The 52,211-nt window shown below is 35.8% G+C and overlaps 1 protein-coding gene across 6 annotated transcripts; it reads left to right on the top strand.

The window, feature by feature from the left end:
• Positions 1–15,872: 15,872 nt before the first annotated feature.
• Positions 15,873–51,092, top strand: LOC127841273 (protein regulator of cytokinesis 1-like). 6 transcript variants are annotated; one of them, XM_052369959.1, is made up of 17 exons: positions 15,873–15,969; positions 20,927–21,053; positions 22,153–22,275; positions 23,114–23,233; positions 24,908–25,021; positions 25,372–25,542; positions 27,449–27,598; positions 27,931–28,078; positions 29,947–30,083; positions 33,002–33,100; positions 34,198–34,344; positions 34,786–34,905; positions 36,088–36,153; positions 38,368–38,502; positions 41,053–41,229; positions 43,835–43,923; positions 47,174–51,092. In XM_052369959.1, the coding sequence occupies exons 1-16, from the start codon at positions 15,959–15,961 to the stop codon at positions 43,910–43,912; spliced, it is 1,923 nt and encodes a 640-aa protein (XP_052225919.1). In that variant the 5' UTR covers positions 15,873–15,958; the 3' UTR covers positions 43,913–43,923; positions 47,174–51,092. The 6 variants fall into 6 exon arrangements, with proteins under 6 accessions (XP_052225919.1, XP_052225922.1, XP_052225918.1 ...); XM_052369962.1 differs by lacking the exon at positions 43,835–43,923 and having other exon boundaries at positions 41,056–41,125; XM_052369958.1 differs by lacking the exon at positions 43,835–43,923 and having other exon boundaries at positions 41,056–41,229.
• Positions 51,093–52,211: the final 1,119 nt, after the last annotated feature.

Here is a 52,211-nt window from a genome sequence, read left to right as displayed (position 1 = left end):
ACACCTGCTTATTTATAGCCAAAGAACACTTTTCAGAAGAAGTACAGGTGCATTTTTCAGGAGCAGCCCAGAAACACTTTTCCGGATCAGTTTACGTACAGTTTACCTGATCAGTCCAGGTACACATTTCCAGGTCTGTCCAGATACACATTTCCAGGTCAGTCCAGATACACATTTCCAGGTCAGTCCAGTTACACATGTCCGGGTCAGTCCAGGAACACATTTCCAGGTCAGTCCAGATACACATTTCCAGGTCAGTTCAGATACACATTTCCAGGTCAGTCCAGTTACATATTGCCGGGTCAGTCCAGTTACACATTTCCAGGTCAGTTCAGATACACATTTCCAGGTCAGTCCAGTTACACATTTCCAGGTCAGTCCAGTTACACATTTCCAGGTCAGTCCAGTTACACATTTCCCGGTCAGTCCAGTTACACATTTCCAGATCAGTCCAGGTACACATTTCCAGGTCAGTCCAGGTACACATTTCCAGATCAGTCCAGTTACACATTTCCGGGTCAGTCCAGTTACACATTTCCAGATCAGTCCAGGTACATATTTCCGGTTCAGTCCATGTACATATTTCCGGGTCAGTCCAGGAACACATTTCCGGGTCAGACCAGGTACACCTGTCCAGGTTAGTCCAGTTACACATTTCCTGATCAGTCCAGGTACACATTTTCGGGTCAGTCGAGATACACATTTCCGGGTTAGTCGAGGTACACATTTCCAGGTCAGTCGAGGTACACATTTCCGGGTCAGTCGTGGTACACATTTCCGGGTCAGTCGAGGTACACATTTCCGGACAGTCCAGGTACACATTTCCGGGTCAGTCCAGATACACATTTCCAGGTCAGTCCAGATACACATTTCCGATTCAGTCCAGGTACACATTTCCGGGTCAGTCCGCGTCTGTTTCTGCCTCGGCATCGATCCACAGAATCACGCCGCGTCTTTACACGCGGCCATAACCCGAGTAAAAATATTTACAAATATTTTTTGTATACTATAGCAAATGTTAAATATTTTTAAAATTAACGAAAATTAGAAACATATACAGATAATACGCTGATATATTTACTTCTGCGCGATTGTGTTAACATTTCTTCAGCTTCTCTTCATACTTCATACAATTACCATCGGATGTCAACTGTCAAAACAATGATAATTCCGTATATGGCCGATTTCCGTTTTTCACATTAAATTCTGGTAAATATTGAAGAAACAGTGCTCAAATTCCTAAACACAAACTTTCTCTATTTTTTCCAAAGTATCAAACGAATTTCGGCATATGTTTCTTTTTAGAGATTTGATGAAATTTCGATTAAAAGTTTCGTAGTGAATATCAACTTAAGTACCGGAGTATCTCGCGAATTATTTGAAATTGACCATTACTTTGAATAAAATAAAAATCAAACACGCTGTATCGTTATCGTTACACTCTTCTAGTTCGTTCATTATTGAAAAATTACATTCAATTGCATACATTTGTATTGTACTGTATACTGATCGCACAAAAAATCATCGTATACAATTCAATGTTTGTATTCAAATTGTCAAAATTATTTATACTTTGTTTGGTCTGTGTATGATGTATGTTGGATGGTTCACATTTGTTTTTAGAAATTATTTTGACAATAAATATCGTTATTTTAAACGATTTAAGCAAGTCTCGTTTCCGAGATCATATACGGGAATTCACTGTGTGAGTTACTTCGATATTTTTACTGATCTATAAAAATCATTGTTTTGACAGACGGCACGTGCTTATCTAAAGTTTGTGTGTAGTAATACACAGGATATTGGATGTTCAGGGCATGATTGGGCAATAAAACAAAAACGCGGTCTGCGGTTTTCGGTAGAACGTTTGTACTGACCAACATAATATTTGATATTGCACGTGCTTATCTTACATTTAAGGATCAAAAACACTGGTCGAAGCCATTGTGTGCTTCTTTGTGCCATAAAACACAATCCCGCTGGCTATTTTCAGTAGCACGCGTGGTCAGAAACTAACAAGTTAGAGAAATAAATCACAGAGATTATGATCTGAGAACTGCATGAAGTCTGAAATGAAACCGAATGCCGACAAATCAAAATGGTCGCAGCCTAATTTTTTAATATAAAATTCGACATGTAGACATATATGGTGAAATTATTAAAAATCAATTATGGGTTCGTCGTGGCTACAAACCACGGACTCTAGATGAGAATAGACACTCCGTGTACAAACTGCGAAAAGCATAAACAACACGAAACTATCACTAATCCAGGTGCGGGAGCCTACAGCTAGGTGCGAGCACTGTTTCCTTTAAGCATCGGCGACTAAAAGGCTAACAACATTGAAATTTGGAAAATAATACATATTCTGTTTATATCTGCTAACAATCCCGAATGTTTATTTGACGCTTGAATTTGCGCGCTAAGAGAAGACAATCAGAAGTGTGTTTAGGATTATAAATGTGTATTCTTATTGGGGAATTCAACAAAACATTTATATTTGTAATATATTTGTAATGAATTAAATATAAATTTGTAAAAAAGCTTTCCGTGTCGAAAAACTATTTTGATAATATAATGCGTGAAAAGCACGATTTCCAGGAGGATTACACCCGGTTGCTATCATCAGTAGATCTAACTGACTACGATTTTATCGTGGAGGAGTACACATAAGGATTTAGGATATGTTATATATATTTCCTATATATTTTAGGATATTATTATGTTTTTCATTTTCGTTCATTAATAAGACGCTTCGGAAAAAAGTCGCGTCTTTACCCCCGAAAAATACGGTAGTGTGTTTTCTGTCCTCTTAAATTTTATTGAACATTACATTTGCACTATGCATTTAAGTGGAAAAGATTACGAACTAGACCAAACATGCGCGATGAACAGTTAGAGCATCGATGTAATTACATCGATGGGTGCAAATTATTAGAATTATTGTTATAAGTTTAATTATGTGTTACAATAATACGATTTTGTTCACTTGCATTTATTTACAAAAAGGACAATAATTTAGATATTTGATGAAAAATATTATAACGAACATTTTAGGGCTTTTTCCAGCCATTTTGGGAAAAGCAGTCTTGTCTAAATGAGATTTTTTAAATCGATAAAATGGCGTGTACTGTACATATACGGTCTAATTTCATGCAGTTCATTTTTATAATGATCATATTCGTCAGAAAAGTCCATAATTTAATATAAAAGTATTGATGTAATAGCAATGCAGTTGATCGTCTCGGCATAAATAACACTGTTTAGGTCAGAATGCACTAAATAGTTTCCCTATATAATTCAATGTGAAAGCGACAACTTTAGGCCAAACTTAATGCAACATTTTGCACATAGAGACCCCGATAACCATACCTTTTCTTAAAGGCCATTCTAAGCGGAATCGATTTAGGCAATAAAAAAGATATGTCATGTACAATGCAAGAAAGAACTTGACACAAATCAAAATCGACTGTTTTTGCAACTTTTTTTTCGGTCGTTTCTTAGTGGAGTGTAACCTTTTCAGTGCGATGGCATTCGGTACCCCTCGCAGATTATCATATCGGACTCGGGAGAAATACGGGTTGAATGAAGTCCGCCCACGTGATACCATTCTAAGAATGTTACAACAACAAAAACAATAACAACGATGGCGTCCATAATTCCTGTAGAGTTTGTACTTGCTCTGGCTTCAGAGCATAGAAAATCCCCATTTTCATCTTTGCAAAATGTAAACAACTCGCAAAACCGGCCATGTTTGTTTTTACTATGTAATTTTGATTCGCGTAGGCCCGCGTAGGTAGACCGCAATACCGCTTCCGAAATGTGTATTCATACTATCTCCTTCGAGGTACTTATCCGATGTTTGACGGAAAGGGCCGAGAATGTGCGATTGAGTGCGATGGTTTACTATAGTCTTCAAGTTTATCATATTTCAGGGATTCAGTAGTGAACACCTATTCATGCCCTACCATTATCTCCGAAAGATAACACCCGAATACTAGATAAAAGTGTAAAACATGCCTTCCTGTCAACTATGGTATTTTTTTAGAGAGTACAGTACCTTCATGAAACGGTTATTTAGTGTACTGTAACCTTAAAAATAGCGGATGTACAGCTCTGACGTCACAGCAAGGGAGGTAAGTCAGTCCAACTTTTAGAAAACGGCGCGTTATTGGAAGATTTACCTGGTGATTTATGGCATAAGGCGTAACGCTTTGAAAATTGTTAAAAATAGTTTTATTCCGCATCTCAAACAATTATTTTTCATATACACACATGTAATAAAGTTTCCAAAAGTGTTAAAATTGACCTTTAATATTGGATCGCACTAAAGCAAGCGGTATTTTGAAGAGTTTGTGAAAACAATCGTGATATTTTATATTGTTTTAATAACAAATGCGGACATACGACGGTATCAATATATACTATTTGCAAAAGAGAAAATTGACTTCACGTCAATGACTTTTCAATGTTTATTGCATACACGAATAACTAACAGCACGGTTTTCACAAAAGTTTTCTTTTTTGAATATTCATTACCGAATACTTATAATACTTGGGAACCGAGAAGAACTTGTCAATCGAAACAAAATGTTGTTACAGTTACTACATCTAATATTGGCGACCGTGCCATTTTTCCAATTTATATTTGATTTTCTTGATATCCATGATATTTATTATGGAATTTTGTGATCAGCTGTTTGAAGCGAACAGAATATAAATTTTATATATATTTGGTTGTTTACAGGGTCGTTTTTATAACCACCTTATTCGGTTATCACGTTTTAGAAATGAGTGTCTAACCCACCACCAGCTGAATAATATAAACACATTACGGTGACAATCGAATGAAGCAAAAATGATCAACTACTGTATAGTGATTTTGGTTTATAAAGCAAAAACGATCGAAAAAAAAACAAGGAATACCAAAACACAAGTTAAGGGTCAGCGCAAATGTCAAGGTCGTTAAGGCTAAGAGTAAACAAAACACTTTTTACGCATTATCGCCTGTTGATTTTAATTTTGAAAATACCGGTTTCGATCTTAATGTTAATTATATTAATCATTAAACAAAACGGTTGTCTACAAAATGAGACTCAATTTAGATTGTGTTGTAAATCGCAGCTTCCGTTTATGTTAAGTTAAATTTAATTTTTATCCTTAAATTGGGAATTTTTCTTAAGTGTTTCATTTCATACTGCAATAGTTAGGCATAGATAATTACGTCAAAATAACATCATTTTGTATTAGATTATGTATAAAAGAAATAACTTTTACGTTTTGCCAAAAAAAAAATCTCAACATAAAAAAAGATCATACACACAAATAGTTAATTTGATTGAACAAATATATTTTGTAATCATTACGAAAGTGAATGCTCCAGAAATAATTACACAATATGTTATAACTATTTAATAATCAAAAGATGCTGTTGGGGCCTTTTCACGTTTTGATAAATTTTCGTTGTAGTTATGATATTTGCGAGGAAACAGTAATACTGAACATCTACCATGCTCTTAAATATCAATTATAATTATGCATCGTTTGTCGATTAAAAAAAAACTTGAGAATTTTAAAGCGTTACAAACGCGAAGGATTGACTAATTTAGAGAGTTCTGTCGTCACCGTTATATTTTGTGACACTACGAGCAGTACTAATATAAAGTATAAAATACTCCAATCTATGAGACGAGTGGTTTAAGTGCTACACTGTTACTGAAAATTCAGTGTTTCGAGCACGGTTGCTTTATTTTTTTGTCTTTCTTGAATGTTATTCTTTTTTTATTGGTGCTATTTAGTTCTCATGTTTAAATTTATATAGTTAAAGCTTTCAATGATGAACTCAATACATGCGAAAATCTGTGAAAAGGTCGCTTTGAGAAGTGTCTTTTAATCATGTCTTTGATTCCATACATGTGACAACCGTAGTGACAGTTTCACTCTAATGATCAAAATGTTATTTCGAAAATAAACCTAAACAGTATGTACGACGGATGCAAAGAAGTTCCGGCTTTTAATATTAATATCATAAGTACAACATACATTGAAATACTTACATTTCTATAAAGAATTAATCAAAGTACTGACAGTACTGGTGTGACGATGCTTTTGAGAGGATGGATATAAAAGCATAAAGTTAAGTTTATCTACATCACCACAACCACCACAATTGTGTATGTTGGTACGAAAAAAAAATTTGGTACAAAAATTTTGCGAAAAAAATTTGGGTATGAAAACAAATTTGGGTACGAAAAAATATTTGGGAAAAAAAAAATTTGGACCGAAAAAAATTTGGGTACGAACAAAATATTGGGCGTGAAAAAAAAATTGGGTACGAAAAAAAAAATTGGGTACGAAAAAAATTGGTTACGAAAAATTTTAGGTACGGAAAAAAATTGGGGGAACGGGAAAGTAGTACCTGTGGGGAACTTGACCCACACTCGCACATTTTCGGCCCTTTCCGTCAACCATCAGATAAGTTCCTCGAAGGCAATAGTATGAATACACATTTCGGAAGCGGTAATGCGGTCCTACCTACGCGCGTCAAAATGTAAGTGAAATATGTACACAAGTCTGTCAGGAATGATTGAATTAACGAAGAAAATCGTGTATTAATGTAAGTTTTTTGAAGAAATGTGCAGAAAATATATTTAACAAGAGCTGTGTTTGTGAAACACAATGCCCCCTGCTGCGCAGCTTTGAAGCCATATATTTTACCTTTGACCTTGAAGGATGACTTGACCTTTCACCACTCAAAATGTGCAGCTCCATGACATACACATGCATGCCGAATATGGAGTTGCTATCTTCAATATTGCAAAATTTGACCTTTGACCTTGACCTTGAAGGATGACCTTGACCTTTCACCAATCAATATGTGCAGCTCTATGAGATACGCATGCACGCCAATATTGAAAAAGTTATGGCCAATGTTAAAGTTTTCGGACAGACAGACAGACAGACGCTTTATATTTGACATTTGACCTTGAAGAATGACCTTCACCTTCACCTTTCACAACTGAAAATGTGCAGCTCCATGAGATGCACATGTATGCCAAATATCAAGCTGCTATGTTCAATATTAAAAAAGTTATGGCCATTAAAGTTTTCGGACGGACGGACAGACTGACACACTGACTGACTGACTGACAGTTCAACTGATATAGGCCACCCTACCGGGGGCATAAAAAGCAATGGCGATATTTTTCTCAGCCACATAATTTTTAATAGTTTGATCTCACGAAATGAAAGTGAAAGTAGAACTGTCAAAAATGACAACCTGTCAACGTGTTGTTTTTGCTGGCACGAGAGGGCGATTACACTCAATGTGTTCACATTTTGACCATAGGCTTTGTCAATGACCTTTATAGTATGGGTAGCTTTGATATCATTTATTGCTATCATGTAACTGCATGATTGTGTATATGTTTACAATACACAAAGCATAAATAATGATATAAATATACTGATTGAGCTTATAATAATCTGAGAACTATAGCCAGGTCAATTAAGGACTTAAAATACAATTTTGTGTCCTGATTTCATGAAGAAATGACCATGCATGGCCTAGATTTCAAATTCAAGGCCCTGGTGTGACACATTGGTAGCATTACCGTTAAACTGTTACCAGGCTTATGAAATTAGTTTTTATTGAACTATCTAAGGAAATCTAAATCTGCATTATCAGGCACTGATTTTTCTTGTTTTAATACAGTCATAGATCAGTTGTGGCCTCTGGGTAATGACCAATTTTTGCTTACTTGTCACACCCTTAAAACTTTCCACACGTCTGTTATAGCAAATCTGGATTTAGGTGATCTTCAATGGTACATTTAAACTTTAGCTCTGTTACAAGAGTGCTGGTAAAGTCCAGTCACATATTTAAATCTAGGCCATGTCAAAATCAAAGTGTCAAAGACAAATGAAAGATGCGTTCATTAATTATTGTCCAGTTGTTTACTACTGCTGTAAGTTTTTATATAATATGACTGATGAACATCATGTGAGAGAAAATTCACATTATCATTGTATATCAGGTTTAGCAGCCTTTTAGATAACAAAGTATGCTAATTTTCAATGTCGCTTCTGGGGATCAAACCCGTAGGGCTTTTAGGAAGATTCTGAAATGTTCGATCCCTCGAGAGCAACCAAACCAAAAATTAAGTCAAATATTGCCGACTCGGTTTTTTGAGTCGGTTCATGAGGGATAATGGAACTTGATTGGTCATTGTCGGCTCTGGTACTACTTACATGTACCCCGGGTACTCTTAAGTATACTTACATGTACCCCAGGTACGGTAAATAAACGTAATTGTACTCGGTCCATATTAGACTGTACCCGAGATGTATTCGCGCCCAAAATCCGATGTCGTGAACCGATTATCTTAAACACACTCCTCTTCAAAAAACACTGCATCAACATGCTTTTTGAGTATGTGTTCCGATAATATAGAGGCCATTCTACAGAAAATTGACATAAATGTGTATATATAATTATTACAAAAAAATAGTCGACAACGACTGATTTAGGGTTAAATTTCCCGGGTACATTTTAGTATATTTACCGTACCCGGGATACATGTAAGTATACTTAAGAGTACCCGGGGTACATGCACGTAGTACCCGAGCCGACAATGAACAATCGAGCGATACTGGAAGGTGCAACATCTCTCACGCCCCCTAGCATCGCCTTTAGCAGTATTCAATTCTCAACAGGAAAGTGCTGGAGTCATTGATCCCGAGGCACAAGAAAAACAATTGATTAATGTTCGAAATAAATAATTTGATTAATGACAATTCTATTATTTGAGCCAGGTCACAGGAAAAGCGCAGTCAAATCAGTATCCAATTAAATTGTTTGTTATTGTCAGAAAAACGCTTTTAAGCAAACAGCTTTCAAGCGACTGCAGGCTGATCTAGATCCAAACTGGCCACAATCGCCTTAATGTCCCTTTACTGTGACACAGTTCATTTAACTTTAAAATGATAAAAAGTACTAACACTAAGAAAAGTACAAACCAGTAAGGAGTTTGAAATCAATGTTGAATTTCAGTCAGCTTGGTGATCTGCAAATCCCCGATGAAATGTTGATATCGGGTATCATAGTCATTCAATTAGTCGCAAAATGCTCGAATACAATTTATAATCACAATGTGACTTATATTGATAACTAAAAATATTTCATATTTTCATATTCATGAAATATTTCGCGAATTATTTCAGCTACCGTGTCAAGCTGTTACGATCCAGAAAGTCCTTCATTCACACCGAGTATATATCCTTTGAATTCCAACTATTGTTGTCATAAGCGGAGATTTAGTGAATAAATAATTCATATATCCTAAATGACAGCTTCTAAATAGCGAAACAAGCCAATTTATGCAGTAAGAAAGTTTTGAATCGAGACTCTCATGGGGGCGGCCATTGCTGAATGTTGAAACACGAACGACAACTCTGCTAGGAGAATGTTATCAATGACGAGCAATCTCCTACGCAGTGGCGAATGCAAAAGGGAAGTAACTGAAAAATCGAGTTATCTCAATCGGACTGGCTCGGTCTTTTACATAGGTCGCCATTGTGAATTTTTTTTGATGGTTATCATACCTGTTCCAGCATCGTCAAAAAGCAAATAGAATTTCAATTGCATTTCTACGAGAATAACGGTTCATAACAACAAATGCCTAAATTGCCTCACAAATTCATACAGTTAGCTTCGACGTCATACGTGTTCCGTACTCATATATTTTTAACAGCATTATTTCGTTTGTACAGTACAAAGATCGCGACGATTTGACAATTGTCAATAATAATTATCATACTTGTACCACTCTAAAGAATACAGTTTGGGAAATTCATTCCGCTGCTGTCTTCAATTCTCAACTCGTGTAAATCAACGGGTTTGGCGAGTCTTTTTTTGCTTATTAAGTTTATGACTTTTCATGTGTATCTGACTAACTCATTGTTCTGTTGTAGCGTATCCGTGGTCAAGTGATCATACTATGTCTTCACAATCCAGCAATGGAAAGTTCAAGTCTATCCTAATTAAACGTCTTTCGCTCGAGACGTCAAATCGAAATTTAGGTGTTTCGTAACGGACATTTAAACCCAGCATCATCTCTGGAATGGAGCGTATTTTATTCTTTCTCGGACTTTGCAATGTTTCAGTAAAACTAAACACCACACGCATGTAGGCTTTATGTTGAGTATGAACCCCATGTAAAAATTCAAAGGAGATTTATATGGTAAAAAACATTCACAGCGTTTTATTAAAATAATTCAACACAGCCCGGGTCAGCCCCATATTACGTTAGTAAATGAAATTGGCCTATTTCTATTCAATATAGCTGGAGAACAGTCTCGGTCCAATTCATCAAAGGCCATCCATTCCTAAACAAATAAGCATCAAAATTAGTATTAATAACATTCCCCAGTTTACCTAAATCTGAATTTCGCTGTCGCTGGCGAGTCTTCCACCACTGACACTGTGTTAGTTTTTCTAAGTTTAAAGCTTCGATTCCTCTCCCGATTCCTCTTCCTAGTCTGATAAGCGGCGTAGAATTTAGTTATGTCTGACAGCAGAGGAATTGCGAAAACGATACAAAGAATAATAATCGCAACGGTTCCCATCGACACCGACGATGGTCGTCCTTCGAACACGCTCTTTAGTCTGCTCTGGTACAGGACCGTAGACTTCTTGAGGACTGTAAGATTATTGATGATCTCATTCACTTGTGCAGTTAGTTCTGATTCGGTGAACTTCTGAGTATAAGAGGAATTTGTTGCATTACCGCACGGGCAATAATTAGGTGGGATTGGAGACAGATCGCATGTGGGTAGACCATTTACGTTGGCAGCGTTGTACTGAAGGCCTGATATGACCGTAGCATTGCACCCTGTTAACACGCCGTAGATAAGAGTGTCTGCTTTCCTTACAAGATTGTGCTTTACGATTCCTGCAGTTCCAATTATGGTGTTAATGTGGCATCTTTTATATGCGGTGTCTACGAGGTAAGAAACACACGCAGAGTTGTTATAACAAAACTCAGCACAATCCCACGTCAGATTGTTAAATGAAACTGGTTCATTTCTTTTTAGCACATCTGGAGCGCTTTGCCAGTCAAACCCTTGATAGAGTTCGACATTGATCCCGAAATTAATTTTAAAACATACATAAGGATACTTTTCGTTGCAGTCGGATGCCATGAGCTTTTTATTGCTGAAATCGCGTGTGTCCATCTGTACTAGCGCGCACATTTCTGAGGCGTGGTATTGACCTATATGGTCGACACCGTCAAACATCCTACATTGTCCAGATTTCTTTTCATACCATGCATCGACGTGAAAATATGGGCGAAAGCGACCGTCCCAAAACGTCACCGGACCAGATACGTCGTAATCTTCAAGAATTGATTGTATATGATTGTACTTTTTCCACGTAATCGTTTCCGTGTAGATTCCTGTAGAATATCCGTTTGCTTTACACGCGGCTTCGGCCTCATGCCGTGACAAATTCTGCTTGAGAAAATTGCCAAGTTTATACTGACCATGTAAGGCACATCCGGTCACATTCACCAAATCTTCAACGAGTGTTTGGTTTGTTAATCGAATGATCTGTGCGCGACAAGAAAAACTATGCAACAAGCAGAAAATTGCTTTATAGAGAAAAACTTGTGTCTGAAATTTTCCCATTGTCCTTGGTGCACACACCTCTGTAGTCACTATTTTTCTCAAAGCAGTTTCAAAGCATTTTTGTCGCTAGCCACTCCAACAGGAATCGTGTCTCAATATGTAAACAATGCTATTGTTGGGGAAATCACATCTATCGAATTATTAATAACTCATTTTAACATTGCAAATCTATTTTAGCTGGCTTATTTATTTGCTTTTGAAAGTCATTATCTCAAGATAAAAAAACACTTCTATTATGCGTTGAACCATAGAAACGAACGATTTTTATTAGCAGTGTTGCGTGTCATGTGAATGCTCATGCTTAAATATACGTCTATTAAATATTTTCACGATGTTGATTTCATTCGCGGAATGTTTCTATTGTCGAAATAATTTATTATACTGTTTTTTTCTTCTTCAAGTTGCATAATTGAGTTTTCGTCTCTGAAAACTTTCCGTGAAGTTTATGTGAAGTTTAAAAGAAACAGGTTCATGTAGAGGCTTCATTTTGAAAAATGTGGGACCCCTAGCATTGAACTCAAATTTGACTAAAGGAAGAGTGCCACATTGAAAATGTATACATATATGCTTTAAAGGATGTTTTTCCTTCAAACTGCTACCAATTTTGTACATCAACGTGTCATACCATCCACAAAATCAATCAAAATACAAAGCGATTTTAACACAAAAATATACATTATTTTCAAAAATCTGAATGATGTTTATTCAACGTAATTCGTCGGAAAATTATATAACTAGTGAATAAGATCGACATTGACGAGGGCAAGTTACGCTTGAATAGTAAAAAAAGTTTACATATCTAGAAATATCAAAACTCGAACACATGTCATTTCATCACCATGGGGGCAGCCATTTTTAAATTAATAAACTAGAAAGAAACATGCTAAAAACTCACTCATCGCCTAATTGACATTCCAAACGGTTGACGATGACAAATGCATTTAATTGTAATCTTTCCGTTGATATTTGCAAACTTCACGATCAGACCTCATAAACACTCAAACAATAACTATGTAAGAAGCATTTCACCAATGTTTACAATTGTTGTTGAATCACATGTACTTATATTATTGCGCATAAAATAGTACGCTTACAGACTGACAGAAAGATCGATACTTAACTCCGTTCAATTCATCACGGTATACTATGGTAGATACAATAACATTCCTAGAGAAAACAGAAAATGCAAACTGTGTAACAGTAACATGGTTGAAACAGAATATCACTTTTTATGTATTTGTACGCTTTATCAAGATTTAAGAATTAAGTATATTGTTAACCAATCGTTCTATACTGTCAACAAGTTCGTATCTATGATGTCAAGTCCTAAACTCTAGAAAATTAAGAAATATGTCCAAATTTATTTACAATGCTATGTTAAAAAGAAATGATTACCTTGCTAGCTAGCTACTCTGTTGTTTCTTGTTAACGTTGAAAACCAATTATGTATCATGTATTCACGTATTTATTTAATAATCCATTTATGTGAAATGTTTTTTGTTTAATATGTCATTTGTGTAGTCATCTTTATGTATATTTGTTTACTATATGGCCAAAGGCATGTATTTGCTGATTTTGCCAATAAACTGAAACTGAAACTGAAACTCTATTGATAATATATAATAATACATCGCTTTAACAATCTAAATAATTCTTTTAAACGGAGTTTTTAATAACAAAAGTGAAAACAACGGAAGTTGGATGGATATTCTGTGAGATGCACTTCGGCTCCAGAAAAACAATACAAATAAACTAAAAAAGACGTGTGGGGAACAATTTTCCGCTGGACAATATTTGAAATAGGGTAAGTGATGATATCCAACTGTCAAAATAAGTATGTGTTTTCTCGGGTATGTGTATACACATCACGGTGTATACACATACCCGGTTTTCTCACCATTGCACGTGGTTTCGACCGATTTGTTTCGCACGTTTTTTCTACGGAGCACAGCAAGGGCCACGCTTTCAAAATGGGTAGAAGGAATCGAAATATAAAATCAATCGGTTTGCCAATTTCTTTATATTCCTTTATAATTTTATATGTCGTCTGCAATCTATTTCAATTTGAGATGGTTTAAAATTTGCAATTTGGTTGAAAGGTAAATAACAAAATTGTTAAGCCTTTGAAATAGAATTGTGACTCTTATTATCCACCATACCTGGATTTTTAAAAAGTAGTTACGTTTTAGTTATTTTAAGACCTTTGTTTAGGAAATTTATCCAAAAAAGGCAGTTGAATAAAAACTCATTTGTTGTTTTATGACAATAATTTTCTGTGAAATGTTGCTAACTTGACCTTGTATATGTATATAGCTTTGTATTTATTCAACTTAAGGTAGTGCATATCCTTCCTAACTTTAGATTGAGATTTTGTAAATTAGTGTAAAAATGTTTTGGTTTTAAACCAAAATATGAATAAAGCATACAAATATTTAATGTCAAAAATGTGTTTATGTTATTCTATCCGTCTTTAGCTTTAAAATGATATATAGTTTGACCATATTGTACCACATTAAATGAAGAAAAACCAAAGCGAAGTTTTAATGAATTCAGTGGAATTATTTCATGGACATTGATTGATGACTGTAACAACAATTGGAAATATTTGAGTTCAAACCCCTTTTACTTGTATCTTATATGACTTTGTTCTTTTTGCATTTTATGTCCAAACACAACATATTTTACCATCCCTTCACCGTTGGAGCCACTTGTTTTTTTTCATACTCCATGATTCAGTGTTTACAAAAAGCATGTAAATGGTGCTCTGTCACGTTACTTGAAAGACAAAGCAATCTATGAAAAAAGTAAAAAAATAAATGCCAACAAATTACTGGCCGTTTGTTTTTGTTCGTCGTCTTAGCTTTTCTAATTAAAACGTGTCAATATCGGCAGTAGGGATACTTTATGGAATATGAAACAGCGCGACTATAATTTTCTTAAACGAGAAATATCAAATATTTCTGGAAATATACAGATTCAATATTAAGTCTGCGTGCAAACTTGAAATGTGCGATGTACGGAAGTTTCAAACACTAAAATGGCATAGATTGTTGTAAATACTTTTAATGGTGTCCTTTTGAATAGAATATCGGTTACCAGGAAAATATCAAAAATATATATATTAATTCCTTTGTTTGAATTTAAATCAGTCGACATCGTATTCAGAACTTGTTGTGGAGTCTAGTTATATATTATTTACAGTAAAGTCGGGGACCTGACTAACGTTTGCCGCGTTGAATGTACGATTGAACAAGTAGCGGTGATCTGACTTATATGTTAATAATTGCTTATGCTATCACAAGTTATTTCTTTGCAGATCTGGAATGATTTATGAAAAATTGATTTTGTTCAATAAAAAGCATTTCCATAGTCGTCATAATTTCACGTTATCAAAAGTGCTTTCAATTAAAACTGAAGAATGAATTTTTTTTTAATGAAACCATAAATAGAAAATGTTGTTTTTAATTTTATAAGCAACACGCGGCTTGTTAAGGTACTTGTTCATAGATTTTCACATTTTATAATAAAAAAAAATGTAATGCAATGAATTTGCTAACAAAACTGTTATATTTTGATAACAGTTAAATTCATGCACTTATTTTAAGTAAACATGAAAAATGAGAAAATGGGCCTTTGTCTGGAATCTCTTGAAGCAAAAGATCCCGTGCTACAACGTCACAACGCATGCTATTTAACCCTTTCCCACTCAGAAAAAAGTGAAAATGGCTATGTGCAAACAGCATAAAACCAGAACAGCCTGCGAGTAACTCGCAGTCTGTTCAGGTTTTATGCTGTTTGCTACTCATCAGTATCTAAGGATTGGAGATGAAGCCTTTAAAATTTGAATCTAGTAAGAAAGTTCTTTGAATAAATTTAACTTTCTGAGGGACTACAAATGCATCAAAATACGTATCTATGTGTGAAAGGGTTAATTTGGAGGGTAATTATACGCTACAAACGTTTCAACGCTTTTTTATGTTTCCTCTTTAGACTGATGATTTCAAGTTAACGAACATTTATGTTTCACATTTTTCTTAGTCCAGAGTGTAACGGGATTTGTTGGAAAATTAACCATGATTTAAATGGTTATTTATAAGATAAGTAAAATGCTCGGAACCAGTCTGCGCTATAGTTGTCAGTTTTAGTCGTGTTTAACCAGTCATTTAGTGGTATGTATTTTCAAACGGAAGTGTAAAGTGACCAATCAGATGCGGGGCAAATGCGGGAGGTTTAAATTCAACAAAACAGAAATTGTGTTAATGTTTTGGAAATGAATCCAAGGTAAAAACTATTTAAATGACAAGATACTTAACTTTCATTTTACGACCAAACTTTTTTCCACCAATTTAAACTATCGCCTTATGATAATGATTCTCTATTTATTTTGTATAAACGATTATAAATTTTGAGTTGTTTTCTTTTTAACAAGCTTAATTCCTTAACGTGGAAATGAATTGAAAAGCAAAAGTGTCAAATTTTAAAAGAATGCAGACTTTTGATTCTGGAAAAAGTTGTACTTTGAATATTGATCAATGTAAGTTGGAAGTAGAAATGTCAAATATTTTAATAATAATTCTCCAACAGTTCTTTGTATGATCCCAAATAGTCCATATAAACAGACTCCAGAACCTTTGATAATTTTTGCTATGGCGGCTCTGGCAGTCCATATGCACCCCTTCATTAACATGGGTGCATTTAAGCACAGCGAATCCGTGCGCTTCACTAAACAGAGTTACAGAAGGCGTTTGAGACAAATTGAGCAAAATAATGAATAAACTTCATAACCATGTTAAATTTACCTGAATGGCAACCTACGGATGTTATCCTTTGCATGCATCCGATAAATACACGACGATGTTTTAACACACTTTTCTCGCTGACATTGTTATGTGTAAATTTGAAACAGTGTATTCTGTATCGAATACCACATTGTTATCGACTTTTCGGCTCCAATCCAACACATAACGTGACGTACAAAATATTGGTGTAATGTGACCTGACCTATATTGGGTCAATTTTCCAATATGACGGATACAGCGTACAAAGCAAAACCTTAGTCAATACAAATCAATTATTTCTTGCTTTAATGGTACCATTTGGATGAGTTTGTGGTTTAGATACATGTAGGTAAATTTTAATAAGTTCTTGCAGTTTCAGTGTTCATTAACCTCTGAATTGTTGATAACATTTTGCACCCATGGACAAGAGAGAGAGCATTGCAACTCTCAGCCTAAGCTGAGAGTTGAATTATTGCAACTAGATCCCAAAATGCTTTAATAATGCTCGATCAGTTCTTCTTGAATGCTCTGTGCTTTTATGAGAACATACAAACAGCTCAGAGTTCTTTCTGATTTAACGAAATTCCATGTCAACAAAATAAGTATTTGCTTCTTAGGTAAAAGGTTTTCATTTTTCTGCATTCAAACGAAATGCACATTTTTTCTAGTCCATATAAACGTTCTCCCTTTAATAATTTTTACTATTGGGGCTCTGGGATTCCATATGCACTACTTCCTAAACCAGTGCCTTCCCCAGGAATTTGTTCAGGCGCCCCGGGGCCGACCGGGGGTGGGTTCGGGAGGGGTGTCCCCTCCTTACGTTGATTTTTTTTTAATTAAACGTGTCTATTCACGTTCTGTCGTGCGTTATAACTCAAAGAAAAACAGCGTCAAAAGACGTCATTTGGTGCGCTATGACTCTTCAAAAAAATAAAATCCCCCAGTCATTTAAAAAAATATTTTTTTTATATTGTTTAATTGTTTTAAAACTTTTCCGCACAGATAGTAAAATCCCGACTCAAACGATTCCCCAATACATCCGTTTCAACCCGACTATTACTGTATACTTACTATTTTTCAAGTTTCTATTTATTACCCGATAATCCCGTTTATTCCGTTTTTATCAATCTTTTTCTGGTAAATATTTACGATAAAAGCTTTCAGTTTTTTCTTTAACACAAACCTTGCCATTTTTTAAGTGACTATTAATAGATTTGATGAAATATTGCCTCTGAATATGCGTCAATCCCCTGACCTGTTGTGTGCTTGTTAAAACGCTCAATACACGCCATTTGTATGCAATAGACGCGACGTTGTACATGCTGCATAATTTTCGCGCTCTTTTTAATTGAGAAAAAGATTCGACACAAAATAAATTTGCACTGCTAATTTGAAGCAAAAATATTTAACGTTGCGGTAACATTTACATTCGGAAGTGTGTTTCGGATTAAAAACGCGTTAACATCGACTTACGGTAATGGGTTTCGGATTACAAATTTAATTATTCCCATTTGAGATTTCAACAAATATTAACCGTTGCGTTATAAATTATACGATAATTTGTTTACACACTTTACGAGTCGAATAAATGTTTTGACGGAATTATGCATGAAATTGACGTTGTCCACGCGGATCACGGCCGGTTGCCATCATCAGTCTTCTAACTATCGATTATCGGACGAAACATATACAAGTGTGCGTTATTAATTCAACGAAAATTTGTTAAAGCGCATTACGTGTCGAATAAATGTCAGAAAAACGAAGTGAATCAGTTCTATAAATGGACATGTTGAAATATACATGTACTGGAATTAAATAAATTGTTATCACATAACTGTAACCGGGAGTCATTTGCACAACTTACTCGCTATAATAATTAATTGTTTACCACTTGCAATTAATTTCTCGTATTAATTATGAGTCATAGGTAACACTTGTTTACAGTAAAAAGGTGTGATGATGATGCCCGAAACCGTCTTTCATGTTCTGTACTGTACTAATTACCGGTTTTATATTACTCAAATGGTACAACTTCTTGCTAATCAAGCTGCGATAAACTCGTACTTCATGCCCGACGTCAATCAAAAATAATGGTCGATATTTAACCCCGCCCTCATAAGCATTCGCGTTACCGATTGGACGATGAACTTCACAGTTTGACGACTGGAAAGTTACCAGATACATCCTTGTCAGCATTTAAATGACCGTGTAATGTGGCTAGAATAATCGATACGCGCGTCATGCTATTCCTTATCAGTGGATTATCCATTACCCCATGTGGTGTTTATGGCGATTACTTGTGAAAGTAGGTACCGAGTGCTCTTTTAAAACAGGGAATATTGATACACTGATAGGGAAACCTTGATTTTTTTGGACAATCTCCACTTTCTTTTACTTAAGAATACACTGATCGGAAAATTTCAAGCGCCCCGGGGACTCTGATTTCGAAATTCAAGCGCCCCGGCAAGGGGCGCTTAAATGGCCTGGGGAAGGCACTGTAAACGTAATTGCAGTTTTGCACACAGATTTTGTGCGTATAACTTAACAGACGTCGTTAGTTAACTTACCAATTACAGAAAGGAATGAATAAACTTCAGAACACAATAAATTTTCCTGAATGGCAGCCTACAGATGTTATCCTTTGCATGCAACCTAAACAACACGATGATATTTCAACACACTATTCTTGCTGGCATTTTCATTTTGAAACTGTAAATATTCGAAGACTGTTTGACATCGTTATCGAACTTCTACATTTTTACGGATTTTTATTTTCAAACAAACATATAATGATGTATACTATGCCGTCCAGTAATCTTGTGCAGTAAAGCCGGTGTCAATGTCAATTGTTATCTTACCTTTCCAATGTTTACAATTTCAACCAATCAAATAATGCGTTCCAAAATCTGCGCGATGCGGTGACATTAACACCGGCAAATGGCCGCTTTTGACGTTTAGAATTATTGTGTATGAAAACAAGTTGATTTCTTGGCTAATATTCTGAGACCGAGCGAGTTATTGACATGGATAGTGTTCCTTGGATGTGTTTTATATGGAGACATAGACAATTTATCGGGGAATCGCTTATTACGTGCCTAACAGGACTCCTTCAGTGTAAACACAAGTGGACAGGCTTAGCTACATCGACCAAATTTTGGACAATTTCTCGTGTTTGAGGCCATGTGGCCTGTTTAATACTGCGTCGAATGGAATGACACCGGTACCGTTTGAGAGATAATTTATTTTGCTGTAAATCTGTGCAGAGTTTGTTTTTTTGATAAACATATGAATTGTGTAGCAGTGCCTTAGAATTCATGTCCTGTAGTAGGATTGCGTTGGTGCCCTTTTCCTGTTTCTTACATATACTTTTTTTTTTGACTGGCCCCTGTGGGTTCCCTATGGCACAAATATTTTTTTTCTCCATAAATCTGACCAAAATTTCCCCCAAAATATTACAGTAAATAGCATTAATTATGGTTCCAGCTGATGATCGCAATCGTCACTCAGTCACCTGCATGTATTTTCAGACAAAATCACAAACATTGCAACAGTTTTTCAAAATTGGCAATTTTCAGAAGAGGTTAACTATTTTTTCCAATCAGTTTTATTTAGAAGCCAATTTATGACAGTCAATTTCTGGAACAGATTTAGCCAGTGCAAACATGCCCCTTGAACATTGTTTGTTATCGTTTAATTAATTAGCCTATTGTTGCAGGTGATAGAAGGTGAGAACATGAAAGATAATCTCTGATGGCACAGCATCAGTTTGCCACTTATATGGAGTTTGCATCTTCTGACTAGTTATTTTGCAATGATTTGTTTGTAACAAGTAAAGTTTCAATTCAAAACAGCACAAATAATAGATAAAAGAGCATTTTCTGACATTTGCTGACTGTACTTTCATTCCACAACATGGCTGATCCTTTTAGTCAAAAGCAGGGGAAAATATCGTCCTGATAAATTTGAGAACCTTATAACACTGTATGCCTTTAGTCCTTACGCGCCATGAATAGTGAACAGATGATTTTAATACCAACAAATTCACACCTTAATTGGCAAGGATTTTTGGAAATCTGCAAGTACCGTGTTCTTATTTTTTTTAGTTTGAAGTTAATGTGTTATTAATAAAAAAGTTTCAACAGTTAATAACTGTTTTGCTAAGTTTTCATCGCATGTAGACAAGCTGACGATTAGAAATGGCTATAATGAGGTTTACATAGAGTCTGAGTTGTTGAAAATATAAATGACAAAGTAATTGCAACAACTTTTTAAAATTAAGGAAACTAAATGGCGATATTTTTTTGAGCCAGCAGGAACCCTGATTTATGTTCATTAGAAAGGCAGCAGGAGGAGCCTGCTTGGTGCTGGGCCCCGCCATTTAGGCTAAGTCGGAGCACTGAGAGTTGTATTATTGAACTTATATTTACTGTTTTATCTATTCATTTTTTTTCTTAACTTAGTGGTCAACAAGAGTTGTTTCGGTCAATTGAAAATGCCATGGCCAAGCTGTATCAGATTTGGGACAGAATAGGCATAGGAAAGGCTAACCGAGAATACCGGAGTTCTACAGTCATAAAACATGTCCAGGTAAAGTAATTTAGTTTTTGTAGATGTTTGCTTCAATTCAACATTTTAATGTAAATATGATATACTATACTATGATATACTAATGATCATATTCACAGAGCTGCCTGGCTTGGTTGCTGTTATGAATGCATCTTAATGGTTCATGGTTAAAACGTCAACTTTGATACTCTTAACATCTGGATTGTAACACTGTCATTAGTACAATTATTTGAGGCACTGATCCAGCATAAGTTTGCAGCGATTTTTTTTGTCCAATTGGGAAAAGTACCCGTACCGGTCCAATTGGGAAAAATTGAGTCGTGAAAACCTGAAAATTGGGAAAAATCGAGTCGTGAAAACTCGTCAAACTGGGAAATTGGTGTATTTGATCTTATGCTCCCAAATACTTTAAATTTGATAACTAATTAAGTGTTTTCAAGCTGTCAATATTATATTACCTATGTTTAAGCCATAGAGCTGCATAGGGAAACTAACTCAACGTTTTTTTTTTTGTTTTTTTTTACCTTAAATTGGGAATTTTTTGGACAGCAATTGAGACATTGGTAGTTTTTGTAATTGGGAAAGTGCCGTTTACTGGTACTTTATAAAGAAGGAAAAAATCGCTGGTTTGTCATTATTATGACGATCTAAAAGCACTTGTAAATGCAATTGAATTTCAGTTGCCCAATTCAATTATTTTTACAATCAAAATATGTTAAATATTATAAAGCTAAATTAATTAAATACTTATATAAGTATATACTTTAATCATTTTAAGAAGTACTGTCCCATTAAATCCTTAGGACATTTCAAAATAAAAACTTGCAAGTTTACAAAAATTTAACTCTTTTGGCAAGTGGGCTACTTCAGTGGTTACTAATCTGGGTTACTTATCCCATCTTTGTAATGCGGCCTTGGACCTCTCATTTTGTGGGGAAAAAAGAGTCGCAAACTTTTCAACATTGTGAACAAATGAGTTGCATTTTATTTATTGTGAAAATTTGTGTTGCAAACTTCTTTAAATTGTAAAAATTTGAGTCGCAAACTTCTCCAATTCGTTCGGAAGGGACATTCTCTAAGAAAGAAAAAGAGCCCTGCTTTTTTGTCTGCTTTTGCCCAGGGTCTACTGGATGAGATAGTAGAGGAGGAAGTGGTGCTGGAGAGGCAGATTGAGACCCGCATTGCAGACCTCACACAAGAGCTGGCAACACTCACCAAGGAGCTCCAGCTACCAGAGTTCAAGGTCAGTGGGGAATACCAGAGTTCAAGGTCAGCGGTAGGGGTTTACCTGAGTTCAAGGTCAGTAGTAGGGGGTTACCAGAGTTCAAGGTCAGTGGTAGTGGGTTACCAGAGTTCAAGGTCAGTGGGAAGGGGTTACCAGAGTTTAAGGTCAGTGGGAGGGTGTAGCCAGAGTTCAAGGTCAATGGGAAGGGGTTACCAGAGTTTAAGGTCAGTGGGAGGGGTTAACCAGAGTTCAAGGTCAGTAGGAGGGGGTAACCAGAGTTCAAGGTCAGTGGTAGGGGGTAACCAGAGTTCAAGGTCAGTTGGGTGGGCTTACCAGAGTTCAAGGTCAGTGGGGTTGGTACCGGAGTTCATGGTCAGTGGGGGTTACCAGAGTTCAAGGTTAGTGGGAGGGGGTTACCAGAGTTCAAGGTCAATGGAGGTACCTGAGTTCAAGGTCAGTGGCGGGATCCAGAGTTCAAATTCAGTCAGAGGCTTTTTTGTGTAGATGGGAGATAGAGCTTAGCCTTTCATTTGGGTAATAATAGGGTAAAAAGTACCGGTAGTGTTACATTTTTGGGGATTACATATTATGGAGAAATAGGAAGTGATGTCTGGAGGCAAACTTTATGAAAGTGCAACATTTAAAAAAAAAATTAAGGAAGTTAAAGCACTTTCAGTTAATTCAATCCCATATTTAAGACTGGATAAAAAAAGGAATACAACATAAGTTTTTTTTCCTTGTATAGGGCATATTGACTATGTGAAGTTAAATTCAGGGGATTTACGATTCAGGAGTTTATATGAACTAACAGAGTAATGTTTGTTTGTAAGTCATTTGTGTAATGTTGTGTTACCAGACTCCTCCTGGCATGCCAGTTCTACACAAGGAGAAGGAACTACAGACCAAAGCCACCTGCCTACGGGCAGAGAAGAAAGAACGACTACAGATCCTCTCCAGGCTTCGAGCGGAAGATCAGGTAGTCTAACATGTTTTTTTAGTACCAGATTTTCAAAGCCATATATTGTGCGCTTTTTTGTTGAAGAAGGCGTCATTCAGTTTCAATGTCTGTTCAGGTGTTCTTATGTTCATCCATGAATTTCTTTCTCAACCATAAGTTTTGCCAGATTTTCAAATATGAGCTATTTTTGTTAATGCCCCTCGTCCAAGGTGGTGGCGTATAGTAGTAGGCCTGTGTTTTGGATGTCGTCCACAAATTCCTGTCACAGCCATCAGTTAGCTGTATATTGATGGATTTAAAATAATGTGCAAACAATCATAAGATGACTAGTCGCTTGTAACAAATGGCTCCATACATCAAAGTCACGCTACAGGGGGACAAATATTCCACTCCTCTGCTTGTATTGACAAGTGAAATCTTGTAAGGACAAGTGAATTTACCAAAAGCTCTCGTCTTATACAAGTGGAAAAAAAATCTGTTAAAACATGGCATTTTCTGACCAGTAAGACTCTTTTACATTGAATTAAACACCTCTTTTTAAAGCATATCTGTTCTGAAGACCAGTGTTTTTTTTTCATTCAAAATCGTGTCCGGTAACCGGACCCATTCCCAATGGAAAAAGTATATATTTTTCCCAAATGGGAGCTAAAATTTCCAAATGGAACCAAAAAAAATTTTTTTGTTTGTTTTTGTTTGTTTTTTAGATCAATATTTTGTCAAACTCCCAGCCATATAAGATCAACCTAAGTAAATAAATATAATACTGGACACACTTGTATCCTCAATTTTGAAGCATTTGTGAGCAAAACAACAACGACACTAACTTCCCAATGTTAGTCAAAACGCCAGGAATTTTCCCAATCCAAAGGGACCCCGCCCCATTCCCAAAATGGTGAAAAAAAACACTGGAAGACAGAACTCTAATGAACAAGACATTATTATTGTCAATTTCATATATAAGTTGTGCATTGTTTAAATGCTATGCAAGATTGTGTCCAGAGAAAATATTGTGTTATGGTGAAAATGTTTCGTGAAGATAATGACAGTTAACTTTCAGAGAGACTGCATACATATAGACTTAATAATGGAGTAAGACTTTTCACATCTTTTCATTACATGTAACAGGAAAATGTGTAAAGTTTAAGTTTTGAAAATTTTCCTGTTACATGTTAAGTTTTGCAAAGTACATATATTTTTGTCTACATTTTTTTCTCATAAAGAAAGAAGTCGTTGAATCAATATGAGCATCCTTTGTGAGAAGGGGGTAAATGGGTAAAGTGTTGTCCTAGATAAGCTTGTACAGTGAGTCATCAAGGACAGCCTTTGTTTGAACGAAAACATTAATTAAAGCGGAAAGTGTTGTCCCTGATTAGCCTGTGCTGACTGCCTGCACAGGCTAATCTGGGACGTCACTTAACACACATGCATTAAACACCCTTTCAGTGCGGGAACCGAATTTTAAAAGCCTTTGCAAACAGTTTGGATCCAGATGAGACGCCACAGAGTGGCAGAGAGTGGCGTCTCATCTGGATCCAAACTGTTTGCTATTCTGATAGTATTTTTTTATTTTTTTTGTTGAAGAAATGCTAATTTTAGAAATTCAGCAGATGACATTTTAGCAGACGACAAATTACCCAGCATGCAAAGGGTTAAACACCCTTTTCATAGAGCGAGGCCCGTACTATGTTTCAGTCCTTGTGTGATGCCCTGTGCCTAACACCCTACTACATACCGTCTGGATCCACGCCCTCTGGAGAGCAGCTCGAGGAACTGAAAGCACATGTTCAGAAACTGACACTTGAAAAGGTATGTAGCTCTTGAATTAACGGTAGGCAAACAAAGCAATCAACTGGTATGTGAACATAAGAGTTCAGCTGGTTGACAAACTTAAACATAGACTGGTTGATAGACATACAGTTCTAACGGTAGAGGAACATAAAGTTAAACTTGTTGAGGTAAATAGAGTTCAACCAATAGACAAACAGATTGATTAAACGGTAGACCAACTTGTTGACTATTAGTTTGTCCAAGGATTGGAAGTAAATAAATGCCATGAGGCAAACATTTGCTGTGATTTGTCACAGATATGTAAACTCATGATTGGCTCATTAGTCTATCAGTATCACAGGTTCATTTCTCCTCCATTGCGTCTGTAGGAGAAGCGGATGTCCCAGTTCATCAAGCACAAGAAGCAGATAGCTGACCTGATGTTGGAGATTGAGCGTGCGCCGGAGACCAGCTTTGAAAGGGAGGTGATGGTGGAGGAGGAGTCACAGTTCTCACTCAGTGCAGAGAACATGCATGCCCTGGATGCACTGCTTGCAGAGGTATGAGACATTATAAACCCTTTGACACTTGGATACAAATTCTGACGAAATTTTAGTACCTTTGAAAATCAAATAAAATTTTATCATAGACTTTCTTGCTAGATTCAAGTTTTAAAGCCTTCATTTTTTAACCCCAAGATTTTGATGAGCAGCAAACAGCGAAAAAACTGAACTGACAGCGAGTTACTCACAGGCTGTTATGGTTTTATGCAGGGTTCATATGGCTATTTTTTTTTTTGAGTAAAAGAAGTACTGTAAAGGGGTGGGATTTCTAGGCCTCTGAAGGGGTTCAGGTAGGTTGTTTAACTTGAGAAACAAGATTTGAAAAGACTGAGCATATGAACGGTCTAGATGCACTACTTGCAGAGGTATGGGATATTGACGGGGTGTGGATGCTTGGGTTATAAAAGCAGTGTTTTTTTTTCACTTATAGGGGAATTTTCGCGGGGCCCTTCCAAAGGGGAAAAAATGAGTCGTATTTTAGGAAAAGGGGAAAATTAAAAATTCACTTGTTTATATGTATCTAATGATATTTATTATTTTAATACACATGTTTGTATGAATATAATATTCACAGCTGAATGTCTTTTTTTTTTCTTAAAATTAAAATATATATATCAATAATATTTTCAACATTAGTTTCAGACAGTTCAGCCTTCATGCACAGTTTCAGTTTTCTTAGCCATTTTAAGTCTTATTGGGATCTTTTAAATCGATAAAATGGCAAATTTGAGCATTTTTTATCAATAAAATGGACCAAATTGGAATGATTTCATCAACAAATATTGACACAATATAGATACATCAGGCCTTTTCTTTGCCATTTTGGGAGAAAAATGCAATTAATGTGAAAAGTCCACTGATTTGGGAAAAACTATTTAATACAACTCTTTATAATAATTCAAAATAATATAAATTATAGTTATAAACTTTGTTAGTTGTTTATGAAATAAATTTGAGATATATTTATCATGATTATGAGACAGTTCTTTCTAAACAAAAAAACAAATTTATATATTTTTTAACTTCTGGAGGGGATTTTTTTAAACTTCTGGAAGGGATTTTTTTTAACAAAATGGGGGAAAAATATATACTCTTTTTTGAGGGGAATGGGGCAGAATATTGGCCCCGAAATTGCCATAAAAAACACTGAAAAGTGTGGATCTAGGTTGTCTCTCTTGAGAATCTTGCTTTGAAAAGTACTGAGCAAACGAACACTCTGAATGCACTGTTTAGGAGTGCTGGACTTGCTTGAAAATTACTCAGAATATGCATGTCTGCCCTGCTTGTAAGGTATGTTGCAGTACAGGGAGGGGATGCTAGGCTTATAAAGGGGTTAAGGGAGGTTGTCTTACTGGAGCATCTTGCTTGGAAAAGTACTGAGCATGTAAGCACACAGGATGCAATTCTCACAAAGGTTTGTGGAATGGCAAAGATTTGCAAAAATAAAAAAGATTTGTGACGTATCATTTTGATTTTTATTAAAAAACATGAACTTTACAGTTAATATGATATTTCATGTTTGGGCAAGTGGCTTTACGTTCAGGGAAAGCAGATTTTCTAAGTACTGCCCTGGCAGGGCAAGTTGGTTTCTAGGTACATGTGGAGCCCTGGTATGTCGGAAATGATATTATGCCGGCTCTAGAGACACTTCTATTTATTTGTATTCAACATGGGCACGTATGATGCGCCAAAATACAGACTGTTTATATTCTCAATAAGGATAATATATGTGAAGTAATTATATATGCATTATTTTGAGAAAGTGTAAAATGTTCTCACATTCCCCCTGTCAAGGCATTCTGCAAAAAAAAATTAATCCCCTCTCAAAGGGTCCTAGCCCTATTGCACCAAGACTAAACAACTGCTCTGTTTAAGTCTTCAACCCTTGTGGGTCATGTTACAGCTGGTGAGCTGCAAGTCTCGGCTAGAGAAGACGGTACAGGAGCTCTGGGAGAGGCTGCACGTGCTGTGGGACAGACTGGAGACGCCAAAACACGAACAGGAGATGTTTGAGGAGGGCAAGGAGGGGTTTAAACCTGCAGTCGTTCACGCCGTGAGTTGGTCTTTGCTTTAATTTCAACCAGATTTAACTACGTCAGACAAGAGTTTAAACCCTGCAAAACACTGGAGTCTGTTTCCTGTCAGTCTGTTTGTCTGCATTATACATACTTCATGTTTATACTTACTGAGATTAAATTTGCAATGCAATAAAAAGAAAAGCTTTTGTTGTAAATGTTGGTTAATAAATGGTTCTTATTATTTAGCGTCTTAAAACTTGAATTAAAGTCCAATAATGAAAAAAATCTTTTGCACTGACATTGGTTTCCTCTTTTTCTGAATGATTAGCTTACTCTTAAGAACCAATGCTGTGTTTGCCATGTTCAGTTGCGGGAGGAGATAGCCAAATGTGAGGCACAGAAGCTAGCAAACATACAGAAGTTTGTGGATGGTATGCGTAAAGAGCTGGAGACCTGGTGGAACAAATGCTACTTCAGTGCCCGTCAGAGATCTGAGTTCAAGTATTTCACAGATGGTAAGTGTTGGGCCTGATTTTTACCCTTTCCTGCACAGAATCAACGTGAAAATGGCTGTATGCATACAGCATTAAAGCAGAACAGCCTGCCAATTCCTCATACACTGTAACTCCAATATAACGTGCTCCGTTATAACGCTGAATCCAATATAACGCGGGGGGTGCTTGGATCCCATTTTTTCTCCAACCTTCCATTTGATTTCTGATTCAAATCCGTATTATGCAACTTCATGTATTTTCAGACAATTCAAAGATGGCGGTAATCACATGTTGATTGCTTTATTCAACCGTCCGTTGAACCGATTATAATCGCCTCGAGGTTAAACAACACCGATTGCTAATTGGTGTTAATCTTTTGTGTAATGTCAATAAAGGTGTGAAAAACTCGCGTGTCAGTGTTTATTACATGTATTCCTCATCAGAGCGGTTCAGTGCGATAATTTCCATAAGCTAAGTGCAAGCGGGGTAGTTATACAATTAAAGTAATTCAAAAATATTAAAACATTCTTACTTTGATATGGTTGCAGTTTGACTATATTAAATGAGCGGCTGTGAAATATACTGCCCACTGTATAAAACAACTTTTTCTGTCATTTCATTATCATTCTAGTATAATGTCATTTAATCTTTCAGTTCGTATATAAGAAATTAAATAATGCAGACGATTTATTTACATGCGAACGCAGTGTACCGGTAATTGTTAACAGAGTTTCACTTTCATTTTCGCGCGGTATCAGAAAGTCCCCGGGAAACACGTTTTTTTTTGCATGCGTATGATGCAATAAAACAATTTTTGTACATGAATCGTATTGCATTCAATCTAAATTTAAAGTCGATCGTCCAATGAAAGCTCTGCCCCATAATGCACTGTACTCTTAACACTTCTGAAAATGGCATATATATGCGTACGGTTGTGTTTACGAATTTCTTAAACATATATCGTCATTAATGTTCAAGATTATTATTTTTTAAGTGATGTTGCAATTTTATTGGATTATCGGATAAATGTGCACATAAGAAAAGCGGTATGTATACTGTTATCGATACGATTCGGTTTATATGCATGTATTTGCGTCAACACAGAATGGCAATATACATGACCTATATTATAGGCTATTCTATACCTGTTTTTTATAGCGCCCTGCAGTAAATGAGCTCAAAACTATATAACGCGGATCAGTTATAACGCTGTTTCGCGGCTTGGACCCCATTGACCGCGTTATGTTGGAGTTACAGTGTAGTTTGTTCAGGTTATATGATGTATGCTGCTCATCAGTATCTAAGGATTTCCAAATGAAGCCTTTAAAAGTTGAATCTGATAAGAAAGGTTTAGCATTTGCTAAGGCATTACAAACACGTCAAAATATGATCTGAGTGGGACAATATATGAGAGTTGCTCTGGAAAAAACAGGTTAAATGCATGTACTTGAAGTGTTGTCCCAGATTCTCCTGCGCAGTTCGCACATGCTTATCCTAGACAACACTTTCCACTTTGATTTGATTTTATTGTTCCCTACCGGTTTCACCGGAAGGAACTTATGGTTTGCGCTCTGTGTGTCCGTCAGTCTGTGACTCACTTTTTTCTGGATCCTGCGATAACTTTAAAAGTTCTTAATATTTTTTCATGAAACTTGAAACATGGATAGATGGCAATAAGGACATTATGCACATCATTTCAATTTGTTCCTACGTCAAATATTCTGGTTGCTATGGCAACAAATATTAAAAAAAAAATATATATATATTTCTGACAATGGTGGAGCCGGTAGGGGACATATATTGCTTGGCAATAGTCTTGTTTTTCTTTAAATGATATCCAGTTTGGGACGACACTTTCTGCCTAAACTTGATTTTCTGTGTATTTCCAGCCAACTACACAGAGGACCTCTTGACTCTACATGAGGCTGAGGTTGCCAAAGTGAAGGAATATTACAGCGTACATCAGACCATACTGCAGCTGGTGGAGCAGAGAGAGGCACTCTTCCATAAGATGATCGAGTTTGAGGTAACGGGGAGGTGTCTAGACCCTCAAATACCGACTTGTAACAGTTCAATCTTTGATATATCACTTTTTTTACAAGTGCATTTGAAGGCTGAAAAGTTTCCAGGGCATATTTTGTCCATTTTTGAGACAGAAATCATTCCCATTCCCCCTAGCAAAAAGTTTATATCTTTTTGTAAATCCGTATAAAAAAGGGTTAAATTTTAGTTGATTTTAGTAAAACTAAACTTAAAATACTATAAAATCAACGCCTGAGATCATTTTCATTAACCATATGTATTAAAAGTTAGCAAATGATAAATATATTCAGTAAATTAGAAATATTATATTCCCCTTGTAAGGCATTCCATACAAAAATTCACTCAGAAAGGGCCGTACATTTATTCCCAGGCGTACATTTATTCCCAGGCGTTTCAGCAGAAAATCTGTACAGAATTGCAACTTAAACTAAGAGAGCTCATACCCTTACCTCAATCTGTTCTGCAACAGTGTAACACAGCATAACTTGGCAGAATCCCAGGTCATGAATGGTACATAGGCTTAAAGATTGATTTACCCGAATCTCTACCAATACTTAATAGTTTAATCAATACAGGGATCGGGATAAAGGTGTGCAGTAAGTTCTTTTCCCATTAAAACGTAAAAGGGTGCATCATTTCCGTAATTCGATGCGCACCATATGCAAAGCGATGCCCGTTGCATAAATCGTATATAAGATAAACTACTCTTACAAAAATTAATTGTTTGCTGACAGGGTTTTTTCAGCACTGTCTGTGCCTCCGGAAAACGGAGGCACTCCCAAAGCAAACGGACCCGATCCCTAACTGAAATTATAAAAAAAAAACAATTCAAAAAAAATTTTTTTTTTTATTTTTTTATTTTTTTTGAAGAATGATGTGTCTTATATCTTGTGTGACTAACCAGTGTTTGTTTTGGTCAAAAATATCTGCTATAAGGTTTTGACTGTTCAGTTCTTATCTCAGAGTGTAATTGTAACTGAAAAACAAAACTGCAGTACTTGAATAAACGTTGAACATGCCCAATATTGCATCTGTTTATATAAAGAAGACAAAATAACAAATAAAAACAAATTTATTTGTTAAACCAGTGAATTATTTAAGCATGATAAATTCACATTTTTTTCCCGAATGAGCCGTTTCATCGAAGCAAAAATTCCAAAAATTTTCCAATTTGGTCAAACTCCTTTCCCCAAAATAGGCAGAAAAATCCCTGGCTGTTACTTGACTTATGAGCGCGGTGCCTATACCACGTGACTTTTTCCGATCTGTGTTGGGAGAATAAAGCGCGACCCATTAACATTTTTTAAGGATCTCTTAATAAATATTTCACCATTTTTAATGGGATAAAGTGGAAAGCCCACTCATGCGCAAGAGTTTTCTATAGTATTTTTTCAGTAAAATGCAACCGCGCGTTTGAACGGTTAGTCAAATGTCGAATCAGTGTGGGGACTTAATATTACAAACCCGCGGTTGCACTTTATTGAAAAAATACTTATTTGTTTAAAAAGATCATGATACCTATAGAAAACTCTCACGAATGAGTGGGCTCTCTACTTTATCCCATTAAAAATGGTGAAATATTAAAAAAGACAAAAGACATCATTAAAAATCTTAACTGGGTTCTCCCAACACAGGTATTAAAAAGTCACGTGGTATAGGCACCGTGTGAGATCGTGCATGAAAAAAAATCAAGGTAGATCGATCCCCACGTCGTGGCGGTAATGTTTGTGTTGTCATGAAAACTCGTTTGATTTACAATGCAAAACGTCTTATTTAAAGTGACGCGAATTAATTTAATAATATTTTTCAACTTCGCTTGTGCTTTATTTTGATAATTTAATCCAAAGTTTAATGTTAGCAAGTGTTTTTTTTAAATGTAATTGTAAACAAAGAGTCAGTTCAAGTTGTTCAAAAATGTGCACTCTGTGTGAATAGACAGTTTGACATCATCAGAGGAAACCCGCTTCCTGTCTTAAGCAATAAAGCGACTAATTTCTCGCCAACATAATTGGCTTCCTGCATCTAACAATCAACATGCCGAACCAATCGTGTGTCTGTTCCTCAATAGCAATCGTCCAATTTAATAACAGCATGTGCATAGGTCTGCCTTCGAATTTTTTGCAGAGAGCGGAGTTGGAGTTTAACGGTTATTTGAGCAAGTGTTTTACGCAAGCTGATTTTGGATTTGCCGAAATTACTCTGCTCTAAGCATTCAAACGACAAATATATTTATCAATGATTTTCCAAGATATACCAATTAGTTCTGATTTACAAAATTTCTGTACAGTTACTAACTATGGCGGACCTCAGTGTTTACAAAATTCTTAAACACATACATCGTAAAAAATGGCAGTTTTTTATTGGATTATTCATACTAATTATCAAATTGCAAGGTTTTACTATTTTTATCTACTATAATATCGGGTTTGTTTAATATAATCAACATGTTGAGCAATATAGTTGCGTCACAGACTCCGAAATAAATTTGATGAGGTAGCAATTTAACTTACGCTGATTTTCCTATTGTCTGTAATTTTTTTCCTGAAATAAATCTTGAGAAGTGCCCATTCATTTTTGCAAAGTGCCCATTCAATTTTGTAAGTGCCCTTTGGTTTTTCATCTATGGGGCAGTAATCCCATCAGAGAAAAAAATATCCCGATCTCTGTCAATATTTCCAAATTTTGACAGACATCTCATGCAAATATGTTTCAAAGGTTTGTTTTTGAATTTCAAACAATGCTCACTTAGAGACAAACAAATGTAAACATATGATTTTGTTTGCTGAGGTAATTATGAAAGATTGTTTAATTAAAAAACATAATCTATTTTGGCTGAATGCATTCACTTCGTATTTTATTTTTATGTTGTTTTTCAAGAAGTTCCTATGTTTAATTGTCCAGAAGCGAGCCAATGACCCCAACCGTTTCTTTGCGGACAGAGGAGGCAAACTGCTGGTGGAGGAGAAAGAAAGAAAAGCATTGATGACCAAACTGCCCAAGGTATTTTGTCTTCATGTATATTCAGCTCATTATTTTTTGTCTGTTCTTTTTAGTGTTTGTTTTTCTTTGCAATAGCAGATGATCCATAGAGTGATGATTTCTGTTTGTGTTTGGGGCTGACATTCACACCTATCCCCTTAATCAAAAGTATAGATTTTTATACGCCCGTTTTTAAAAACGGGACATATTATAGTTTCACCCTTGGCGGACGGGCGGCCGGCGGCGTCCACAGCAGTGTCCGCTCTCTAATTCAAATAGTTTTCATCTTGGTCAGAAGTTGTGTCTAGACAATATCTAGGTCAAGTTCGAATATGGGTCTTGCCGCGTCAAAAACTTGGTCAAGGGATTACTTAGTACATTTCAAGGATTAAGCATGGTGTCCGCTCTCTAATTGAAGTAGTTTTCATCCGATCTTCACCAAATTTGGTCAGAAGTTGTGTCTAGATGATATGTAGGTCAAGTTCAAATATATGTCATGCCGGGTCAGAAACTAGGTCACGAGGTTACTTAGTGCATTTCAAGCATTTAGCATGGTGTCCGCTCTCTAATTGAAGTAGTTTTCATCTGATCTTCACCTTATGTGGTCAGAAGTTGCGTCTAGATGATATGTAGGTCAAGTTTGAATATGGGTCATGCCAGGTCAAAAACGAGGTCACGAGGTCACATAGTGCATTTCAAGCATTTAGCATGGTGTTCGCTCTAATTCAAAGTGGGTCATGCCGGGTCAATAACTAGGTCTCGAGGTCACTTAATGCATTTCAAGCATTGAGCATGGTGTCCAAAACCTTTGAACGGGCGTATCTTGTGACAATTTGGCACTCTTGTTCCCTGTGGTTCCCTGTAAACTAAAAATAAAACTAAACTGAAATTCATTTACATGCACCAGCCATGCTGTAAAATGATTGCAGCAATAATTTTCAATTAGGATATCTTGATAGTACCTTAATATTAATTATGAAAAACTCCCAGACTTTTCAGGTTTCATGCTGTATGCTGCTTATGAGTACCATATGATTGGAGATAATTTTAAGACTTAAAACTTGAATAATATCAGAAAAGTTTTTTATTTATTTAAATGCAAACTGTTTCTTCTGCAGGTAGAGCAAACGGTAAAGGACGAGATAATGCTATGGGAGAAGGACAGAGGGCGAACGTTCCTTGTGAACGGCATGTCCTTCATCAACTACATCGAGAAGACCTGGCAGGATCATGAGGAGGCTAAGCTACGAGAGAAGGAGGAGCGGGTGAGTAGAGCCGTAGATTTGAATGACCCAATATGGTTGATATGTAAACCCTTTACCGCATAGATACGTATTTTGATAAATTTATGGTTTCTTTGAAAAAATCAAATTAAACTTTATTATCGGGAGTTAATACTTAATAACTTGGAAACCATTTAACACAGATAAAAGTATAAGTTGGTTGATTGAACCCTGTGATATGACTGAAAAACTATTAAAAACCTTCACAAAGAAAATCAAACAGAATAATGAAAATACAATATTTTGTCAAAAACTGGTAAAATTGCCTGTAAATATATTTTTTTTCTTGTTTATCTTTTTCTTTTCTTTTTTAAGAATAACATTTATCTTTATTATTGTTTAAAAAAAAAATGAGTACAAGCTTTAGTGTCTCTATGCTCAGTTCAAAACAAAATGTGTACACGCTCCATTATCTTTTTCCAGCAAAAGGCAAAAACAAAACAACTCAATGAGGAAATGATATTTGGCAGCAAGCCAAGTACGCCAGTGAAGCGCAGATTTCAACCCACAAACACACCAACTAAGACCCCAAAGCATCGTAAAGTAAGCAAAGAGTCTCTAGTGTTGGTCTAATTATATAATAAATGGTGCAAGAGTATATGCAATCAATTGTTAGTGATGATTGATACTAATATTTGGCTTTAATCAGGTTAAGAAATGTACCTGTTGTAAAAAGTATAGTGTCAACTAATCCTTAACACTTATTAGAACATAGTCCAATTTAACTACATACCATGGCTTAGCATGTAGTATTATATTTTTGTATAAAATTATGTATTAAGCTCAGATACAAAGGATGCTTGCACTACCTTTACTATTCTTTATAGATGGTATAATTACATAGTAGTGAAAACAAGACATGAACATTTAAAACAAATTATGAACTAGTGTTTAATTCATTTTCCAATTATTGTATTTACATTTAAAGGGACTTTTTCAAAAATTCTCAAATGACAATTTTTCACTATTTCGTCAACGATTCAGAAAATTAAAGGAACACTTTAAATCAGGAAGCGAAATAACACTATTGACATAGACTCAGACTGAAAGTACAGCCTATAAATGATAAATTACTTTACATTTGTTAAATCGTAACAAACACAAAACGTATTAATAATTTGAATGACTCTTTAGTTTTTTACTGGTATCTCCTTATATTGAGGATGGCTGAGTGGTTTACGCAATAACCATTTATTTGATTTAATTATTTTCTTTCTTTCTTGAATAAAATTCCTGTTTTTCTAATTGACCTCATCAGCTCAGTGCTTAAAATCCAGCATTTAACGCATATAAAAATTGCCCAAATCTGTGAACAAGTCCCTTTAATTATTCAGGAAGTTGTTATCATACACCGCAAACTGAGCAGGTATTGATAATGCCATTTGTTACACCTTCATAATTCACGAATTACTTCAATGCTAAATGTTTGTGTAATTTGTTTTAAAAGTAAATCTTGTATCACAAGTACATTTTAACCGAAAACGAATGTCATTTTAATTCATATTTACAGGGGTGTGATTTCTCCTCCTTTTAGCTTATTTCCCCCTTTTCAGTGTCAAAATAATAAAAAATAGTTATTAACCTTGCTGGATCCATATTCAAATGAAGTTTTCTGTTGAAACCTATAACTGGGGAAGGACATTTTCCTTTCCTGAAAGGGATCTTGAATCACACTCTTGTGTTTGTATGCACATGAATGTACCTTGTGGTATGTGTATATCACAGATAGACTACAGCGCCAGTACCACGAGTACTGTGTCCTCCCAAGGCTCCAATCAAGGGCCCGTGAAGGTAGACACTTGCATGTCACTTAAGCGATTTTTTTGCCCAATTTTTAAAAGTACCAGTAATGAACCTATGGGGGAAAATAAGCAAGAAAACCCCTATAATTTGGAAAAATTAGTCTCATTAAAACTCTTGAAATAAGGATATGTTGGTCTTTTTCATGGCTTTGCACAAACCCATTTACGTCGGATAACACTTCTTCATTCTGTATTAACACTCAGTAAACTGACAGCCTGATGGTTGCTCTTCCCGGGCCTTGTTTCTCCTGTTAACCATCATCAACAGTTTTAGGTTTAAAAAAGCCATAATTTGACAAACACAGGCATCCATTAGGCTGTTGCCCTTATTGATTTTTAGTTTGGCTGTTTTCGAAGAAAACCTGAGGTATTGTCATAGCCAGCTGGTCGTCCGCCATCTGCCATAAACCGCCCAAGTCGTGCTAAAACCTTGACATTTGTCTCTAAAATCAAAGTGCTTCCACCTACAACTTTGAAACTTCATATTTAGATGCACCTTGATGAGTTCTACAAGCCACACCCATTTTTGGATCACTAGGTCAAAGGTCAAGATCTGACAAGCTTTCATTTATTCAAAACTGCACCCGCAGCCGAGCGTTGGCACCTGTTATGGGGTGCTCTTGTTAGTTTTTCTTATTATTGTTACTCATTTCATTTACAGAAACGCACACCTTTTAGGTAATCAATAGAAAATGAAAACAGAAATGGCCTATGGATTGAACACATTGTTTATTGTCCCCTACCGGTGAAACCGGAGGGGACTTATGGTTTGTGCTCCTTGTGTCAGTCAGTCTGTCAGTCCGTCATACTTTTCTGGATCCTGCGATAACTTTAAAATTTCTTCAATTTTTTCCATGAAACTTGAAGCATGGATAGATGGCAATATGGAGACTATGCACGTCATTTCATCTCGTTCCTACATCAAGAATTCTGGTTGCTATGGCAACAAATATTTAAAAAATATTAATATTTTTTTTACTGACAATGGTGGAGTTTCACCGGTAGGGGACAATATTGCTTGGCAATCTCTTGTTAAACCTGATGTAATTGAGCAAGGTGCTTGTGGTTACACACAACTTACAATTTTTATTGACTCACTTATAATTTTGGGAATTAAATTGATAGAAATTTCCTGGCTTATGGGATTTTTTTCTGATGGTAATTGGAAATGTAATACAATTTCCCCTATTAGAAGTGTCTTTTACCGGTACTTTATAAAGGAGGAAAAAATTGCTTCACCACTCATTTTTGCCGCCCTACCTTAACCTCCCTGTCTTGACTAGTGCTGTTCTTTTCTTCAAGTGTGATAGTCTTAACTCTCTTTGGTTCTTGCCTACCTACCAGTTTCAAAGATTTTTGTTGCATAATCTAAAACCATGTATTAACTAATGTTATGAACTTAAAATGTTTTTGTTGTTGTATTGTTTTCTATAATTAGAATATGATTGCTTCAAATTGTAATGAATTCTAAAATGGCATATGCTTTAATTACTAACATCAGCAATGCGATCTGTGTTCATCTGCTTTGATTTTTTCTCCTATTCTTCCATTCTTTTGAAAACTAATAAATTATCATTTGTTTCTTTACTTAAATATTTTAGCACGAGTAATATATTTCAATAATTGCTATTAAGTGTTGTCACCCATTTGCCTCTGTGTTTTTCCCACTCAGCCTAGTTTGAGTATATCAACATATTAACAGCATACAACAGTTCGAAGTGCACTTCTTAGTTTGCAGGTTTTGAAGAAGTTCAAGTTGTTTGAATAACGCTTCTTTGTTTCTAGCACGTCTAGCAAAGTTCTGTTTTTCATGAGCAATAATATTTTATAGTAATTTCTTTCAGGTTGTGATAGACCTTTTCTTTAGTAAAATTATAATTAATAAACAAACATGACATTTTGAAAGAAGATATATTATTCAGCTGAAGAATAACTAGATGTTAAGACATTCTCATTTATATTTAATGTTCTGATTTATCCTGGGCATCACTTGGCTTTTCTTTTCCCAAATGTGGCAATTTAAATCAAATAAGCCCTGTTATCAATAACTTTTGCAATCTAAGTTACTATGAATAATTTATTGTGGTAAAATTTAATATTAATATTAATAAAATTGGGCATTTATGTTTTATCTTAAAAATGTTGCATATTGTTTTCATAATGTCTGATATGAGGCTTAATCACATAGTGGTGTTTATTTCAGATTGAGGACTCCATCAAGACGCCCTGCTCCAGCAGCAAGGGCCAGCACACCACAGTGTACAACTCCCCCTACAGGAAGACAGGGATCAGCACGGGACCTCACGCCAGCCGAATGGCAGCGTCAAATAGCAAGCTGGTCTGTGCTGTGAACATACAACACTTTGCTTAAACTTTCAAAGCTTTTTTCTCTTGAAGAAAGGGGACAATTTTCAAAAGGGGAAAAATTTGTTGGAAAGGAAAGGCCGATATTTGGCAATTTCTAAGAAGGAAAAAAACACTCATGAAAGGCGTTATTTAGTTTGTCTGTTCATGGTCTGTGACAAGATTGGTTAAAGTGACGAAAATGAAATAAATAATGATGGCAGAATATGTTATAAAGTATGTTATGTTGTTTTCAATGTAATATTTTGTAAAATTCATAAAAAAAAATCCAAATAAAATAACTTTCTATATCCACATTAATGTATTAATCTTTTTTATGCCCACTTTTGAAGAAAAGGGGAATATAGTTTTCGCACTGTCTGTCAGTCTGTCACACTTTTCGTGTCCGCTCTCTAATTCAAATAGTTTTCATCTGATTTTTACCAAACTTGGTCAGAAGTTGTATCTAGACAATATCTTGGTCAAGTTTAAATATGGGTCATGCCGGGTCAAAAACTAGGTCACGGGGTCACTAAGTGCATTTCAAGGATTTAGTATGGTGTCCGCTCTCTAATTGAATTGGTTTTCATCTGATCTTGACCAAACTTGGTCAGAAGTTGTATCAAGACAATATCTAGGTCAAGTTCGAATATGGGTCATGCTGGGTCAAAAACTAGGTCACGTGGTCACGTAGTGCATTTCAAGGATATAGCATGGTGTCTGCTCTCTAGTTTATGTGGCTTTCTGATTTATTTTGATATTCTAAGACATTTTTATGCCCCCGAAGGAGGGCATATAGTGATCGGACTGTCCGTCCATCCGTCTGTTTGTCACACTTTGCGTTTAGATTTCGAAAAATGCTCATAACTTCTATGTTGCTTCAGATAGCAATTTCATATTTGGCATGCATGTGTATATGGACAAGGCCTTTCCATACGCACACAAATTTTGACCCCTTGTCCTTGAACTTAGGGTCCGTGTTTAGGTTTCGAAATCTGCGTTTAGGTTTCGAAAAAAGCTCATAACTTCTACCAAGTGTTTATAGGGGGCATAAGTCATACTATGGTGACAGCTCTGGTTATGCTCCCCCCAAATTTATTTTGGGGGGAGCATATAGTCACCGCTTCGTCAGTCCGTCTGTGTGTCCTTCTGTGCACAATTTTTGTCCGGGCTATTTCTCAGCAACTAATGACCGGAATTCAACGAAACTTTATGGGAAGCTTCACTACCAAGAGGAGATGTGCATATTATCAGCGGGTTCTGGTCGGATGATTTTTAACCAGGTTTTCCGAAGGAAAAAACTGGTTATTAGATTGGCGAATGCGGGCGGGCTGGCGGAATAAGCTTGTCCGGGCCATAACTATGTCGTTCATTGTCAGATTTTAAAATCATTTGGCACATTTGTTCACCATCATTGGACGGTGTGTCGCGCGAAATAATTACGTCGATATCTCCAAGGTCAAGGTCACACTTTGAGTTCAAAGGTCAAAAATGGCCATAAATGAGCTTGTCCGAGCCATAACTATGTCGTTCATCGTCAGATTTTAAAATCATTTGGCACATTTGTTCACCATCATTGGACGGTGTGTCGCGCGAAATAATTACGTCGATATCTCCAAGGTCAAGCTCACACTTTGAGTTCAAAGGTCAAAAATGGCCATAAATGAGCTTGTCCTGGCCATTACTATGTCATTCATTGTGAGATTTTAAAATCATTTGGCACATTTGTTCACCATCATGGGACGGTGTGTCCCACGAAAGAATCACGTCAATATCTCCAATGTCAAGGTCGCCACGACTAAAAATAGATTTAAAAAAAAAAAATAAACTTACAAAGGGGTTAATTTTTTTTGGTCATTTCAAAAGTTCAGTTTGAGTTTTCTCCCTTTATCAGATTTTTTTTTCACAATGAAAAACTGGTTTTGTGACAATTTTGTCCCTTGTTCACAGAGTAATGGCCCTTTGAAATTTTCCATTTACTGTACATTAAGTGCAATTCTTGTCCAGGCTATTTCTCAGCAACTAATGACCGGAATTCAATGAAACTTTATGGGAAGCTTCACTAACAAGAGGAGATGTGCATATTATCAGTGGGTTCTGGTCCGATGATTTTTCACAGAGTAATGGCCCTTTGAAATTTTCCATGAACTGTACATATAGTGCAATTCTTGTCCGGGCTATTTCTCAGAACCTAATGACTGGAATTCAATGAAACTTAATGGGAAGCTTCACTACCAAGAGGAGATGTGCATTTTATCAGCGGGTTCTGATCGGATGATTTTTCTCAGAGTTATGGCCCTTTGAAATTTTCTATAAAAAAATTCTTGTCCTCCCAAACTACTGTGCCCGCAAGACACTTTGGGGAGCATCACCCGTCTCCGACGGTTTCTTGTTTGTATACAGTCTTTGCTCACTGAAGACAGTTCTAGAAATGATGTACACCTCATGATAGAAATACAGTTAACCTCATTTTAAATGAAAATAGTTGTTGCCTTTGTACCGTAGACTATGTGGTTTGACATTTCATGAGCTGCTTATTTTCCTGCAGGTGCCGGGCAGTCGAAATCGTCGGCGCTCCAACCGGCTCGCGAGGAAAGTGCTTGGGGAGAAGAATACGGGTACCAATGAGACTCACATGTTCTCGCACACCACTGTGAGCACCACGGCGGCCCCTGGTGGGAACATGTCCTTGGCCTCCACAGGCTCCTACCAGGACTTTGCTGTGTGTACTTGTCTACTTGTCTCATTTGTTGCCCGTAGTGACCCATGGGAACTAGTTTTGATTTTTTAAATTTGTCTTCTTTGAAGGTAGTCTTGCATTGCCAACCTCCTTTGTAGCCCATTGTCGTTAGTTGGAGCTAGTCTTGTTGTGTCTTCATCATAGTTTTTATTTGTAGTGATTAGTTTGAAACTAGTCTTGCTAATTTACCTCATTTGTTTGCAGTAGTGGGAAGTTAAAAGCTAGTCTTGATTTGTGTTTATGTGTTAGTTGTGCTCTCTGTGTGAACTTGCCTTCCTTCTACATAAGACAATATGGTCTTTCATTTAGGCTTGGTATTTAAAAAGAATGGAGCTAAGGAGTTTTCATATGACTGAAGCAAGGCTGGCTGATTAGTGAAACACATTTCTGTATCTATGGTAGTAACATGTACATACCCGTACATCACATGTGCTGTGTTTGTAAAATCAAGTTTGTTCTCTTCAGTTTTGTCCACAAATACTTTTCTCATTTTAATCAGTTACTGGTGATGAAATGCAAAATCCCCTCTAACAGTCAACATATTGCTTCATATGAGGTGTGGTTCTTTCACAAGTAATTAATAGTAACAGTATTAATCCAAGTGCATGAGCGCGGATTAACAGGTTACTGAAAAAACACATTTTTCTTTGTTAAATCTCAAAAAAGTGATTAACACATGCTTTAACCCTTTGCATGCTGGGAAATTTGTCGTCTGCTAAAATGTCGTTCACTGAATTTCTAAAATTAGCATTCTTTTTGATTATTTTCAAAGAATACTATCAGAATAGCAAACAGTTTGGATCCTGATGAGACGCCACATTGTGTGGCGTCTCATCAGGATCCAAACTGTTTGCAAAGGCCTTTAAAACTTGGTTCCAGCGCTGAAAGGGTTAAAGTTTGAATGACATAGTGTAACAACTGCTCCCAGGGTTGAAATGATGATAGTGAGGTCAGTGTAAAAGTACATTGAGAGTTGTGGTAGCATAGTGGCTATAGTGTCTGTTTAGCAATCAGGAGATTGATCACCAGGGTTCTTAAATTCTCTAAACATACCAATGACTGGTTCTATCTAGGAAACTGACTTGAGTGTTTCACAAGCTTAACTGGTGCAGTGCCTAAATCTGCTTCATTAATAAAGTATTTTAATAATTAAAAAAATGGAACAATCATGTAAGATGTTTTCCAAAGCAACTTCTTTCAAAACAAGATGCAATATACTACAAATAATAATACAGGTCTCATTTTTCCTGGATTTTTTTAAGTGGTTTGGTCATTTAAAGATATCACAGAAACAATGTGGGACCTCAGAACTGCACAAGCAGAATGTTACATAGATTTATCCAGTTTTATGCATTCAGGGGTCTGTTAGACAAAGAAGACTTTTTTTTTTACCCCCACAAACAAAGTTTAGGGGGTTATATAGGAGTGAGCTTGTCGGTCCGTATTAAGTGTCCGCTCTCTAATTCAAGTTGTTTTCATCCGATCTTCACCAAACTTGGTCAGATGTTGTATCTTGATGATTTCTAAGTCAAGTTCAAATATGGGTCATGCCGGGTAAAAAACTAGGTCACGGGGTCACTTAGTGCGTTTTTTAACATTCAGCATGGTGTCCGCTCTCTTATTCAAGTAGTTTTCATCCCATCTTTCTAAACTTGGTCAGAAGTTTTATCTAGATGATCTAAAGGCCAAGTTTGAACATGGGCCATGCCAGATCAAAAACTAGCTCACGGGGTCACTTAGTACGTTTTACACATTCAGCATGGTGCCGCTCTCTAATTCAAGAAGTTTTCATCCGATCATCACCAAACTTGGTCAGATGTTGTATCTAGATGATGTCTAGGTCAAGTTCGAATATGGGTTATGCCAGGTCAAAAAGTAGGTCACGGGGTCACTTAGTGCGTTTTTTAACATTCAGCATGGTTTCTCTCTTTTATTCAAGTAGTTTTCATCAGATCTTCACCAAACTGGGCCAGAAGTTTTATCTAGATGATCTTAAGGCCAGGTTTTAACATGGGCCATGGGTCACTTAGTACGTTTTACACATTCAGCATGGTGTCCGCTCTCTAATTCAATTAATTTATTGTTTTCATCTGATCTTTACCACACTTGGTCAGAAGTTGTTTCTAGATGATGTGTAGGTCAAGTTTGAACATGGGCCATGCTGGGTCAAAAACTAGGTCACTGGGTCACTTAGTGCGTTTTAAACATTGAGCATGGTGTCTGGTGTTTTTTGCGAAGACAACATGCAAAATAATCTGTGTCAATGCGGTATGTGGGGGTATTTGTCACGTCTGTGACAAAGCACTAGTTTAAACAATTGTCAGTTCTTAATGACGTCTGTATTGATCAAGATAGTCAAAACGTTAATTGCCTGCATGTTTATATGGGGTGGGGTTTTAAGGATTATGGCTGATTTAGGCACTGTCCAAGACGGCTTTCAATGTAATCAAGCTAAAACTAATTGCTAAAAACTTCATAAAGCAGGCATTGTGAAGGTTATAAAATATGCACAAATATTATGCTTCTCAAATTGAAGACAGCAACAATTCTTGAACAAATTTCTATTCAAATCTTTTATTCACTGCAGCACGAGTTACCAGAAAGTTTCCACTCAACCAAATTGAAGACTCCCTCACCGTTACGGCGAGGGGTCAAACATTTCTAGATGCTTGTCATGTAAGCAAAATATTTGTTCACTGTATCCCTAAGTTGAGTTACTTTTTAGTTGTTACGCATGGATTTTATTGTGGTGTGTCATTAATCAATATTTGCCTGTTTATCAGCAGGATTTTCCAAAAAAAGTTGTCAATGTCAACATTTTCCTTCAGTTAAACCTTTTCAACAAAGCTGCGTAATTATGTTACGGATATCTTAAGCATGTCTCGTTTTAAAATTTAGCAAAAAATATACAAACAGGAGAATTTTGAATAGCATGCATTCCCATATTTACATAATTATTTACTTTTCCCTAATTCTCGAAGTATGGATCTGAAATTTCTGCCATATGTAATGTGTCTGTGCCTTGCTACTTTTTGTCCAAGAAGAAAATTATTTTAACATACCGTAAAAACTCAGTCATAGGTCTGCCCGCGCATAAGTCGAGAGGAAAAATGGCTCGAAAATGTGACATTTTGTGTATTATGACTTCATGAGTGGGGTAAAAAATACAGACAATCGGAAAATCAGCGTCAATAAAATTGCGACCCCATCAAATTTATTTCCCATTCTGTGACGCAACTATATTGATTATCATGTTAAGTATATTAAACAAACCGGATATTATAGTAGTTAAAATAGTTTTACCTTGCAATTTGATAATCAGTAATAATCCAACAACACACTGTGCCATTATTTACGAATATGTGTTAAGGAATTTTGTAAACACAAGCGTCGGTCATTGTAAGGAAGTGTACATGAAGTTTGTAAATCCGAACTTATCGGAATTTTTCGGAAAATCATAGGTAAATGTATATGTTGTTTTAATGCTAAGGCTGAGTAATTAAGGCAAATTGGAACTCAACTTGCGTGAAACACTTGCTCAATTAACCATCAAACTCCACCTCCATTCTCTGCAAAAGATTCGAAAGGCGGAGCTATGCACATGCTATTATTTAATTGGACGATTGCCATAAATGAACAAACATACGATTGGTTAAGCATGTTGATTGTTAGACAAATGAAGCCAATTTTGTCAGTGAGAAATTTGTCGCTTTATTGCTTTAGACAGGAAGCGGCTTTCCTTTGATGACGTCAAACTGTCAATTCACACAGTGTGCAAATTTTACGAACTGTTTGTTTACAATTCTAGTAAAAAAACACTCTTGCTAACATTAAACTTTGGTTTATATTATCAAAATAAAGCAGAAGTTAAGTTGACAAATATGAGTTAATTAATTCACGTCAGTTAAAATAAGACTGCGCTGTAAATGAGTTTTTGTGACAACAACAACTTTAACAACCTTTACCGCGACGACACGGGGATCAATTTACCTCGATTTTTTTTTCATGAACGATCTCATAAGTCGAGACTATAATTTTAATCAATTTTTGGAGGAAAAATATCTCGACTTATGACTGCATTTTTACGGTACTTCATACTGGTTATATTTAAAAATAATTACATCAAAAGAAAATCAAACAATGTTGCCTTGCATGCTAGTTACTGGTGTTGCCAGTGTTTGTGCCCAAACTAGTGAGGTTTTTACACTTGCTGGATATGTTCCTACTAACCTAGTTCTGTTCTGTTTGTTGACACAGCATGAATGTTCCCACCAGGTGACCTTTTGTAACCCGTGTTGTGTGCTCACATTGTGTCTTAGTATTCATGTGTTGTTTGATTTCCCTGGGGCCAGCAGTATTAAAGAACTTGCAACAAACTTTTAAACTTACAACCACTCAAAACAACTAGACAATTTTGATGAATATGCTCCTAAACTACAGAACATGTGAAAGAAGTAGAAACCTTAGAAATGAACAAAAATATCTTCATTATTAATGCTTATCATTAATGCATTTGAAGTTGTATGGTCATTTAAATTTGTTGTAAGATTTTTAACCCTTTCCCCCATAAGAGGCGAAGTGAAAATTGCTTTTGCAACCAGCATAAAACCAGAACAGCCTGTGAATAACTCGCAGTCTATTCAGGTTTTATGCTGAATGCTGCTCATCAGTATCTCAGGGTTTAAAATGAAGTCTGTAAAACTTGAATCTAGGAAGAAAGGTCTTTAATTAAATTTAACTTTTTAAGGGACCATTAAAATATGTATCTTAGTGGTAAAGGATTAATAAGACAGGTCCTAGGTCGTTCTTTTCTGAAGATCTATAAAGCTATATACCTTCCTCATTCCTACTTATGTGCATCACAATATTTAAACTGAAACAGGTGACATGAAAATTATTTTTTTCAAAGAGATGTTAGTGAAAAAAGCATTTGTGTAACACAGAGAAAGCACTGCATACCTTAAGGAGAACCCTTTATACAATATTTGGACCTTCTATCATTCTATGGAGGCCAGAATACTCATCATGTAACATGTATGCGGAAATCACATGACTTTCTGCCACATTACATGTAAGAGGATTGGCCATTGCCATTTTCGCTCTACCATTTACTCACCTAGTATGTTCTCTTAGTTCTGCATTGATGGGCATACATTTCTGTGGAAAAGCAGTGGTGAAAGTGACCACTTTTGTTTTATTGAAATGCATACTAGTTTAATACAACAAAAACCAAAAAAACTGTCTTTCAAGGGTCAATATATTAAGAACCTGGCCCCAGAAAAAGTGGTTTTAATGCATGTGCATAAAGTGTCATCCCAGTTTAGCCAGTGAAGGCTCAGGGATAACACTTTTCGTATTATGTGGATTTTTGCTAAGAAGAGACTTCAGGGCCCTCGATTTGCACTTTTTACCGCCGAATATCTGCAGCTTCTCCCATGAAGAGTATGCTTTTTCCCCTATTTCAGCTAAAAACTCCCCCCTCCAAAATATTTTTTTTTTAACTTTTTTACCTATCTTGCCATCTGGTATCATTCTATTAACCTTTGATTAAATGTATATTTATTTAAATTAAATTAAAATATAGCAATTTCAAGTGTTGAATAGTTAGTGAAAAGATCTTCTAAAATTCCCCTTTTCACCCAAAACGATGCGAAATTCCCTCCTCTAAGGGCCCCGTCCCCAATCCCCCAAAGTGTAGCAAGGACCCTGGACTTTTCTTGAACAATAAATTTCATTTAAGCAAAAAATGTCGTCCCTGATAAGCCTGTAGAGACTGCACAGGCTTATCTCGAAAGATGCTTAATGCACATGCAATAAGCCCTATTTTCCCAGATTGAAGCTTATATATCTATGCTTTCCCCCTTCCTACAATTAATTCTAGCTGGTATAATGATCACCTCTAATAATGGCCCTTGATTTGTTGCAGGTGGGCCTGAGCCCTGCAGTCCGACCCTTCTGCCGAAGCTCTTTGGCTCCCCAGTCCCCAACGAGTCCCCGCGGGGCAAACATGGACCATCATAGGGTGTAGTGTAGCCTGGCATGGACTATCATAGGCTGTAGTGTGGACTGGCGTACAGCGTGTCTTGGGACCATCATAGGGTGTAGTGTTGACGGTATACAGCTCATCTTGGGACAGCATTGACAAGCATTGGGCATTGCATAGGTGGTAGCCTGGAGCGGCCGGAGGCAGAAGCAAAGACTGGGATAGACCCTAGAACGCACTGTCAAAGGACTATTAATAAAAAGCACAGGGCACTCAAAATAGTGGAGACTAATTTTTTGGAAATATGCTTTATCCATGTTGGTGCAGTGTCCTCCCAGATCAGACTGTAAATTTCACACACACTAATTAGGGACAACACATTCCCTATAAACTTGATTATTGTACAGAAAAAACTCCTTTTTAACAACAAAATTCTATAAAATTCTTTATCCCATGTTAATTGAACAAATGAACAGTGGTCTTAGCTTTTTATAGTCTCATAAAGTTTATTTAATTGTAATTGACAATAAAATAACTTAAATTAATGATGATCAAAAATAGCAGACGCACGATGTAATGTTTTAAGGCTTTGTTTAAATGTCCACGTATTTCTATGATGATATGTTTGCAGACATATAAATGGACAACGGTGATACCCCAAAAATTTATTAAGTGTGTGCAATTCAAGCTATACTGTTGGCCTGGTTTATGCTACGGCTTTCAATGACATTTTTGTCTTTTGAACGATTATGTTCGAGAAGAAAAGTTTTTTCTTTTAAAAAATCTCGTACAATTACCTGGTACAAAAATTTCCTTGATATCTAATTGGTTAAAGAACCTTGTTTATACATGTATGTGATTCAATATCATTTAAAAAAATCATGTATTGATCTCCAGTTACTAGCAGTCTATGATACTATGTAGATTGTAACTATACCCTATTGTTGCTACGAACTGTGAAGGAAAGATGTTTGTTTTGATAACATTTCTTGATGTAGCAGCGACTTACTTAAGTCTTATTGTTATTTCACAGTTTTAGTGTGTTAGATAGTTTTTGGTGCAATGTCTGCTATTTAAGTGACCTTTCAGTATGCATTAATGTATAAACAGCTAAACACGTCTTGTCACGTGTGTTTATCTCTCTTTGTTTTCGTGTCAACATTTTTATCTCCATTCTTTTTCTCTTTCTGTCTCCATACTTGACAGCTTATAACCTTATATTTAGCAATATTTATTTCATTGATAATACATCCAAACCTGTATAAAATGTATGAATTATATGTATTACATGTATAATTTTGTTAATTTAGTGTACAAACTATGATATTTGGTATCCACTGAAAACACAATTATTTATGTAAATGCCGAAGTAAACACTTTTTCTGTACATTTTGAATATTTTACATACAGATGTGTTCATCTTGGTAAAGAAAAATCAGCTGTTTGCATGGCAAAGTTATTAACTGTATAAAGTCAAAATTTAAATCTGTCACTTTTTCTCTGTTTTCTGATGGCTATAACTGCTTTTACCTGTTTTATATTTTACTGTTTTTATTTTTTAAACAGAACGTATTAGGCTTTGTAAATAGCATTTTAGTGTGTTGCATTTCAAAATTGTATGTTACATATTGAATGCAATTTTCAAACTATGTATGTATGTTTTTACTGCAATGTTTAAAAAGTCAGCTTAAATGTTGGCAAAATATATTTAAGCAAGATTCAAATATAAGTTACTGCATATGCGTTTTGTTTTTCTAATTTTGTGTTATTTAGTGCATTAATCGTGCAATGTTAATGTTATTTATCGAGGTAAATCTCAATAAAAACAGGTTGTCTGACCAAGTGATTTTATGTTGAGTTGGTATGGCCTGTATATGGAAAAAATAACTGATGAAAGCAAAAATGACTAAATGGCATCAACTCAAATAGGGTTGTTTAAAAACACAGATTTTTCATGCATTTGCTTATTTTTTACTGTAAGTCATTGAAACAAACGATTACAACATGATTTTTTATCCCCGCCGATTTTTTTTTCGGAGGGGATATAGTAATTGGTCCTGTCCGTCGTCTGTCCGTCCGGCTGAAACTTTGTCCGGAGCATAACTCCAAATCTATTCAATGGATTTACTTTAAACTTAGAATATAAACAGATGGCAACAAGGAGAAGTGCAGTGACCAAGAACCATAACTCTATCTACCTTTGTTTTTAAATTATCTCCCCTTTTATATAATTTTAAAGTAAATTTTTGTCCGGAGCATAACTCTTAATCTACTGAAGGGATTTACTTGAAACTTGAAATATAAACAGATGGCAACTAGGAGAAGTGCAGTGACCAAGAACCATAACTCTATCTACCTTAGTTTTTGAATTATCTCCCCTTTTATATAATTTAAAAGTAAATTTTTGTCCGGAGCATAACTCTAAATCTACTGAAGGGATTTACTTGAAACTTGATTTATAAACAGATGGCAAGTAGGAAAAGTGCAGTGACGAAGAACCATAACTCCCCATCTACCTTAATTTTTGAATTATTTCCCCTTTTATATAACTTTAAAGTTAATTTTGTCCGGAGCATAACTCTAAATCTACTTAAGGGATTTACTTGAAACTTGAAATATAAACATATGGCAACTAGGAGAAGTGCAGTGACCAAGAACCATAACTATATCTACCTTAGTTTTTGAATTATCTCCCCTTTTATATAATTTTAAAGTAAATTTTTGTCGGGAGCATAACTCTAAATCTACTGAAGGGATTTACTTGAAACTTCAAACTTAAACAGATGGCAAGTAGGACAAGTGCAGTGACTAAGAACCATAACTCTATCTACCTTAGTGTTTGAATTATATCCCTTTATTTAATTTCAAAGTAAATTTTTGTCCGGAGCATAATGAATTATCTCCCTTTATTTATTTTTACAAATATTATTCTACTCTCTAAAACAAATGTTTTCATACAAGCAAACACATTTCGGCGGGGATTTGGCACTACTGTGACAAGCTCTTGTTTCATACTTTTTATCACTTTTTTCATACTATCATTACTTAATGAGGGTATTTTAAAAATACACAATATGTTTTGGTTAGTCAAGAGTTTTATTTATATATTTTTAGGTATTTATACAAAGTTCTCAGGCTTTCTTCTTGTCAAAAATCAATACTTATTTAAGAAATTTTGGTCAAAACATGTTCATATGGTTTTTATTTATATACTTAAAATAGAGGGCGTTTATGTGATCACACATGGCAGATGGATAGCATACTGAATAAAGATATCTGCTTAATAACTCCAAAATGTTAAATCATATCGTCAATCAACTTAGTGATAATAATTGTGTGTATTGTTTCATTAATGTATACTTATTGATAAATCGTTCGCAGATCGTTGCAAACCAGACCTTTAAAACGTACTTTGTTACAAACTGGCATTAATGTTCAGAAACATAGCTTGCAATATTAAATAGATGTACAATCTAGATTTATCTTTGTAAGCAAAGTTTTACAGTTAAAGTGATGTTTTTGAATATCTTCGTATATGTATTTTTGATTATGACGGATCATCCAAATGGAACTATCAACATTAGTTAAGCTTTAAATACGGCATATTTTCGAGCATTACTGTTCTTTTTAATACCCTGTACCTTAATGAGGTAAACATGTACGTTGTGTTTCTTAGATAATCTGAATGTTTTAACTGTACAGTCAATTGCAACTCAAGCATTTACATGTAATATGTGCTGTAATCATACTGAGGTTCATAATTAATTAGAACAGACTTTCCTTTGATGGGTTGCGTTGACTTCATTTGTGATAGTTTGCTTTAAATATTCATACATTTAATTATTAAACTTTAAAAAACTTACATGTGTTATTGTTCATGGTGAATAATGAAAACAAAATGAATGTTACGCTGTGAATGTATTAGTTGATATATCGACTCAAGTTACTTTCACCGAAACAAACAAAAAAAACATACCTAAAACGTGATATATTAATGTCCTGTGTGTGTGTGTGGTGGGGTTGGGGGTAAGTCAATTGTGTTCAGTCATCTAAAAAACGCTCATTCATTTCTAAACATGTAAACCAAGTATACAATTGGAACGTGTTCATAAGGCTTCAGTAACATCCCTCAAGGGGTTGTTAAAGAAATGGGCCGCCACGACTTTCGACAAAAGAAAACAAACACGCCTGTGTCCTAAACGGGATGCACGTGCACAGGCATAATTATAATACAGTGGTATTTTTATGCCCCCGAAGGAGGTCATATAGTTAGCGCACTGTCCGTCTGTCTGTCCGTCACACTTTGCGTTTAGATTCGAAAAATGCTCATAACTTCTACGCTTCAGATGTACCATTCATATTTGGTATGCATGTGTATATGGACAAGGCTTTTCCATACGCACACAAATTTTGGCCCCTTTGACCTTGAACTTCGGGTTCGCGTTTAGATTTCGAAAAATGCTCATAACTTCTATCAAAGCGTTTATCGGGGGCATATGTCATCTTATGGAGACAGCTCTTGTTTTTAGCTCTACTGGCCGAAGGCCTGAAGAGCTTATGTCATGGCGTGGTTTCCGTCGTCCGTCCGTGCGTGCGTGCATTAGACTTTTTCTTGTTTACGCGATAAAGTCCACAGTTTTCATCCGATTCTTTTCAAACTTGTTCAGTGTCTTTATATTAATGAGGACTCGAACCCTATTGAAAATGGGTTACATCAGAGTTAAATGTCCAGAATTATCTCCCCTTGAATTTGAGAAAATTGTGAAATTGTTTACGCAATAAAGTCCACAGTTTTCATCCAATTATTTCCCAACTTGCAGTGTTTTTATCTGAATGATGAGTCAAACCCTATTGAAAATGAGCAATATCGGAGTAATAAGTCCAGAATTATCTCCCCTTAAATAAAAAAAATAAATGAAACTTCAGTTTTTTTATGTGATTAAGTCCATAATTTTCATCCAATTCTTGACAAACTTGCACA

This window comes from Dreissena polymorpha, chromosome 8, assembly GCF_020536995.1.
Source record: "Dreissena polymorpha isolate Duluth1 chromosome 8, UMN_Dpol_1.0, whole genome shotgun sequence".
In the NCBI taxonomy this organism is placed as follows: domain Eukaryota; kingdom Metazoa; phylum Mollusca; class Bivalvia; order Myida; family Dreissenidae; genus Dreissena; species Dreissena polymorpha.
Note: the sequence above shows the minus strand (reverse complement) of the source record. Positions and strands in the feature narration are given on the sequence as shown.

Excerpts from the sequence above, each read along its gene's own strand:
- LOC127841273 (XM_052369957.1), top strand. Across the intron at positions 22,276-23,113 it reads TCCAGCTACCAGAGTTCAAG|ACTCCTCCTGGCATGCCAGT; the intron begins GTCAGTGGGGAA and ends TTGTGTTACCAG. Across the intron at positions 27,599-27,930 it reads AACCTGCAGTCGTTCACGCC|TTGCGGGAGGAGATAGCCAA; the intron begins GTGAGTTGGTCT and ends TGCCATGTTCAG.